Consider the following 70,122-nt stretch of genomic DNA (forward strand, 5'->3'; position numbering starts at 1 on the left):
GCAGAGGAGGGCCACAGTGTCCTGGCCAGGCCTGGATTCCAGGATGCTGTGGAGCCCCAGGAACCAGGCCTCTGTAATGGTGAATACCTGGCTTAGCCTTGGCAACAGCCTAAGAGAAGAAGGCTGGTGCAGGCCATCCTTCTTCTTTGCCCCCATTGGCTTTGTGGCCGTGGCTACATTGCTTGTCTTCTCTGGGTCTCAGGTCCCTCACCTAGAAGTGGGGACACAGCTCACACAACTCAGAGGTGCCCTAGATGATCACCTCATTCCTGCGTGGGACCCTGGGCCGCTGCCCCGTGCTTTCCTCCCCTTGGCTTGCTCTGCAGTGGGGCCAGCACCACCCCTACCACACAGGAGGGCAGCTAAGACTTAGGCCCCGGCAAGGCCTGGCCCCGGGTATCCCCATCTGTGCCTATCCCTTAAGGGAACTCCTACTGCAGGCTGGAACCATCCCAGGCCCCAAAGGGCCCCAGCCAGGGCTGGGTCTCACAGGCAGGAAGCCTGGAGCACCCTGCCTTCCCATAGCCACGCGGTACCCCAGCCAGGGGGCAAAGCAAGAACCGTGAATCAGGAGCACCCACCCAGCACCCACAGGACTAGGCCCTGACAGGCCAGGAAAGCAGCAGTCAGCCTCCCAAAGCACAGAGACAGGAAGCAACCAGCCCAGGTCACGCAGCCAGCAAGAGGTAGAACTGGGATTGGAACCCAGACAGCAGAGACTGTGCTGCCGGTCAGGGTGACTTAGGAGGATAGCTATGAAGCCACTGAGGAGGGAGAGGAAAGGCAGGGACAGGGCAGAAGAGGAGAGGAAGGAGGAAGAAGATAAAAGACAAAGGAAGGAGGGAGGAAGCAGCTAAGGTAGAAGAAAGAAGCAGAGGAGGAGGAAGGAGGGCTGAGTGGTATTGAAGGAGGCAGGGAGGCCCATCCTTGGGGCTGGGGAAGGGGCAGCTGCCCTCTGCCCTGTTGTCTGCACCCCGCTGGACCACACTCCAGGCTCAGGCCAGCTGTAGGAATTTCCAAGGAAAGCGGCCTGAGGCCCAGCCATGCTCAGAGCCAGAGGGGAGGCTAAGTGCAAGCACCAAGGACTGTGTGCCTCCTGCTGTCACTCATGCAGGGGGTCCTGTCATCTCTAGTGGAAAGAAAGAAGCCCAAGTCAGAAAAGAGGTGCCCTGCTGGGCAAAAGTAACTCACTCCTGCAATCCTAGCCACTCAATGTTGTATCCTGAGAGTGAGAATTATCCACTGAGGTGAGAAGGGGTTTTATTTACAAAGAAACTTTATTTACAACCTAAAACCCAGAACCAAAGCAGCCCTTCACCTCCAAATGCTGGCCTGCGACTACCTTGTCCTGGGCTAGTTACCCAGAACCCAGACCTGACCTGACCTCCAAACCTCCAATCCTTAACCTTCAAACCCCAAACCTCCAGAGGAACGAACTTCTTCCTATTCCTCCTTCCTACAGGCCTCGCTTCCATGGCCTCACACCTCCCCACAGGCCTTAGGCCTCTCTGCAGGCCTTAGACCTCAGGCCTCTCCTCAGGCCTCAGACTTCAAACCTCTCCACAAGCCTCAGGCTCCTACCTCCTCTGCAGGCCGCAGACTCTGTCTCCACTCTGCTTTGCTCCATCTGCTCTCTGTCTGCTTTCTCTGTCCACTCTGCTTCACACTGCTCTTCTTCAACAGGCACATGCTCTGACTTCCCCACAGGCCTCAGGCTCCAGGCCCCTCGCAGGCCTCAGGCTCAGCTCCGCTCTCTGTCCACTCTCCTCGGGCCTCATGGCTCTCCTCAGGCCTCGGCTCCACAGACCACTCTGGCCTCTGTTCTCTGCAGGCCCGGACTGGGGCCTCTCCTCGTCGCCAGTCTGGACTCAGGCCTCTCCTGTCTGTAGGCCCAGGGGCTGGGGCCTTTATGCAATGCAGGCCCAACCTTTGACCTTTCCACACCACAGGCCTGAGCTCCAGCCTCCTCTGTCCGCAAGCCTGGGTTCCCCTCAGGCTCAGCTCCACGAGGCACCTCCTGGCACCTTGCTTTCTCCGAGCCTCTCTTTTTGTCCTCCTATATATCCCCCCTCCAGTGGGGGGGCATGGTTCTGGTCCCCTTAATGTGGGGGATCCCCTTTTACGCTCTGCATGGGGCATGGCAATGATGCCAACGTGGATGTGGCTTCTGGCGCCCCCCTCCTCCCAGGTTATTTCACTCAGGAGGCTGAGATCTGAGGATCATGCTTCAAAGCCAGCCCAGGCAGCAAAGTCCAGGAGACTCTTATTTCCAGTTAACCACCTAGAAGCCAGTAGTAGAGCCATGGTTTAAGTGGTAGAGTGCCAGCCTTGAGTTAAAAACCTCAGAGACAAGGCCCAGGCCCTGTGTGTGAGCCCCAGGACTGGCACAAACAAAAGGACAGCGTCATCCCCCACCTCAGAACTCATGAGTCCCCGATGCAAAGCTGAAGCCCGAAGTGCCACAGTCTGGCTGGAGAAATCACCCTGCACATTCAGATTCTCATTTGCCCTTGCTCCCCACCTCCAGCCGCAGCCTGACCCCCAGCAGCTGGCCAGAGGCACCGAGGCAAGAAGGAAAAGGAGTCAAGACCATGAGCTCCCAGGCTTGACCCTGCCAAGGCCCCACAGCAGTCAGCACCGCGGGGGACACTGCTCACCTCCCTGTCACACCTGGGGTCCTAGGGGCAGGGGACATACTGAGATGTGGGCCTTCAGGCTTGACTTGAGGAGGCCTGGGACCCCTTTGGGGTTGCACACAGCATATTCCTGTGTGGACCTGAGCTCTGCTGGAGGAGAGCCTGTGGTCTCAGCACACTGTCTGTGGGTGACACCCTGTGTTACAGAGGAGGCTAAGCGCTGGGGAGCACGGAGAAGCCCAATGGCCACCCGCCAGACATGATTTATACATGGCTACATGGCTACATGGCTCTGGGCTGCACTTATCCAAAGACTGGGCTCAGGCTGCCGGCTGGACGTGCATGATGGCTCATTCATGTGCCTGGCAAGTCGGTGGTCTCCGTACACCCCACCGGGGCCACAGCCCAGCAGCTGGCTTCCCCACAGCCCTCAAACCCAGAGGCCAAGGCGGACGGCCCCTGCCATTCATTTTATGGCTTCGCCTTGGAAGCCACCCTCTGTTGTCCCAATAAAATCCTACTGGTTACACAGGTTGGATTTATTAGAATTCGGCAAGAGCATGAAAGGCCCAGGGCCAGCTGAGGTCACTGGGGTCACAGGAGGGACGGGGGAGAGGGGAGAGAGGCAAACCTAGGGCATCAGAGCCCTGTAGGTCGCAGGTCTCCTGCCACAGCAGTCCTGCCCCACAAGTAGGGCCATGTGTCAGGTCTAAAACCTCCCCCGGCCAGGTGCTGGTGGCTCACACCTGTCATCCTAGCTACCCAGGAATCTGAGATCTGAGGATTGTGGTTCAAAGGCAGCCCTGGCAGGAAAGTCCATGAGACTCTTATCTCCAGTTAACCACCAAGGAAACAGAAGTGGAGCAGTGGCTCAAAGTGGTAAAGCACTAGCCTTGAACAAAAAAGCTCACTGGCAAAAAAATAAATCCCTGAGCTTCTTTTTGCTCAAGGCTAGCGCTCTACCACTTGAGCCACAGCGCCACATCTGGATTTTTCTGTGTATGTGGTGCTGAGGAATCGAACCCAGGGCTTCATGCAAGCTAGGCACACACTCTACCACTAAGCCACATTCCCAGCCCCGACCGAAAACATTTTTTTTGAAAATAAAATAAAGCCTCCCCTCTTCCCAGGCCAGACCTGCACACCTGCCTGGGTTCTGCCCACACTTCCTGTGGTATCTAGCTGTTTCTGACTTTCTATCGATTCCCTCCAGGTGATAGGAATTCTCCCACCTCCTCCAACCTTTCAGCTCTACTCTTCTGTGGTCCTGGAATACCCTTCTTCCTTGCTCTCGCAAGCGGCCTCCTCCAGGAAGCCTCCCTGAGTGCAGCCCACTGCTGCTCTGACCCCCCAGCGTCCCCTGCACAGCTGCCCAGAACCCTGGTACTGCGCCTGCCTCAGCCTGCGACTCGGTGACCTGGGTTAGGGGACCCGCCCGGGAGCACCCACCGCTGGGGTGCTGAGCACACAATGAGGGCTCATCCCCACCCCAACACTGAGCCCTTCAGGATGCAGACAGACACTCCCCCTCCCCCTCCCTGACCTGGGAAGCATCCAGGGTCAGCGCCTTGACCCTGGCTTCCTTTCTCCAGTCTGAAGCAGGTGGACATGGCCGAGGTCACACGGTGTCACACCTCCAGTTTAGGTGTGACAGATGCATGGTCAGGATGGCTCCTCAGGACAGGCAGGGACGGACATGTGCTGGGCTCGGGTCGCCTCCCCTGGCACGGGGGGTCAGGCTCTACTCTAATCGCTCCCTTTCTCACCCTCTCCCCTGGTCACCCGACCCGCAGGTAAGGCCAGAGTGGAGTGGGGGGCTCAGGAAAGACCTCAGGTGTACGCGGCCATACGAGATCGCTTTACCCACCTCCTTACCCTCGAAGGAAGCCAGGCACACACGGATCTCGGAGACGCTTCAAGAGCAAATCTGATTTCATAAGGGAGTGGCTAACAGTTGATATAGTAGGGGTGACGAGAAAAGGGGTGATTGACCAAGAGCTGGCGATAGGCTGGCGAGCTTGTCATAAGACCCCCCCTCATGAGCTAACGTCACTTGCATAGCACCACCCCATGGGCAAAGCCCGCAAGAATGGGGAGCACATGGGCTGGTGAGAAAGTTGGGGGGCTGGTCGCAAGGCCAGTTCTTCTGGTTCCGGACCCAGAGAATTGTGGCCTGCTTCTGCATTCCCCCAGGACTGAGGGAAGGGCGGCATCTCGGGAGCGCTCTCCTCTGCCCTTCCCCCTCAAGGCCAAAGCTGAACCCCAACAGACATGCCCTTCTGAGCCGGCTCTAGCGGGGCATGATACTTCACCCACCTGCCCTGGGCCAGCTTCCCACTTCACAGATGGGGAAGTGGAGGCCCAGAGAGGTGGCAGGGCTCCCCCAAGGATGCACGTGCACCAGGGCCTTTCCCCAAGCAGCTTGTTCAAGGACAGTCTTCCCAGCGTGAGCACATCCTCTACCCCTAGATCCAGACCCAGAACACTGACTGCACCTGGAACCTGCCCCTGGCCCCTCCCCACCCCCACCCTAAGCCACCATGGCTCCCCTGGTTCAGTGCCCCAGCTCCTGGGGGACCCCCTCTGTTCCGTCCTGCCCCCTTTACCTAAGTTCTACCAATCCACAGGTCCTGATCCTCTAAGTCAAAAGCTGTCCTCCTCTGCCCTCCGTGTCGCCCACCTCAGCTGGCACCAAAGCCAAAATCCTGGCTGCAGGGTCCAGCACAAAGCTGCCGCCTCCTCCCCGGGGACCGCTGCTGCAGTCATGGCGGCCTCCGCCTGTGTGTGCCATTGTCCCTACTGTGCCCACTGCCCAGGGACCCCCTTCCTCTCCCCACACGCCCATCCTCACTCATGCCTGTGATCAAAAGCCAGCTGGGACCCCTGTGTCCACCCTCCACGGGGTGACAGAGGCCGCATTTGCCTTCCTGCTTGAGACCCATAAAAATAATAAGAGGAAAAATGTTACTTGATTAGTGTCTGGGTCACTGGGCACAGCAAGGAAGGACGGTGACCACTGTGAGACAGGAGGGCCACAGGAGAGTCCTGAGAGGGCCCCAGGGCACTGTGGGGAGACAGTGCTCAGAGCCTTGTGCAGAGGGAGGATCTGGAAGGTTCCAGAATTAGGGGAATGAAGAAGCGAGTCTGGGAAGGACCGGAAGGCAGAGTTCGTGGGACAAAACATTGGGAGAAGAGACATGCACAAAGAGAAAAGGTCCAGAGATGTGAGCACAGTGCCCACAACTCACATGAGACCCGACCCAGAGTCCTCATCCCTGAACACTGGTTAGAGTTCTCAGTAGTAGGGAATAAATGAGCCCCTCATAGGGCACTGCTTGGGGCTCACTGTGCAAACCATAAAAGCAAGACTAGAAAAGATCAAACTGTTTCTAAGTAATTTACTTGGATCTCAGATAAAAACTTGAGAAGCTCTACAGCAATATGAAAATATATAACACCCAACAAATGGTAAAATTCACCATGCCTGGCACCCAAAGAAGCATGCCAAGCATGCAAAGAAGCAGGAGGCATGGCTCAACCAATTGAAAATGGCACAGAAGAAATGGAAAAGAGCATTAAATCAATTATTCCCACTGTATTCTAGGACTATAGGAAGAGTGCCTGCCCAGGAAGCATAAGGCTCTGAGTTCAAAGCCTGGTACCAGCAAAAGCATCATATTCTAGTTGTCTCTGTGTTCTAAAGCTAGGGAGAGACATGCAAGATATACAAAGATCCAGAATGAACTTCTAGAGAGAAAACTACAATGTCTGAAATTTTAAAATACGCTGACTAAACAGCAGGGGGGAAAAGCTTCTCCAAAACTGAACACACAGAGGAAAAAATGATATTTCACATTAACATTAATTTAAAAAATACTAGTGTGACTAATATCACAAAGTTTATTTCAAAGCAAAGAATATTACCAGACACAGATAAGGTCATCTTACAATGATAGAGGTCAGTTAATCAAAGTGCATATAAAAAGTCTAAATGTTGATACTCCATAGCAGAGATTCCAAAAATGCATGAAGAAACTGATAGATCAACAAAAAGAAATAAACCTCATAATTCTCTATTGAAATTTCAAATTTTAGTAGTTGAAAGAACAAGTAGAGGGGCTGGGAATACCCACTAGGTAAAGTGCTAGCCTCGCATACATGAAGCCTGGATTTGATTCCTCAGCACCACATATATAGAAAAAGCCAGAAGTGGCACTATGGCTCAAGTGGTAGAGTGCTAGCCTTGAGCAAAAGAAGCCAGGGACAGTGCTCAGGCCCTGAGTTCAAGCCCCAGGACTGGCAAACAACAAAAAAGAACAACTAGAGGCCAAGCACAGTAGTTCTTAATCCCTGTGCTGCAGGCGGAAAAGGAAAGGAGGGAGGGAGGGAGGGAGGGAGGGAGGGAGGGAGAAAAGTATCACCTTAGACTTGTCTTGAACATCAATTTTGCCTCCTTTGCTTGCTAGATCTTTCGGCACACATTATGTTCTGATATAATATTTTTTATTTTAATTTACTTGTAAAATGCCTGGAACAGTCTTTAGCACTTAGAAACTCTCAAAAAAATTCTTGTTGAGTAAAAATGCAATGGAGGAGTTAGTTGTGATTATTATGCAGCTCTGTGGGGTCATCCTCCTCCATTGTTTCTTTTTTTTTTTTTTTTTGGCCAGTCCTGGGCCTTGCACTCAGGGCCTGAGCACTGTCCCTGGCTTCTTCCCGGTCAAGGCTAGCACTCTGCCACTTGAGCCACAGCGCCGCTTCTGGCCGTTTCCTGTATATGTGGTGCTGGGGAATCGAACCTAGGGCCTCGTGTATCCGAGGCAGGCACTCTTGCCACTAGGCTATATCCCCAGCCCCCTCCATTGTTTCTTGAATGGGTTAAATCCAACACAGCCAGTACCAGAGCCTCAGAATTCTGACACTTAAAGACTCCTATCATGGAAATCCAGTGTTTGAGTAAGCGGCACAGGATGTGAACATTCTAGAAAGTGGGAAGCCTACAGCTTGGAACAAGCAGATGTTGAGAGACAGAACCTAAGATTCAGGGGCTGGAGTTGACTAGAAAGTGACTCCTGGGGTGCATGGGGCAGGGGGTGGGCAGCAGACCCAGATGACACTGGTTTGTATCCCATCTCCTGGTTCTAGGCGTCCCCTCACATTGGTACTCACTAGGCTGTGTCCACCCCATAAACCCAACTAGCCAGGCAGGATGGAGGGAGAGTTCACCCCTACTTCCCAGGCAGCAGAACTAAGAGTGGGGAGGGAGACAACCACAGAGGAGGGGGAGGGGAGCAGCTCCATTTCTCCATTTCCATTCAGCTCTGGCTCTCCGGGCCCCTTCTGGACAGGATGGGCTCATGAGGCATTGTGGTCATGCAAGACTGGAGCTTGTCATTATCAATAGGGAACCACTCCAGGCCCCTCCTCCTCGGGCTGCAGGATGGGAGGGGGACATCATTCTAGGGACTGGGCTGGAAAGGCCAGGCTACTCTACTGAGGCAGAGAGGCCTCAGCCCCAGGACTGCGGCCTTCACTGCCCTGACAAAGGAACACTACAGTGGTGCTGATGGTGGGGGTCCAGTGAGGGGAGCACCCTCCTGGCCAGTCACCTTGCCTCTTCTTTATCTACAGCTCTCATGACCCACTGTCCTGCCGGTCATGCATCTCATGTAGTGAGTTGACTTGCCGCCTTCCTTCACCCGGCCCATGGCTTCTGCCATGCTCACAAGGCCCCCCGCACCTAAGTGGTCCCTCTGCAGAGTCCATGCAAAGTGCACATCGCATCCTTTTGCTCTGGGACTGGGGTGGGTGACAGGTTTCCTGCCACTCTCTGCAAGATGCCTCACATGCCCCCCCCCCCCCCGCCCTTGCAGGAACTAAGGAAGGTCTCCTTTCTACCCAGACACTCCCATCCCTCACATACTAGAGTGGACAAGTTATGCACAGATGACAGGCTGCTCGCTACCAGGCTGGCATATGTGGACACCAAACTCTAGGTCTCCACCTAGCACCACGGATTTTCGGTTGCAAGGTGCTTGTGCTGAGAACATGGCAGATAATACTAGGAAACAGCACTGGTGAGCACTGGCTGGCTTCCCAGCCTCGTACCAACACGTCTCAGCTCATCAGCATGCACACACCCACCACCCTGGGCACGCCGGGATGCCTGGTACCCCTCCCCCGTGGGAACCCTCTCTGAGACACCCTAAGACACCGGGCTCTCGGCATTACCTGGGATCACAGGCTGCCTTCGGAGGGGGGCTTGGCAGCTGCTGGCAGAACCCCGGGAAATGCACAAAGAGGCGGTGTGTCACGAGCGAATTCCCAGGGACCCTGCCTTCCCCTCCCCCGCCCCAGCCGTCGGAGCCAATAACCAGGCGTTGCACACCTGGTGTGTAGGATGGGTGTGCAGGGACGCCTCCTTTTCTGGACCCTGCTGGGACACCCCCCTTCTCCCGTCCCAACTGCTCAGACTGCTGCTAGGCCTCAGAGCCCCCCTCTTCTTAATTAGCCCGCAATGCTTAATTGGGCGGCCCTGCGCGTGTGTGTGTGTGTGTGTGTGCGCGCGCGCGCGCGCGCGCGTGTCTCTCGGGCGACGCGGAGGGGGTCACTTCTGACACATGGGGCGCCGGATGGAGGTGTGGGGGGGCTGGCTGGCTCCGTGCCCGAGAGCAGGACCCCTCCCCCAGCCGGCCGCGGGGGATCGCGCGGCTCAGACAGATGGACGGAGCCCCAGGGGCGGGGGCGCGCCGACGGGGTGCGAGACGGCGCGGCCGGGCTCCGAGCCTGACAAAGGCGAGGCGGCGCGGCGCCTTATCAGCGCTCGCAGGCCGGGCGGCCGGCCGGGCCCGCGGGCCGCGCGGGGCGCACAAAGGCCCGGGGCCGGCGGGGCGCGGGGCGCGGGCGCGGGGCGCGAAGATTAATTGCCCAATCAAGTCGTCGGCGCGGGCGGGGGCGGGGCCGCGGCCCCGGGGGACGCGGGGCGGCGCATAATGAAGTGTGCAAAAAGTTAATTTGCTCCGCGACTCGCTGCTCCTCACAATCAAAGGCGGGGAGCAGGGAGGTGGGGGGCGATCCGAGGGGGGAGGTGGGGCCGGGGCTGAGGTCTGCCTTCCCACCCCGCTTCCGCCCACCGTGTGTCTCCCCGCTGCGCCGGCCTTGTCCGTGGGCGCCCCTCTCCACATTGGGCGCCCCTCTCACCCCTCGGTGCCCCTCTCCTCTCTTCTCCTCCCCGGAAGCCCCTCTCAGATGATGCTCCTCTCCCTGAAGGCCCCTCTTCTCCCGGTGGAGCTCCCCACCCCTCACCTCCCTGGGTGCCTCTCCCTCCCTGGGCATCCCTGTCCTGTGCCCCTCTCCACCCTGGGCGCCCCTCTCCACTCTGGGCGCCCTTCTCCTCCCTAAGTATCCCTTTCCTCTCCTCCCCCCAGGGCGCCCCTCTCAGGCATCCCTCCCCTCCCTGGTTGCCCGCCGCCCCCCCCCCCTTCTCTCTGGGACGCACAATGGCTGACAATTGTGGGCCTTCGTTCCTAGAGGCTGGTTGTTCCCTTGGCTGGTCTCCCCCCTCGGCCTGCCTGCGAGTGTTCACTTGGCCCAGGGACCCAGTGTTTTCAGAACGGGCCCCAAGGGCGCCTGGCCATTTCTTACCTGATCCAAGGCCTTAGGTACAAAGCATTAAAAGTTGAAGTACACTGGACAGTGGGAAGATGGAATAGCATCTCATGGGCTACAGCAGTGAGCTACAGCACCATATCCGAGCTACTCCACAGGGAGAGCACCCCAGATGGGAGTGTCTGGGCAGGCGGATTCACCTTCGGCTCTTCTAGGGAGGAGCGGCCAGGATACAGGTTGGGGAGCTGAGAAGTTGGGATTTCTCTGCAATCTAAAGGAATGCTCCCAAAAAGCTGGGGAGGAAACCTGGATAATTGCAAAGGGTCCCTGGAGCAAATCAACCATGAGACAAAGAGTGGAAAACAGGAGGGTCCTGGCCTTGCTCCGCCTCTCCCCCCCCCCCCCCTCCCAAGAAGCTCGGGCAAAAGCAGAAAGGTAAAGGGGAAAAACTCACACAGTCAACCCCAGTCTTCCGGAGTTGGTAAAGTGAACATAAAGTGTTAGCTGAGTCATAAGGGAACAGGGCTTGTCATGCTGTTTTTTCTGAATAGAAAATGATAGAAACAAACTCATGTTTGTAATCCTAACTGTTCATGAGGCTGAGATCCAGAGGATCGAGACTCATGGCCTACCAAGCAGAAAAAGTCTAAGGGAAGATTCCATCTCCAAAACAATCAGCAAAAAAAGAGCTGAGGCATGGTTCAAATGGTAGAGCACCCTCCCATCAATCCCAAAATCCCTATAGTGACCAACATTAAAAGGGTTAGGGGGATTGGGGAAAAAAATGCTGGGAGATTTCCTTACCATAGCTGTTTTCCAGGAGCACAAGGCTCTGGTAAAGTTGAGCCCTGTCTCTGGGCTGGCTGATAGCACAGGGAGAGGCCCAAGGCTGCAGGATGGGAGGGGGACATCATTCTAGCCACTTACAACAGCCGCTGTGAGGAAAGGCTTCAAAGTCACTGCCCAGCTCGTCATCCACCATCCAGCTCTCCTCCATCAGCAACACTCACTCACCTCACAGGGTACTAGCAGTAAGAGCACAAACAAGCACAAAGCAGGTCACCTGGGACACTGAGAGGTGTGTGCCTGGCCCTAGGCAGACAATGGTGCCAGAGCAGCAGTGGCCACAGGAGCTCCAAGGAGATGCCAAGGCCTCCCCCAAAGTAGCTTCCAGGCCAGACCAGTCACTCATCCCTGGCTCTGCCTGGTGACTCCCAAGTCCTGACTCCCTGCCCAGGCCTGTCCCCGGGCCTGGGCTGGACCAGGGGACTGGCATGGGAGCCCTTGAGGATGACAGGAGCCAGGCTTTCAGGCAGAAAGGGGTGGGGTTGCAGCCAAACTAAGATTTATGGGCCTGATCATAATAATGAAAGGGGAAAAGGAAGAAAAAAAAAAAAAAGGACGCGTGTTCGGCAATGCCCAGGGACCAGGACTGCTGCCCTATTACCAAAAATATCGCTGCTCTTGACTCTGCAAATTAGCATAAAACATGCTGTTTTGCATCCATTTGCATCTAATTTGCATGCTAATGACTTGACGCCACAATGCACCCAGTCCCCTAAGAGGCTTCTGGTCGTAGGTTTTCTCCCAGCCCCTGCCCTTGTCTTGTACTGAGAAAACGGGGAGATCTGGGTTCTAGGCAGGGCTGCGAGGCTCACTCTGGGCTGCTCCCTTCCCCTCTCTGAGTCCAGGTTTCCCTGTCTGTGAGTGGAGGAAACAAACTGAGCAGGGATCTTTCAGATTATGCTCCAGTGGCCCCCTTGGGGGGATGCAGGCGCAGAGGCAGGGGAGCAGGTGGGTCAGGAGCCCCCCTCTTCCATCCCCTCTGAACAGCTGTGACTCCAAGTAAAATTTCTCTTGAGCAATGCAGAGCATCTCTGCTAAAAACAAAGAGGAAAAGTTTGCAAACAAACGGACCCGGGTTTCTCCAGTGTAATGTTTTCTAAAGACTTGAATAATGCCAATCAGAGCTGGAACACATATAAGCTTTTACCACCAAGACCAGCACGGCACTAGGCACAGACAAAACTCTCCGTCCCCACACAGCCTTTGAAATGAATGTGGTCATCGAGCCCTCATCTTATACACAAGTAAACTAGGATCTGCATGGTCAGGAACTTCGCAAAATTCTAAGAGCTTCTGTACAACAGGGGTTCAAACGCTAAGTATAGTATATGGCTTCAAGCCTCTAGTCCTAGGTACTTGGGATTGTGGTTCAAGGCCAGCCCCAGCATGAAAGTTTGACCCCATCTCTGGTGCCTGTACCAATGGCTGACACAATGGCATGTGCATATTATCTCGCCCACCATAGGGAAAGCACAATGGCTGGAAACAGCCACATTTTCCTGTCATCCCCAGAGACACAGGAAAGCACAAGGGGGGCCGCATCCCAGGCTGGCCCAGGCATACAAGATCCTACCTCAAAAACAACAAAGGATAGTGGAGGGACAAAGGGTGAGCAAATGCAGCAGTGGTACTCAGTAGACACTATGTTGAAAATGAACTATACACCTTGTGGGTAGGGATGGGAGGGAAAAACAGAGAGTGAAGGAAGGGGCAATGTTGTGCAGAAAGAAATGTACTCATTACCTGATTTATGAAACTGTAGTTCCTCTGCATATCACCTTTATAATAACGATTTAAAAAAAATAAGCTGGGAGCTGGTAGCTCACACCTGTAATCCTAGGTACTCAGGAGGCTGAGATCTGAGGATCACCATTCAAAGCCAGCCTGGGCAGGAAAGTCCAAGAGACTCTTATCTCCAATCAACCACCAGAAAACCAGAAGTAGCACTGTGGCTCAAAGTGGTAGAACACTAGCCTTGAGCAGAAGAACTCAGGAATAGCGCCCAGGCCCTGAGTTCAAGCCTCATGACTGACAAAAATAAATTTAAAAAAGAAAAGAAAAGAAAATGACTTGGAGTATGGTCTAGTGGTAGAGTGCTTGCCTGGCATGCATGAAGTCCTGGGTTCAGTTCCTCAGCACCACATACATAGAAAGCCAGAAGTGGCGCTGTGGCTCAAGTGGTAGAGTGCTAGCCTTGAGCAAAAAGAAGCCAGGAACAGTGCTCAGGCCCTGAGTCCAAGCCCCAGTCAGGCTCCTATGGCTTACAACAGTAATCGTCGCTACTTAGGTGGCTAAGATTTGAGTATCTGATTATCCCTGTTCCAAGTCAGAGTGGGCAGGAAAATCCTTAGGATTCTTATCTCCAATTAACTAGCAAAAAGGCCAGAAGTGGAGATGTGGTTCAAGTGGTAGAGCAGTATCTTAAGAGTGAAAAAGCCAAGCAAGAGCAAGGGGTAGCGAGTCCAGAGTTCAAGCCCCAGTATCACACACACACACACACAAATGGAGAGGGGCCGGAGGCACAACTCAAAGGTCAGAGCACCTGCCTAGCAAGTGTGAGGCCTTGAGTTCAAACTCCAGCAGTTCATGGGGGGGGGGGGGGGAAGAAAAAGGAAAAGGAAAGGATGAAGGGAGGGAGGGATGGAGGAAGGGAGCAATAAAGAGGTTAGATTCAAACCCAGATTGCCTGGGTTGCTACTGCTGTAAATCTAGATAGTCTGACTCCCACACAAGTTTATCCAGTTCAGGAAACTGAGGCCCAGAGAAGGAAAGTGAATTTCCAAGCCTGGTGGCTGAGTTGGCTCCTGAACGTCATGTTCGGCCTGGCTCTCTGCACACACCCCCAGGTTGGAGAAAGGATGGAGGCCTGGAGTTTCAGAGCTGGTGCCAGGAGCCTTGGTGGGGGGAGGGGCCTTTCTGGATGGTTCCTACCAGGGGGAGGGGCGCCCTCCTCACCCACAGACAGCCTCATCCCAGCTGGTGGACTTGAGGGAGCAGGCTGATGAGCCCTAAATCAGGGCAGCCGGCAGGCTGAGGAAAGCACCAGGTGTACCCACCAGAGACCACGCACAATGGACCCGGCTGTGCAGGTGGACACCCCCCGAGGGGGGGTCTCAGGGAGGGGGGGCAGGGACGGGTAATGCCAGGCCAGCAGGTGCTTGTTCCCCCCCCCCATCCATTGGGGGTCCGGCTGGGAAACCCCAGGTGCAGAGATGACTGGGCTCCCTTCTCTCCATTCAGTACTCTTCCTGTGCCACCCCCCCCCCAGACTTCCCCAGCCCCTGTCTCCTTCTATCTTCTCCCCTCCCCCTGCTCCAGCCACCTGGGCCCTCCTCCTAACACCCCAGGCTCAGTCCTACCTCTCTGCCTTGGTACTTGCCGTGCACACACACACACACACACACACACACACACACGCACACAGCCCCCTCCCCCCCCACACACACAACACACACAGCGTGGCCCCACAGCGCCTTGGGTCTATGAGCAGTAAACACCTCCCTGGCTACCCAACTTATGTGACAGCCACCCTGGGCTCGTTACTTGCTGGCCCTGCAGTCTCATTTTCACCCTGCTGTAATGCCCACCTGAACTTAGTTCTTCATTTCATGCCTGTCCCCGGCATCCCCCACCTTAGACTCTCGCTGCAGGACAGCCTAGACCTGGTCTGTGTCGGCAGAATAGTGATAAAGAAGACAGGCTAGGCACTGGTGGCTCACACCTGTAATCCTAGCTACTCAGGAGGCTGAGATCTGAGGATCATGGTTCAAAGCTAGCCCAGGCAAGAAAATCTGCGAGACCCTTATTGCCAATGAACCACCAGAAAACTGCAAGCGGCACTGTGGCTCAAAGTGGTAGAGCGCTAGCCTTGAGCAAAAGAGCTCAGGAACAGCGCCCAGGCCCGGAGTTTAAGACCTATGACCACCACCATCAACAAAAGCAGACAGGAGCTTCTGCTTATTTGTTTGGTGAGGATCGGTCACCCATATCCCACTCTGCCCTAGGGACCCAGGGATCTGTGCCACCACGGAGAGCCCGGGGCTAGCTATGCGCTGGCACACAGTAGGTATGCAGTATATGTTGTAGTAGTATATGTTGAAGTAGCAAGCACAATTCACAATAGCCAAAATATGGAAACAACCCAGATGCCCCTCCACAGATGAATGGATCCAAAAAATATGGTACCTATACACAATGGAATACTACATAGCGATTAGGAATGGTGAAATATTATTCGCAGGGAAATGGTCAGAACTTGAACGAATAATGTTGAGCGAGACAAGCCTAGAACCTAGAAAACAAAGGGGCATGATCCTCCTGACTGTTAAGAAAGGGTGGCGGAGAGACAGTAGAGACCAGGTCTGTGAAACCAAAAACTGCTTGTCAAATGGTATTTCCCACAGGATTGGGTCAGCGACCCAACAGTTATGTAACTAAAACCAAACAACTACTCAACATATAAAGGTCAAAAATTGACCTCTCAGTGGAATACAATAGCTCAAAAGCTAGGTATGTACGTTCATATAAGACTACTGTCAACATATTGTCTAATGTCAACATTACATTTAAAGCCCTAGGCGAATTTTCTTGGGCTTGGCCACATGGCTACTGTATATGTTCTTGGTACATTGTGTATTGTATATATGTCTACCTGACCTAGGGAAGGGAAAGAAAAACAGGGTGTAAGATATCACAAGAAATGTACACACTGCCCTACTATGTAACTGTACCTTTTTTACACAACACCTTGTCAAAAAATTTAATTAATAAATAAATTACAATTTAATTAATAAATAAATTACAAAAAAAACCCACAAAAGACATTGAAGTAGCAAAGTTTGCAAGAGCTCTGGCCCAGGAGTGAGGAGACTGCTGTCGCCTCTCCCAACCCTGCCTGGTGATGGAATCTGGGACCCAGGACAAGTCCCTTCCCTACTGGAGCCTACACTTTGTCCTCTGGAGCTGGACTTGGGGTTCCCTGTAGCCTGCCAGTGTAGCCAGGACTGTACAGGACCACTCACTCTTAGGGGGCACAGGCAGGCAAACCTGGGTCATGCCGGGACATGAGGCCACTGGCCACAGCTTCGACATGAGGCCTCTCCTCGGGTTCTGAGCTCCTTCAGGGCATGGAGGCTGGCTTCCGTGAGGCAGTGGCCCCGAATGGACAGAGACTCATCCTTAAATGGAAAAGAGTGCCAAGGCATTTGTGTCATGGTTTAGTTTTTGTTTTCTTTCTCTTATTCCTCTCCCTCTCTTTCCCTCTCTCTCCCTCTTTCTCCCCCCCTCTCTCTCTCCTCCTCCCTCTCTTTTGCCCTCTCTCTCTCGCCTTTGGTGGTACTAAAGTTTGAACTCAGGGCCTTGTACTTGCTAAGCAGGCATTATATCACTAAGCCACATCCCAGCTCCTTTTCGCCTTGAGTATTTTTGAGATAGGGTCTTGCTTTATGCCTGGGGTGGCCAGGGTTTTAATCCTTCTACTTGTAATTCCCTTTGTTGCTGGAATCATAAGCATGGGACCCTACATCCCAGCCGGTGGTTGAGATGGGGACTCTTACACTTCTATGCCTAAGCTGGCCTTAAACCGTGATGCCCCCAATCTCTGCCTCCCAAGTAGCTAAGATTACAAGTTTGACCTACTTCACCCTGCTTGCTCCTTCCTTCCTTCATTCTTTCCTTTCAACAGAGTCTCTTCAACTCCTGGGCTCCAGCAATCATCCTCTGTCAGCCTCTCACATAGCTAGGACCACAGTAATGTAACACTGTGCCCAGCTGGAGTTATATTTTAAATGGCGGAATAGTGCCTGGCCTGTCACCACACTCCTTAAGTAATAGAACAACTTGCATTTCAGTAGCAGCAGGATTCAATGCTGCACGTTGAAAGGGTTCATGGAGGAAGCGTGGGGCAGGTCCCTGGTACCTGGCATCCCCACTAACCCAGCACAGGCTCTAAAAGATGGAGCTAGTCTAACAAGAGTGAATATATGGGGCTGGAAATGTGGCTTAGTGGTAGAGTGCTTGCCTAGCATGCATGAAGCCCTGGGTTTGATTCCTTAGTACCACATACACAGAAAAAGACAGGAGTGCCACTGTGGTTCAAGTAGTAAAGCTCTAGCCTTGAGCATAGAGAGGCTTGGGGACAGAGCCAAGGACCTGAGTTCAAGCCCCAGGACTGACCAAAAAAAAAAAAGTGAGTATATGTCTTCTTCTTCTTCTTTTTTTTTTTTTTTTTTAAATCAGTTGTGGGGCTTGAACTCAGGGCCTGGACGCTGTCCCTGAGCTCTTTTTGCTCAAGGCTAGCGCTCTACCGCTTTGATCCACAGCTCTCCTTCTGGTTTTTGAGTGGTAAATTGGAGGTAAAGAATCTCACAGGGACTTTTCTGCCTGGGCTGACTTCAAACTATGATCCTCAGATCTCAGCCTCTTCAGTAGCTAGGATGACAGGCGTGAGCCACCAGTGCCTGGCTGTGAATATGTCTTAAGATGGCAGGCACTAAGCCAAGCTCATTCCACAGATGAACTCATAACCCATATCCTATCAATATACCTACTTATTGATGAGGCACCAGAGGCTCAGAGAGGCTGAGGGTCTTGTTCAAGGCCACACAGCAAGGCAGAAGCCCAGCAGAGGCTTGAACCCAGGCTGTGTGTGGTCAGAGCTGGTCTTCACTCCCTGAGCCCAAGCTGGGCAACAGTCCAGCCTGCCAGGTGGAACAGGCTGTCCTGACTGTTTGGTGACAGACAGGGACGGCTTGTTCTGCTGGACAGGGAGCCAGGACCAGGAGGCTTGTCAGCTGCAGGCCCGCAGCCACGGGCTGGGGGGAGCCAGCCAAGACCTCCGTCTGGAGGGTAAGGGAGGAGCCAGTGCTGGCGCGGAGAGCAGGGTAGAGCCCTGTCCAGAGGTGGCCAAGTGTCTCCTGAGGGCTGCCCAGTTCTGGTCACCGGAGCTAAGCCTGGGGATCGTGACAGCGAACCCCAACCAGCTCCCCCAGCCCCTGCCAGGAGCAGGACCCAGCCTGCTTCTGAGGTCAGGAAGCCTCAGCCACAGGGAAGGGAGTGGAGGGGGGAGGGGAGATTCCATATATGGGCCAGGAAAGGTTCCGGTGGGGGGGGGGGCCTGCACCCCAGGGTTCAGGGTAACTGCCTCTGTGACCTCTGTTCTTGGCTCTTCTCTGATTCTCTTCTACTCCCTCCCCTGACCTCCTTTCTTCCTTCCCTCCCTCCCTCCCTCCTTCCTTCCTTCCCTCTCTCCCTCTTTCCTTTCCTCCCTCCCTCCTTTCTTCCTTCCTTCTTCCGTTCTTTCTCTATACTCCCCTCCTTATTCCTCTGGCCTCCCTCTCTATTCTTTCTCCTCTCCTCCCCCACATGCAGCCTCACACCAAGAGTTGCTGTGCCTGTCCCCCCTCTACCCCAAAGGCAAGGGGGTGAGGGACCCTTAGCACCGCCATGGGCTTTACACGTCCACTTCTCCACTGTCACCAAGCCAGTACTCACAATGTCACCTGCCAGAGCCAACCTTCAGAAACTGCCCGGGAAGGGAGTGCTGACTCCCCAACGCGAGGGCTGCTGGGAGAGTCCCCATGGGGCCTGGGGGATGGGGATGAGCACTGATGTGGACTGGTCACCAGGCCCCCTCGGGTTTCAAGGCTGGGACAACTTGCAGGGCAGAGAGGTGTGTGAGGTGGACAACACATGGCCACCGTGCTTCTGCCATGCTCGGCCACTTGCTGGCACCCGGCCTCTGACCTTTCTCCCGGGCCTATGGGACAGAGCCAACTCCCAGCAGATACTGGCGTGTGTGAGGGAGGGTGGACGGGCAGCCTGACAGGGCCGGCCACGGGCCCAGAGAAAACCTTCTGTGCTACAGTTCCTTCAGCCAGCCAGGCCCAGTCCACCGGCCACATCGGGGGAGGGGGGCCCTGGCAGGGCAGGGCTGCAGGCCGCCCTCACCTGCAGCTCCAGCCACTCAGTGGACCGAGGTGGCCGCCCCTCCCCCCTCCAGGAAACAGAAGTCTCCAATATAAATGCAAATTCGCTGCCATTCCAGTCTGGGCTGGCAGCTCTGCCTGGCTAGGGACACTGGCTAGGAGCTGACACTGGCCCCCTGAGGAGATAAAGCATTTGGGGACCTCCTGTTCTCCACCCCCCACCTTTGCCTGGTCCATTTCACCAGGATGCCAGGGAATCCATGCCACCTTGCTTCCTGTCCAACGTAGTGAGTCTCAGCTCTGCACTCCACCCCACCGCCCCTCAGCTCCGGTCACCACTGCCCAGCACTCCTCCATGGGAGTTAGAAATAGAGGCTCAGCGCCACCAAGTCCAGGCCAATCTGCACCCATCTTGTCTCTGGGACTTGGTTACCTCTTGGAAAGGAGAATCACCTGGAGACCCCTGAGGTGGCAAGGTTCCCCCTGGCAGGCCAGGGACACAGTCTGGAGGGGTCAGGGCAGCACCCTGGGTCATTTCTCTGGCTCAAGTCTCTTAGCATCCTTCTGTTCCCGTGACCCGGATGTGTCACCTGTCACCCAGGAGTCCCTGGCATGCCTGCCACAGCCCAGGTTCAAATCTAGCATATTCCTGGCTCCAGCCCTAATGTCACCTCCTACAAGAAGCCCCCCTCACCGCCCTGGCTTCATCGGGAGCAGCCTTGTTCCCTGCCTCCTGAGACCATATCCCAGTCCCGCTAGCTTCTTCTCAGTGGTATTGATTGCTATGTGAATTTAGCTCATTCAGTTCTGTCTTCCTGTGGTTACTTTCTGGCTCCCTCCTCTCTTCCTGGAATTCAAGCTTCTATAAGAACAGACGTCATGAATCACTAGCTCCTGCCCTTGACCCTTTTCTGGGGATCGTGCTATATCTCTTCCCATCGGACTTCTGTGAAAGGATATAAAGGAAGCCAGGCGCCCGTAGCCCGCGCCTGTCACCCTAGCTACTCTGGAGGCTGAGATCTGAGGATTGTGGCTTGAAGCCAGCTCAGGCAGGAAAGCCTATGAGAATCTTATCTTCAATTAAGCACCAAAAGGGCCAGAAGTAGAGATATGGTTCAAGTGGTAGAGGGCTAGCTTTGAGCAAAAAAAGCTCAGGGCCAGCTCCCAAGCCCTGAGTTCAAATACCAGTACTAGCACAAAGGCAAAAAAAAAAAAAAAGAGGCATATAAAGGATTCAGTGAAGTAGTCCACATCTCTTAGCATAGGGTCAGCCCAAGTAAGTACTCAGATAAAAAAAAAGTTAATTGTTACTACTGTCATTATACAAGGGCTGTAAGCACACAGCCCAAGCCTCCAATGACATCTGGTTTGGGGGTGAGGGAATACTTGCTCTATTCAAAGAGTAATGTTCCTTCCCTTTCTCCTTCATGAAAGAGTTTGAGGATCTGCTGTTTGTTCTGTAAAACTCTGATAGAAATTGTCTGTGAGTCCCTCCAGTCCTGGGCTTTTCTTGGTTGGGAGACTCCTTATTTCTGCTTCAATCTCATTGTACCTTACAGACCTGTTTATATGGTTTATGACCTCTTGGTTCAGTTTGGGTGGGTCAGTTATATTTAGAAATGTATCCATTTCTTGTAGATTTTCCTGTTTGAGTAGAGGCTTTTTGAAGTTTTTCCTTGTGATCCTTTAGATGTCTTTTGAATTTGCTGAATTTCCTTTTCATCTCTAATTCCATTGGGAGTCTCTTCCTTTTTCCTCCTTTGGGTCACATTAGCTAAAGGCCTACAAGTCCCAACCAACATCTATCATGCCACTATGCCGTGTTCTGCCACCCTGGACCTTCTGCCCCTTCCCGCTCCCTGAGCTCCAGGGCAGCTGGAGCTTTCTTGATTTTTTTTTCCTTTTTTGTTCTTCTTTGTTTTTCTCTAGTACTGGGGCTGGGACTCAAGGCCTGGGAGTTGTCCTTTACTTAGCTTTTTCCATTCAAAGCTGGCACTCTACCACTAAAGCCACACTGCTACTTCTGCCTTTTTTTTTTTTTTTGGTAGTTAATTGGAGATAAGAGCCTCAGAGATTTCCCTGCCTGGGCTGGCTTCAAACCTTCATCCTCAGATGTCAGCCCCTTGAGTAGCTGGCATTCTGGGAGTGAGTACCGGTACCTGGCTTGCTGCCTGTCTCCTGCCTCCATTTCTCCCTGGAAACTGATGAAGTAGTCTTAGAGCCCAATGTGCCTGCGAGTTGCCAGGCACATCCAAGGACGTGGTGAAGGTGGGTCTCCGTGGAGTTGATGCCTGCTAGCCCCACGCGGTGGTTTCAGTAACAAGAAGGGCTCTGCTGGCCTCTCCTGATCACAGACTCCTCCTTCAGAGAAAGTGCGAGATGGGAATGCAGGCGTGGCAGCCTCCAGGAGCTGAAAGCCAACAAGGAAGCCAGGAACTCAGGCTGACAACCTTCAAGAGTGAACTTGGAAGTCAGTTTTCCCTGCCCAGACTTCTGATCCCAATCATGCCCAGTAAACACCTTTATTCCCACCCTGTGTTCCCTGGGCTGCGACCCAGCTGCTCCTCTGCAGACCTGAAACATACACAACTGCCAGATAAAGAGGTGCTGTCATCATTTGTTACATGGTAACAGAAACTTAATAGTCATACCAAGCTGGCTCCACCCTGGACCTTTTCTGAATAGCCATCCCTTCCTTTTACCCCAGGCTCTGCTCAAGCGTCCCCTTCCAGAAAGCTCTGTGCTGGCCATAGGGGGGTCAGACCAGCACTGCCCTGAGCATACTGTTCCCAGACATGGATTGTTCTATCTACCATCTAGCCCATGCCTGAGGTTACATACTTACAGTTGCATCTGGAAACGTTTCTATTCTAAAATAAATAAATCCCACCTTAGAGAAAAAGCGCAAATATAATGAACAAAGAACCCCGGAAAACCTTACCTTTCACCTCGACTTTCCAACTGCTGACCCCTAAACACACCAGGGTCGTCATTTGTCTCCGTATGCAGAAAGGTTCTTCCTGACACTTGAGAGGAAGTTGCCAATCTGATTTCCTCACTCCCAGAATACCTCGCTGTGTATTTTCTTCAAACAAGGACATCCTCACACCAAATCAGGATAAAGCAGTCAACGATCAGAAAAAAAAAATCGACATGGAACATGACTACCAAGTAATCTTGGGACCTAATCTTGGCAGTGATTGCATGGTGCTGAGGAGATGCTGGAGGACTCTGTGAATGTCCTATCCCCTGTGCCACCAGTTTCGTTTCGGCATCCAATGACCATGACTCTGAGACAGAGTCTGGCTACATTGCCACATGCTGGCCTCCAACACCTAGACTCAAGCAATGCTCCTGCCTCAGCCTCCTGAGCAGCTAGGACTGCAGGTATGCTCTACCATGCTGGTTCATCCAATAAGGCTTGCTAAAATCAGTACTGTAATGTTCCCAACCCTTCCTTCTACATTTACCAGTGGGCATTCCATCTTTCTGTAAAGAGGGGCTTTCTCTCCCTGCATGGAGATGTACCAAGACAGCCACATATTCTGGCGTGGGACTTCCAAGGCCCAATTTGACTAAGGGAGTTAGAATTGTTTGTGTCATCATTTTCCTGCTCCAATGTGGGCCCTGGGAGTCCTCCAGATTGATTCCTCCACTCTTTTCTACTGCCCATCAGTATTAGGATTTGAACTTAGGTCCTTGTGCTTGCTTGTCTTTGCTTGCTCATACCTGGCACTGCTCTATTACTTGAGCCATGCCTTTCGTCTGGACTTTTTGCTATTTATTACAGAGATGTGGTCTTGTAGACTTTCTTTTTTTTTTTTTTTTTTTTTTGGCTGGGGCTAGCTTCTACCTGCAATCCTCAGATCTCAGCCTCCTAAGTAGCTAAGATTACAGGCATGAGCCAGCCATATCACCTCCTATGCTCTTTGGCATTTCTCAAGCACCTCATCACTTTACAACACAATTAGATGTCTCCTGTACCAAGAAGGCATGTGTCTGTGTCTCCTTCCTGCCCTCAAGTCTGCCACTGTCTCAGGCCCTAGAAGCTCTTAGAGAAAAGGTGAGATGAGGGTGGTAGAGCCATTGGCTCACTCCTGCATGCCGGCCTTCTTTTGCAGGCAGAGCTGCAAGTGTGTATACACACGCTACACACTGGCCTGCATCTTCTTGCTAAGGCTGGAAGTCACCTCAATGCCCCTCAAGGCTCCCTTCTGATGGGAGGCTGTGTCACAGGGGAAGTGCTGTGGAATCTAGAAGGGGGGCCTTACGAGGAGGTCCTGAGGTCACAGGGGCGTGGTCTGGTGTGAAGTACCCTCATGAGGCCCCTGGGGGCTCCTCTGCCTCCTCCCATCCTCTCTGGCTTCCTGGTTGGGACACTGGCTCTGTGCAGGATCCTGCCATGAGGAGCCGCCAGCCCCCAGCTCCAAGCCAGTGGGGCGGCCGGATTTTGGCACCTGGAGCCTCCAAAACTGTGTACTAATCAAACCTCCTTTCCTTCCAGTATTTTGCCACCATGAGGGAAATCTGACTACCACAGCTCATTGCATAGGTGACAGTGTGAGGCTGGAAGGAAGGTGGTGATGAGGCCGGGGACACCAGGCTGTCCCAGTCCAACCCTGACTTCTCATCCACATCCCAGTGGGGTGGGGGGGAGGCTCCCGCCTCTCTTGTTTTCTACCACGCTTACAACCCTCGCTCCCGCCAGTGGATAACCTGGCTCTCATTGTCCTCAGCCTATGTACCTGCCTGTTCGGCCTCAGCCTCGCTCAGTTGTTCCAGGGCTTAGTCTCTACCGCCACCTCCAGCAAGCACTGGGGGAGGAATGGAGGAGAGGGCGGGGCTGGATATCTTATTTATGTTACTAATACATCCTCTTGGCACAGAAACCAAATCTATAGAAACATCCAGTGTTGCCAAGTCCAGCTCGGGTCTCATTCCAGCCCACTCCTCTCTGCTGGTGATGTCTATTATTTCTTTTATATAGACCATCTAACGTAAGTACTTTAAGGAATTTATTAGCATATATTAGCTGTACAAGGAAGGTTTCATTGTGGTGTTTCCACACATATATACAATGTATCCCAACTTTTTAGTCCTTTTTTTTTTTGGTGGTGGTCATGGGGCTTGAACTCAGGGTCCAGGTACTGTTCCTGAGCTCTTTTGCTCAAGGCTAGTGCTCTACCACTTTGAGCCACAGCTCCACTTCCAGTTTTCTGGTGGTTAATTGGAGATAGGAGTCTGATGGATTTTTCCTGCCAGGGCTGGCTTTGAACCATGATCCTCAGTTCTCAGCCTCCTACGAAGCTAGGACTATAAGCATGAGCCACTGGCACCCAGCTTGGACTCACCTTTTTGATGACAATATACTAGCCCTTGCCTGCATACTCTAACTTTATTCCATCTGTTCATCTATAACAGTCATTTAAATTGTTTCTAAGATTTTGCTAAGCCAAAGAAGACTGCAATTAAAAATACAAAAACAAAAAAACATTGCAAGTATTCATGTGTGTGCAAACCCACCCATGGAAAAAATGTTCAGAAATGGGCTGGTTGGTGTGATTCTTTCTGTTTGATGGTTATGTTTGTCCCTACCTCTTAGAATGCCAGCTCTGAGAAGAAAGGGACTCTATTCACTAATATTTTTCCAGGAAACACTAGACTAGGGCAGGTACTCAGCAAACATTTGTCCACTGAGTGGCTAGTGCTCTCGACTGTAGGCTTGACCCTCCGGAGCATTTATGAGGCACCACTGTGTGCCTGGGGCTGTGTACCATCTTGCTAATTCTGCCAGTACTCCTGAGAGGTGGAGGATATTGGATGGCTCATTTTCCAGGTGAGAATCTGAGCTCAGAGTAGGTGGCGACCAGGCTGAGGTCACACAGCTGTCCCAGGCCAACCCTGATTTCCACACAGGTACACCAGCCTCTAGCCTCTGCCTCGACTGACCACGTCACAACTACGCACACACGCAGCTCAGTCTTCCAGCCCCACGGAGACCCCTCCCACGGTCCCACCCACCTTCCTGTGGCTCTCATCCACTCCCCCGCCCCTCAGCCAGCATGGGGCAGGATGAAGGAGAGGAACTGTCATTTCCATACAGCTGTCCCTGGGAGCCAGGCCCTGCCTGAGCTCCCCCATTTTCTGTGAAAAGGCTGAATTGTTTTGGCCATTTGGGGGGCACCTCTCAGCCCAGGCTGGGCTGCTGGGCAGGGCCTGGCAAGGCTATTATCCAACATTATCTCACTCCTCTGCTCCTGAAAAGAACCAGTGACTGCTCCCCCCACCCCCTCGGCCTCCCCTGCATGCTCCCGTCTTTTCCACTTAATTACCTCACTCATTACCCCGCAGCCTGCAGAGGCCGGACCACAACTGGGGCGTGAGTAATCCCGCATCCCACACCCAGCCAGCCAGCCGGCCTGCAAGGAGCAAATTGCCCACACTGCCCCAAAATAAAGAAGCAGGGTCTGCTCGGGCCTTCTGGGCAAGAGCATCAGAGCACAGGGGCCCTATGGAGGCTGCCATAGGGGTAGGCATCATCCCCCCTCCCCTTTCCCCTGAGAGCTTTTGCCAGACCTGGTGATGTGGCCTCCCCCTCCCCCACCCCAGATGGTGAGCTTGAACTTCCCCAGGTCACCGAAGTCCCAGCCCAGAGCCCCTGAGACAGACGGAGCAGGAGGGTCCTGAAACCCATCTTCACCACAGCTGGCCACCACCCAAGCATGACTTCCAGGAGCCACCTGACCTCTGGCCACCCCGGCCCCTCCTGCCTCCATCCTCTCATCCCTCCCCATATGCTGTTCCTGCTTCCGGGACACTGTTCCTGAGGGCTCTTGGGCTGCTCAGTGCCTACAATCCAAGAGGTCACCTCCTCTGGGCAAGGTTAGGGTTTTATGTAGCTCTGAAGAGAGTGTCAGGCCTGTCCACTGCCACTGACTGCTTGTTTCTTATGTGTGTGCCAGTGAGGCTTGAACTCAAGACCTGGATGTCATCCCTTAGCATTTGCACTCAAGGCTGGCACTCTACCACTTGAGCCAAAACTTTACTTGAGGCACTTTTGCTTAATTGATTGTAAGAATTTCACAGACTTCCTGCCCAGGCTGGCTTCAAACCTGGACCCTTCCCATCTCAGCCTCCTGAGTAGCTAGGATTGCTGGCGCCTTGAGCTACAGGCGCCAGAAGACTATCTGCTTGCCTCTTGAAGGAAGGACAGATTCAGACTCCTCCCACATCTCTCCAGGAGGGCCCAGGCTTTTTCCCCCATCATCCTGGGAACACCAACCTCCCCCCTGCATGAAGTGGTCCAGCCCTGCCCAGAAAGTAGCCCTACAGCTTCTTCTCCAGCTACAAGAACTCTGCTACACTGCCACCTCCCAGAATCTCAGCAGGCAGCCTCCTCTCCTATCCTCTCCCTACTCTAGAAACTCAGAAAGCCCTTTGACCTGAGTGAGAGAGAGGCCTGAATCTTGAACCTTCTTAGAAGTGAGATGTCACAGATACTTTGAAACTCTGCGAAGCCTACTGGTATCCTTTCTCAGAATAATAGTTTTAAGCAAATAAAATATTATAGACAATGTTACAAAGGAAGTCAACTATAGGCAAGAGTCATTGAAATAGTAAACACATTTGCATTAAGAGTAACACGTGTGCTCTTTATTATATTGTAAACACCAGATTTAGCAAACCGCTGCGGTAATTTCCATGTTGCAATGAATATGAGTGGTATTTCTATCTCTATAGTAGAACTAGAACATGTCACCGGTCCTGCCACTGTCACCGTGTTCTGTTCCCCGTGTTTCTAAGGAAAGGAGTGATACCTTTCATATAGAGGTTAGTAAAATTAAAAACAGAGTAGTTAATGATGGAGTCCCTGGATTCTTTCCATGGACTCCAATTCTGGAGGACCTGCCGTAGGAATAACAAATACAACCGAGTGTAGTGACATGTGCCTGTAACCCCAGAATTTGGAAGGGTTGAGGCAGGAGGATTGAAAGTTGGAGGCCAGCTTGGACTACATAGTGAGATCTTGTCTCAAAAAGAGAAAGAGTGGGGGAGGGAGAGAAGGAGGCAGGGAGGGAAAGAGGGAGGGAGGGAGGGAGGGAGGGAGGGAAGGAAGGAAGGAAGGAAGGAAGGAAGGAAGGAAGGAAGGAAGGAAGGAAAGAAGGAAGGAAGGAAGGGAAGGAAGGAAGGAAGGAAGGAAGGAAGGAAGGAAGGAAGGGAAGGAAGGAAGGAAGGAAGGAAGGAAGGAAGGAAGGAAGGAGAAAGAAGGAACACACCACACATATAAGCACTTACTTCCCTTCCTGCATCTTGGCAGACATCATTAATCAATACCAGCATCCTTAAGAGTGTACCCAAGACATGGCGTTTCCAGACAATGGATGTCCAGGGCCCACTGGCACAAATGTGCATGAGGGACCTCCAAGAGGGTGAGGAGCTGGTTGGGGACTTCTCACCCAGAAGATGAGGCACAAATCAGGCTGGAGCCCAGGGCTGAGGTACAGCCCTGCTGACATTATGGGCTGGGGATCAGAGTTTGGGCTCCTGATGCCCATCCTAGATGCCAATACTATGACCCTGGAGCCTGCTGGATGCTGGACACAGCAGGCATCACACCCAGACAGACGGTGCAGGCTGGCCTGGGCATGTAACTGCCCCCTGGTGCAGGGAAGGCTGGGAAGTGTTGGCTCCATTCATGGAAGTCAGGGGCTCACAAGGTGAGGATGAAGCGAGGTCACGTATCTGTTCCAGACAGCCAGGATGGGTGCCCACAGTGCCCAGCACCCCACACTTCATGTGAATCATCTAGGCTCATCTGAGAGTGCACTGTGCCTTTCAACCCCATGTTACAGATGGGGAAATTGAGGCTCACAGAAGCTAAGCCATCCCCCCCCACACACACCTTTCAACCACTCCACAGAGGCAGGCCAGCTGCAACAGGGGAGGCACTGGCTAAATTTGACTCTTGGGATCCAGCACCAGCAGCCCTGGGGTCTCTGGGATGCCAGACTGCACTGGCCTAGTGAGGCTACAAGCCAAGCACTTACTGCAGGCTGGACCTGACGCTAAAGTCACCTCTTCCAGGAGGTCCTCCTTGACCACTACCACTACACCTAAGACACCCACTCCCATCCATCTTGGCTCCATCATCTCCTGGGGCCCCAGGGCTCTTTGTACCAGGACACTGGCATGTCTGCCTGCACTTGACTCAGCAGGATGCAAGTTGCAGGAGAACAGATCTTTCTCTCTCTCTCTCTCTCTCTCTCTCTCTCTCTCTCTCTCTCTCTCTCTCTCTCTCTCATTTACTTGTTTTTCTGGCTGTATTTCACACAGCCACGCAATCCACTTATTACTTGAGCCCTGCCTCTCCTCTAGTCCCTTCTTGCTATGCTTATTTTCGAGTTAGGGTCTGGACAAGGCCGGGCTGCGAACCTCTTGCTTGCACTTCCCTTGTTTCTGTGATAGCAGGCATGTGCCACCGTGCCCAGCTCTTGCTCAAGATGAAGTCTTGAAAACTTCTTTTTAGTCTGGCTGGCCTCAAACCATGATCTGCCACTCCAATCCACCCCCCGCTTCCCCCTCCATGCCATCTCTACCTCCTGAGTAGCTAAGATAATGGGCTTGAGACACTGTGCGTGGCGCAGATCTTTTGTGTTTTTCACTGTGTATCCCCAGCCGTTACCACAAGTAGGCCTGGCCCATAATAGATGCTCAGTAAATATCTGCAGACATTGTCCCTGTGCCCCGCCGGGTAACTTCTTAATTCCTCTGTTCTAAGCATCCCCCGTGGTAAGAACAGGTGATCATCACACAACCTACTTGTGAACGTAGCTGCGAGGGTTGTATGAATCCGTGTGCAGTGACAGACAAGCAGACATTAAAACGAGAACCTACTGTGTACAGGGCCTGCATGGGGCACCTGCATTCTCATTGGTGGATGCTTTAAAAGAGTTCGCTGTCTAGGTAGAGTTCTAGCAGAATGTCACTGCAGGGTCAAGAGGCGCCTTGGGGCTCTGAGGCCCCACAGAGCTCATCTGGGAAAGGGGAGACTGGAATGAACAATGGCTGACAGAATTGAGCAACAATTATGTGTCACATCCCTCTGCTCCCACCTGCCCTGCCCAGCAGGCGCCATTAGTCTATCCTAAGGGCCAAAGGTACTGAGGTCCAAAAGAAGATGTCATTTGCCCAGCACGCACAACTCATTACTAGGTAGTAAGGTGAGACTTGAACCCAGAAACCCAGGCAGGTAGCCTTTGCATTCCCCTGACCCTCTCCAGTTGGGGCCTGGTGGAGGCTGGAAAGTGTGGGGGGAGGACCTGAAGGTGCGCTGATGTCTTGGAAGTCCATTCACACACAAAGCCTTTGGTGAAGCACGAGTCAGTACTGTAGCCCCCCTCCCACCCCATGCCCCGCCTCCCTCCAGAGGTCCTAGCTGGCGCTTGAGCAGAGGCAGGGCGCAGGAGGCAGAGCCCCATGCTGGGATGGGCTGATTCCACTTGTGTCAGAAATCCTGGGAGCCAGGAAGGCAGACTGCAGCTCCAACCGCCACCTTCACATCTGGCAGGGACAGCTCTGAGCCGGGCTGGGGGGTGGGGGGGAAGAGTGAGGCAGGAGAAGACACCACAAGGTGAGAGAGTCAGTCGTGACCTGATAGGGAGGCCAGTTGATCCTGGGAAGGCCTACCCCTGTCCCGTGCCTCAATTTCCCCAGCCATCAAGGGGAGGGGGATTGAGGAGGATACTGACATCTCTGCATCTGCTCAGGTGGACCTCCCACTTGCCCAGACTGGCTCTTCTCCAAGCGACGTGGAACCTTCAGTGCAGAAGCTGTCACTGGCCTCCAGCTATGGATGTGAAACCCAGGCGTGGAGAGGTAAGGCACCAAGGAACCCCGTGAAGAGGCAGCTCAGGGCTTGGGGTGGCCCAAGCCCAGCCTGAAACCATCTCACAGCAATATGGTGTCTCCAGGCAAGGAAGGGGCTTTCAGTCACTCTCTCCCCAACCCACGTGGGAACTGCCTGTCCCCACTCCCCCACCCCCACCTGGTCCTGCAGCAGAGCTAGTGAGCCCTCAGAGGACTCAGGGGGACTGGAAAGCCTTCAACTTTGAAGGAAGCCCCTGTTGTGTGTGTGTGGGGGGGGGGGTCACTGACATCTGTGAGAGTCAAGATATGCTCCACTAGCCCAGAAAGCAGAGGCCACCTTGAGGCCCATGCTCAACCTAGCCCTGGGCAAAGGACACCCTGGTGAGTAATTGCTTTTGCAATCCACATTCACTGAGCACATCATACTCTCCCAGCATTGATGGAGGTAGGCAATGGGTGGAGGACTGGGCCATGGCTCCAGGAGCCATTGCAGGGGGAGAGACACCCCTGGGGAGGGCCTCTTAGAGACAGGGTGATTTGTGCTTTAGGGTTGCAGCCACGGGCAGCCTGCATTGAGCCCTGACACCTGGGCCCTGCCCAAGGCTCCTTGCACAGTCTCTGCCACTCTGAGCATCAGTCCCTTTATCTGTAAGGTGGGAGGAGCGGCAGGCTCCATCCGGAAGGTTGTGAGGGTTCTACCCAGAGGGCCCACCTGGCTCCCCGCACAGGATAAGTACTCCATAATGTCAATATCAATTATCTTCTTTGCTGCCAGGGTTTGAGCTCAAGGGCTCACACTTGCCCAGCTTGCTTGCTTGGCTGGCGCTCTACTGCGTGAGCAATGCACCCAGCCCAGCTCTTTGCTTGTTAATTGGAGGTGATGTCTTGTGGACTATGGATGTAGGGCCTGGCCACCCTGTCACACGTAAGACTCATGTACCCGAAGTCTTTGCACCTGAGGCACCTGTGGTGTAAAACCTCTGAGCTGCCCTGGCTGAAGATGCCCTTCTCCAGCCTGCCCTTCCTCCTCCTCGGCCCTCAAGCCTTGGAGGGAGGGCCCTCCTCCTTTGTTCACAGGTGGCATCCTGGGCTGCCCAGCGCCACTCCACAGCTGCCTCCCAGGGGGGCAGAATGATGCAAGCAAGAACCCACTCCTATCAAATTTCAGAGGCCCCACACCACCTTGGGGAAAGTCCTCTTCATGAGCCTGGGTGCCTGAGGCGTCGAAGCGCCCCCAGTTTTGTCCTCCTCTCCTCTTTCCCTGGCTTGGTGAGGAGCCTCTACAGAAAATGCACTGGAGGCCTGGGCAGAGTGAGTGGAACTTCCCGGAGAAGCCCCATCAGCGTGGGGCGGATGCATTTGTGGCTGCTCTCGCCCTTGGAATCCATACAGAATCCCATTATCGGCTCTGGACAGCCTCTCAGGGGCCATCTTGTCCCTTCCCCACTCAACAGACGAGAAAGCCAGGACCCAGAAGGGAGACCAGCAGGAGCGGGTCTGGGGCAGGGAGGGGCAGTGTCCCTGACCCCCAGGGCAGAGCTCCTTCCTGAGACCTAGAGTGCCGTGTGCAAAACCCAACACCTACCTCTCATTACAAATGTGCAAGATGAAGCCCTGGGCAGCTCTGCCAGCCACCTAGAGGCCTGTAGCCTCGAGGCTCACACTCAGACCCTGGCTGCTGATGGGCAGGGCAGGATTGAAGTCTGGATGGCACTAGATCTGACTGGGTAGGGTGGGCTACGGCCCTCACTAGCTAGAAGCATGATGCAAGCCCAGGGCTCCTGGAAGGCAGGTGACAGGCCACATAGACAGGTCCCTCCACAGCTCCACTCCATGGGGATCCTAAGGCCTGAAGCCAGCTACACACCCTGATCTGCAGAACGGGCCAGGAACAGAGCCTTCTCCCATGGGGGTTTGCTGAGTCAGCGCTTACCACGCTCCGTTACCGGGTGCTTGGCGCCCATCTAAGCTTCAGGCTCCCAGTCCCGGAACCAACCCTGCAGCCTTGTGAGGCAAGCCTGATTCACAGATGAGAAGACAGAGGCACGGAGAGCCACACTTGCAGGGAAAGAGGTCTGGAAGAGTCAACTGACTGAAAGCAGGCACCTGTGGCTCACATCTGTCATTCTAGCTGTTTAGGAGATTGAGATGTGATGATCACCTTGCTAGCCCAGGCAAGGAAGTCCATGAAACTCTTATTTACAATTTGCCACCCAAAAGCTAGAAGTGGAGCTGTGGTTCAAGTGGTAGAGTATTAACCTTGAGCACAAAAAGTTCAGGAACAGTGCCCAGGCTGAGTTCAAGCCCCAGGACTGGTTCAATGAATAAGCAAACAAACAGACTCCTAAGGAGTCTCCTAAGGATAGGTGCTGAATACAAGTGCCAGGCTTCCTGAGCACTTCCATCACGTGTTTCTGAAGTCACAAGCATGTCCTCAGGGAGATTTGCCACGGGCAATGTAACAGTGCTATCTTCTCCTAGTCAGGAGGAGCAATAATGAATCTCCTGAAATGCCTTACTTTATTTCATCATTTCTCACGTATGGAAGTCTATAGATAGTTAGCAAATGTTCAAGACAAGTGTTTGTGGTCTTTTGGAAAATACAAAAAGCAGGGGAAACTCCCTCACACTCCCACCAGCCTGCTATGCTTTTCTGCATGTTTATTTTGGTTTGAGTTCCTAGTTGCAAACACTCCATGAGAGATTTTTGGACTGCATCTTTCAATTAACATAATGCCTTAAATTAGTTTTCCACACTGGGGATTGAACTTAGGGAGGGGCTTGGTGCACACAAAACAAGGGCTCTTTCCATTGAGCCAAGCTGCCAGTCCTTTTGGGTTTTGTTTTTCTTTTTAATTTTGTTTTCCAAAGATGTGGTCTTGCTAACTTTTGCCCAGGCTTGCTTGCTACGGACTCCCAATCCTCATGCTCTGCCTTCTGAGTAGCTGGGATTACAGGTGTGTGCTACTACTGTGCCCAGACCCCCTTAGGATCATTTGTTTGTGTATGTCTATGCTCTGGGCCTTGAACTAAGGACCTAGGTACTGTCCCTGAGCTTTTTTTTGCTCAATGTTAGTGCTCTACCACTTGATCTGCAGCTCCAGGTCCAGCTCGCTTGCTTGTTTGCTTGCTTTCTCTTCCTTTTTTCTTATTCACTCACCCCTCTTTCAATTTTAAGTGGCTAACTGGTGATAAAAGTGTCATGGACTTTGCTTCCCTGGTGGCTTTGAACCACGATGTTCAGATCTCAGCCTCCTGAATGGCTAGGATTACAAGCGTGAGCCACTGGCACCTGGCTAGAATCATTTTTGTGTTTGCAGAATATTCCCAAGAGCAGGTGACATCTTCACAACTCTCTCCCCACTCTGCCTAGTTTGGAGCTTCTGTGATTCCAATCTGCAATGCTACCGCAAATGTTCTTGGGTTCAGAGTGCTTCCCTCATTTGGCGTGACTTGGAGACATAATTTCCTAGCAGTGACTTTCTAAGCCAGTGAGCTAGTGTGAAGAGAAGCCACGGGGTCATGGGGCGAAAGGATCTCCTGGGTCCCAGCAATGAAACTGTCAGCCACTGTGCATCCATCCTCGTCCAGTGGCTTCTTCAACCCCAGCTCCTGTCCATTTTCTTCCTGTCCATTCAGGTGTCAACACCTGATTATAACCCACCTTCCCCCGGTGGGCTGCAAGACCCTAGCTACATCACTTCTGTGGGGCCTTCACTGATCAGTTAAGGGTGGATCGCCTCTGTGGTCTTCCCAGTGGGCACCTCTACGTCACTGTGGACTCTCAGTGCCTTGTGACGCTCTCTGGGCTCCACTCTGCCACTCTTATGCAAGAAGCTGGAGTGGTAGGAACATCTGGCAGGCAGGGGAGAGCTCACTGGCATCTACTTGCTTATTTACTCCAGGGTAATAGACACTGCTAGGCGACAGAAATCCCAGTCCCAGCACAGACCCAAAATACGGCTGCTATTCCATGAAAAATGCTCCATGACCCAACAGACAGCTTACATGCATCCCAGCAACAGAGCGTTATCTCCAACTCAGAAGGCCACCTGGTTATAGTTACAGTCTACAGTTATGGATGGATTGGAACTCACTCACTCACTCACTCAATAATCTATCCATCTAGGGTTTCGTGAGCACCCTGAGCCCCTCTGGGTTCCCGCCCTGCCAACATCCTGCCCTCCGACTGTGTGCTATTTGGTAAGCAGCCCATGTGCAGCTCTGACTTGGGGCCTTTGAACATGTGCAGGTTTTGTATGGAATACTCTTTCCATGGCTCCTCCATGGCTAGCTCAAGTCTGGGCTCAAATGTTCTCTCAAGAGACTTTTTCTATTTGCCCCATCTAAAGACCACATTGCCCTCATTGATCAGCAGGTGCTGGAGACACCTTCTGAGGGGAGTGAAGGCCCAGATGAGCCCTGAGATAAGTAGGGTTCTCTGGGGTAGGGAAGGAGGAAAGCTGTGCACAGAGGCAAAGAAGATAGCAGGCCTAAAGATCTAGCCAGGGGCTTATGAGGCTGCCCTACAGAATGTAGACATTTACTATGGTTCTGGGCACCCAGGCCCCCTCTCAGTAACTGAAATGAAAAAAGTCCCAGGTCTCAGGCTGGAGCACTGGGAAGGTGGGCAAGGACTTCCAGGTCATATAGAGCTTTAGCAAGATTGTGTGTGTGTGTGTGTGTGTGTGTGTGTGTGTGTGTGTACACACTAGAGCTTGACCCAGTGCCTGGATGCTGTCTCTTAACTTTTTTGCTTAAGGTCAACTCTCTATCACTTAAGCCACAGCTCCACTTCTGGCTTTTTGGTGAAAAAGAGTCTTAGGGAATTTCCTGCCCCAGCTGGTTTGGAACTGTGATCCTCAGATCTCAGCCTTCTGAGCGGCTAGGATTTACAGGCAGGAGCCACCCATGCTGAGTTTGTCCCTTAACTTTTTTGCAGCTCCACTTCTGGCTTTTGGGTGGTTAACTGGAGATAGGAGTCTCACACAGCTTCCTGAGTACCTGGGATTACAAGGGTGAGCAGCCAGCACCCAGTGGGACTGCAATTTTATTCTAAGATTTCTCAGCCACACTCCCAAAGCCACCATAACTCCTGACTTCACAAGAATCAATGCACATTGAGGTCTCTGGAAACTGTGGACTGCAATGACCTCCATTTCCATCATGCCCTCTCTGGGTCTTCCACTTCCACCTGGTTTAGGAGGATCCAGTCCCAAAGGGCATCCCTCCTTACTCCATCCGCTTAGTACTCATCAACAGACTGCCGTTGGCAGGGAGCCGGGCACCGAGGCCCCCGTGCTGGACTCTGCACCCTGGCCAGCCCACACTTACTGAGGCTGGCTCACTGCCCCACAGCTCTGCCCAGCAGCTTCTGGGCAGAGCGCTGAGCTCTGCTCCTTAGTCCTGCCAAGACATGCGGGCTCCCCCAGGCTCGGACCAGAATTGGGGAGGTGGGGGGGGGGAGGTCTGCTGAGATCCTTCCAGAGACAAAGGAGCTGACCTGCAGAGAGTTCCAGCAGGAGCCCCGCTCCCCCTCCCTCCCCCCTCTCCCTTCCCGGTCCACGTGTCTCTATTGTCTGCTCCCCGCTTCAGGGAAAGACACAGCCTCGGATGTGTCAAAACCACCACCCCCCGGCCGCAGGGAAATTAATTACTGGACGATTTTCTCTTCCTCTTGCAGCGCCGCTCGCCTGCTCTGGGCACCGGAACCGGACGGGGCCGGCGTTAGCCAGGGGGACTTGCTCCCCCCCACCTCCCAGCCCCGCAACCTGTCAGGAGGGGTGGGGAATAGAAAGTTGAACCCCAAATCCAATAGGGAGCTCCAGCGAGGACAGCGGGGGGGGGGCGACCGAGGGGGGGAACTTCCTCCAGTGAAAGCTGCGGATGCACACTGGCCACTTTACTTAGCGCCGGGCAGCGGGCGAGGACTGCGGGCACAGGGCGGTCGCTGATGGGCTGCCCTTTCCCGTGTCCCCATGTGCCTGAGCCCCGCGCCTGGGACCGCTCGCCCTCGGCTCCCCTCGGCTGCTCCCGCTGCTCCGCACTTTTCTTTGCATCCTCTCCACGCGCGGGCGGGGGGGGGGTCTTTCTTTTTGTGTGTCTCCATCTCTCTCTTCTTCCCGTGGGCGCAGGAGCGCGCGGCTACTTTCTCCATCTTTCTTCTCGCCGTGTTTCTTCTCTCTCGCGTCTTTTTTTTGTCCTTATCTTGGTCTCTCTGTTTCTATTTCTACCTTTTTCAGCCTCTCTCTCTCTCTCTCTCTCTCTCTCACACACACACACACACACACACGCACACACACACACACACACTCCCCTTTCTCGGTCTCTATCTCTGTGCCTTTCTCGCCCTCACTTTCTCCCCTCCCGCCCGCCCGCCCGCCCGCCGCTCCCTGCGCCCGGCCTGCCCCCACCGCCGCCGGTTCAGGGGAGCGAGTGCGGAGCGATTGTCCTGGGGGACATTTGATGGATTAGAGCGCTGAACAGTTCCATTGCCGGAGGACCACCTGATCTCCTCCAGCCCGCGTCCCATATAAAGCCGGCAGCCGGAGTGCTGAGCACAGCGCCAGCGGTCGTCTGTGTGCGCGCCGCCGCCTAGCCGGAGCCGGAGCCGGAGCCGGAGCCGGGACGAGAGCCGGAGCCGGGGCCGGAGCCAGGGCCGGAGCCGGAGCCGAGACGAGAGCCGGAGCCGGGGCGCGCCCGCTGGGAGCTGTCCAGTGCTGAAACCCCGCGCGCACAGCCAATCGCGCCGGCGGCCGCCGCCCCCCGCCGGAGCCCCCCGCGAGCGCCCCCGCCGAGCCCCGCGCCGGCCGCGCCATGCCGCGCTCGTTCCTGGTGAAGAAGATCAAAGCGGACGGCTTCCAGTGCAGCGGGGTGCCGGCCCCCACCTACCACCCCTTGGAGACCGCCTACGTGCTGCCGGGTGCCCGGGGGCCGCCCGGGGACAGCGGTGAGTTCCACGGGGCCGCGAGGAGGGGTGCGCGCGGCGGCGAGCGGAGGGTTGGGGGGGGGGGGAGAACCTCTCGGGCTGGGCCCGGGGCGCCCCGCGGACTTTCCGGGGGCCCGGCGGGCGGGGCGGGAGCCGGGTGGTACAAAGGGAGGAAAAGTGGCCTGGTCCGGGCATCCCGAAGCCAGGCGCCAGCCCGGACTTGGAAAGTTGGGGCCCTAGTCCTGGGCTGGAAGCGGGTGGTGGTAGTGAGAGCAGACAGAAAGGGAGCCCCGTAAAGGGCTGTGCTAGGGGGTGCTACCCAACAAGACAGTTTGGGGGACACCCTCGGTGTGGTGGAGGGAGGCTGGCTGCTCCTGTAGGAGAGAGCAAGGACTGGACTACCAGTCCCTGCAGAGATGAGCTCCTGGGGGTGAGGGCGAGCTGGGGGGACCCACCCTCCCTTCAAACCTGCTCTCTCTGGCAATGCCAAGCAAGTGCTCCAAGAACCCCTTTTAACAACTCTTTTGTTACCCTCAGTCACATGCCTGTCAAAGGCTGGGCTTGTCCTGGGGACTGCAAAGAAGAGGGGGTTGTGGGAGGGGTTCCCCTAAAGTGGTTCCTGTTCCCTTGGGCTGCACCCCCACTCCTTCCCCAGTTCTCCCCCCCACACACACCAGAGTCAACCCAGCTACTCCTAGTAAGTCATCCCCTGCCCTACCCCCCACTCCATCTCTTCTTAGAGCAAGTTCCTGCAGGGACAAGGGCTTGGGGAACAAGAGCTTGTCCAAAGGGGCTGACCTCTGGGGAGGAGGGAGAAGGGGAGACTGCTTCCGTGGGCACCATCCTCTACCAAGGGATCACAAAGGGGCTCCCCTCTGATAGCCCCCACCAGGGCAGACGCATGGAGAGGAGGAGCCGCTTTGATACTGAAAGATCTGACATCACATGTGGCATCAGCTAGAGAGAGAGAGAAGAAAAAAGGGCTAGGAATGTGGGATGCAAGAACGCTGAGACGGCAAAGATTGGTGTCCCGGCAGTGGCAGCTTCCACCCTAGGGTTTTCTAACACTACCCCCACACTCCATCACTATGCCAAGTCAGGTAGAGCCATGGTGCTGGGCACAGGGCTCTGTGACCTCATCAAGGTCAAAGAAGTTAGGGAGTGATCAGGGACACACAGTCCCTCACTCTGGCCTCCCTGCGCTACCCAACAGAGCTCCCTTCTGTTCTGGCCCCCACATCCCTTCTTCTCCCCCCCGCTTTTCTTGACCCCAGGGCTTATGAAGACAGCCCAGAGGTTGGGCTAGGTGAGGGCTGTCAGGACTGAGGGTAGACCTGGAGTCATGACAAGGCTAGGACCATGTGCCGCAAGCTGGCAGGTGGGAGGAAGTCCCTGCAAGTGTGGTACAATTCCCTATGGATGGATACAAAGCTTTCTCCGAGGCCCTCTTAGTTCTGTCCCCAGGCCAATGGAGAGAACATGGAGAAACCCTTCCCTTCCAGCACAGCCAAAACTACAGGCTGCTCCTGAAAGAGAGAGGGAAGTCTTGCTTTGAGTTCAGTGCAAATGGTGGGGAGTGTAGAGGGAGAAGGGGGGCTCTCGCAGGAGGCCCCTGGTTTGACACCCTGGAATTACCTGTCTGTCCCTTTTCCCAAAGGGCTCAAGGCCAACTTCTGGGCCTCCAGGGAACCCTGAGGCTGCTCTGGAACGCAGGAGCCCTGGCTTCTCACTCTGGCTTGCTGTGTGACCTTGGGCAAGTGCCTTCCCTTCTCTGGCGCTCAGCCTCCGGGCAAGTGAAAGAGTTGGGATGTCACGAACTAAGCATCCTTCCAACTTTGACAAGCTCAGCTTCTGTGAAGGTCGAATGTGGTGTGAAGGCACCGCAGAGCCTGGCTTCACAGAAGGTATGGCCACTGGCAGGGTTCCCTCGGGGCTCAGTTCAACATGCGCCCTGGCAGAGGGAGGTAGGGTTTCTGGGATCGGGCATTTATTTTTTGTGTTGGCTTCATAATCTGCAGGCTGCCCCACAGATAAGACAGGGCCCCTGACCTGGCCCTTCTGCAGGGGCTGCTGTGTACAATGCCAGAGAGCAGGCCTGGGCACACTGGAAGCTCCAAGGTCTGCCTGGGTTTTCTGCCCTACCCAGGGTGTGGCCAGACTGGGCAGTGAGGGCTCCCTCACTCCATGGGTGGGTGGGTAGGTAGGGACCGGAGGGTCCTTGCAGAGCCCACTGGCTCCTAGTGCCCCCGTTGTCTCCGCTCTGCCGGAAATAACCTTGCTGAGCGGTTGAGGGAAGTGTGAAAAATTGCTGAGCCGACGTTTTTCTCTCCCAGCATGTGTAAGTGTGCTGGGTAAACAAGGAGAAAGAGCAGAGTGGGGAGGGAGGAGTGGGGGGAAGGAGGGAGGGCAGAGGGAGGGCCTGGGGCTGGAGATAGTTCCAGTTATTAGAAAGATCCTCTTACAAGCCATTCCTGCAGCTTGGGCTGCTGGGTCAGGATGAGCTGGTGGGAAGGAGACTTGGCGGGGGAGGGGGCGCTGTGAAGGCGGAAGTCAGGGAACATCAGGATCCTAACTGACAAAGACTAGCGGCCCCAAAAGAAAGAGGTGAACACCCCCAGCTCTGGGCGGCCCCAAATCAAAGAGGTGAACACCCCCAGCTCTGGGAATGACAGAGACTTCCTGGAGGACTCCTCCTCCTCCTCCCCCCATCCCCTGCTTCCTACTCCCTTCCTTTTCAGCCTCTGCCACTTGGCAGGGCAGAAGGTACAGCAGGTGTGTCTTGGTTCCACACTGACCCCAAGCCCACAGAATCTCATAAATAGGGAAGGGACTCCCCCAATTGAGGAAGGTTCTCACAAGGGGGTGAGCTCCAATCCACCGTCTTCTCTTGTGCCCCTGGCATTCCACTACTGATGGCTGACTCCCTGGGGCCTTCCCCTCTTTTCTCTCCAGTGGCTCTGAGCACAGACGCATCTCTCCATGAGGTACCAATTCACATTCTCCTACCCACCCCCACCCCCGCCTAGTACTTCGCCCTCTGACCCCACCAAGCCCACCCCAGCCAGTCCTGGGCCTCCATCTTGGATGATGCTGGGACTCTCAGCCATCCCAGAGAAGGCGTGTCCACCTGCATGGTGATGGCCCCCACCAAGGGCATCCCCCAGAGTGGCCCCCCTCTCCTCACACTTAACTCGGAACTCCAGCTGGGAGCAGGCCTCCTTCTGCACTCGCTCCTGGCCTGCCCCCTTGTTCTCTTAGAGTGCATCCAACCCTGACAAGGAGGAGGAATCAATGGCAATCCAATAAGGCAGTTGTCTGCCCTCTGCAGCTGCATTAGGCCTCCCCCGGCGGCAGGCCTAGGAAGCTCTCCTGTCCTACCCATGGGCTTATCTAGTTGACCACATTATACAAGCTCCCACTTCCTCTCCTTGCCTCTGATGGCACCAGGTCTGACAGCCCAGCCTAGCAGCCCCACCTACTGCACATCTACCAGGCACCTTGGAAGGTCCCTGAGGGAGAAGGGATACAAACAGGCTGCCCCAATCCCTCGGCAAAAGGAGCCCAGAGGAGACCAGGAGGGGGTGCCCAAGGACATACGGTAGGCCCATCTGAGTCTTCTATACCTACACTTCCCCTGGAAGCATCTTGATCTTGGTTCATACTCAAGGTCCTGGTTAAAGACATGTCCAACGTCCAGGTCCAATGTCCAACTTCAGTTCTAGGACCAGGCCCAATCTCTAGGTCCAAGGCCAATGTCTGAGACTATAGAACCAGGTTTGAAATCCAGGGCAAACACAGGTTTTCCTTCAAGTTCCAATGGCTAGGAACTGGTCCAGGTCAAGATTCTGGGTCTAAGATTAAGACTCATGTCCAGCACCCTGGTAGCTCATACTTTATACAATCCCAACTACCTGAGAGGCTGAGGTTGAGAGGCTTGCAGATCTAGGTCAGACCAAGCAGAGAAGTCCAGGAGACTCCTCCTCAACCGAAAGCCAGGCCCAGTGGCTCATGCCTATTACCCTAGACACAACAGGAAGCCTATAAAATGTGGATGACAGCACAGGCACTCAATTCCGGCAGGAAGCAAGACCCTATCTCAAAAATTATCAGCACAGAAAAGGGGTGGAAGTGTGGCTCGGTGGCAGATTGCCTACCTAGCAAGCACGAATGTGTATGTGTATGTATATCCAATTTCCAGTCCAAGTCATGTGTGGGTCCATTCTCAAATCTGGCTGGGTTCAACAATGAGCCCCATCATGAGCCTCCTGAATGTCCCTGGCCTTAGTTCCTCTCTCAAAAAACAGAGCAGTTGAACTTGACCCTGATGTCTTCTCAGCTCTGACTTTCTGGGAATTCAGAAGTCTGGTTTCCCTATGTATTAGCAGGGCTCCGTAGGAATTGGAACAGTAGGGCCCATGCAGGGTATGGAACCTGTGGGGGGGGGGGGGCTCTACTTCCCAAGCTATGAGAGCCCAGAGGATGGGAGCCTAGAGCAAGTCCCCCTGCTAGCCAGCAACGTATATGGCCTAGAGGCTCTCAGGCCATACATACCTGTGTGCATGCACACACATACATGCACACACAGAGGCAGGGTGGTGGTGAGACTGCACTGCAACCCGTGGAAATAAAATAGAGGGCTGGAAATCACAAGAGTCTCCTCCTGGTCCATGCTCTGCCCACGCATTCTAGACCCCCCCTCCCAGCCTGGGGGCTCTCTAGAGGGCGGGGTGAAATGCTACTGAGAGAGATGGGGGCCCCCCAGATCTCTTGGCCTCCTTCCCAGATGTGGTCTCACTGGAGTGGTCTCATTGGAATGAAGTGTCCGCCGCTAGCCTTTTAATCCTTGAGGGGGGAGGTTGGGAACAGGCCCCCTGACCACAGCCTGTGGGGGCAGGGAAGGGGTGTAGAGGAGCAGGGCACTGGCAGCAGTACACCTGCTTCTAGAAGGAACCCCAGAAGAGGCTGCCCCAGAGCAGCTCTCCTGGAGGGGGGTGGGGGGGCACAGGAAGCTGCTCCAATGTCCAGGGCCCAGCGATTTGTGGCCTCCAGCCCCACACGCCCTCTCCACAACCCCTTGAAAAGTCCTCCCTACTGTTTCCTGCAGAGCCACGGGCCTCCCTGTGAGGCCTGCAGGAAGTGGGTCACAGTCACAAAAACACTGGAATAAGGGGGATTTCTGAATGCATTGGAGCTGGTGAGGGGCTTTGGAATCCTCTAGCAGGCCCCCCCCCCCCACCAGGCCTAGGTCAGTGGGCATCAGCCCCAGGCATGCCGAGCCGGCTATCACTCTGTCCTCTGCTTCTCTGGACTCGGGGCTCCTCCCCCGTGGGCAGAGGTACCAGCTGCTAGGCCTTCAGAGGAGGTGGGTGTCATTTCTGGTCCAGTGCCCAGGGAGGCGCTAACAAAGATGCTATAATAGGGGGAGGGGGGAGGCACCCAGCCCCTTTGCCCAGCTCTGTGCGCAGACAGGAGAAACTATTTTTATCCTGCTTTGCTGCTGACAGACCTGGCTTTCTGCTCAGCTGGTTGGAGCTGATTCTCCAGGCCTGAGGCCCTGGCACAGCAAGAAGCAGCTGTAAATAGACGCATGCAGACAGCCCCGGCACCCCTGCCCAGCAGGAGAGACCTCCTCAGGAGCACTGCTTCCTGGGAATCTAGCCCCCCCCCCCCCACTGCCCCTCTCTTCCTGCACATCGCAGGGACAGGGAAGTGGTGTTGGGTGAGAAATTCCCTGGAGGAAACTTGGGAGGAAATTCCCTGGAGGAAACCAGGGGAGTCTGGGAGACAGTGGGGAAGACAGTTCCGACCCCTCTCCATTAAGACAGGCAGGCCACCTGTGAGGGCTCTGGTGCGAGCTTGTTCTGTAACCTGAGGTGGGCCAAGGCCCCTCTTCAGGTTCCACAGGAAGGGCACAGGACGATGTGACCTTAGACTTGCACTAATGTGCATCAGTCACTTCCCAGGAAGCTTACATACAGTAAGTGCTCAATAAAGGATCTGTCCTGCTAAGTATTATTTACAGAAAATTTTACAAAGTGCCTGGCATTTTCCAGAATAGCTTCTCTCTGTCCCAGAACCTCTATCCAACTGGTGCCAAGTGGGGAAAAAGAAAACGATCACAGCCCAGCCCCCAGGTGGCGCTCTCTCTCCCCGGCAAGCCTCTCTGGTTGTTCCAGAGAAAGCACAGGCTTTGGAAGTTCAAACTTGCTGTCCCCACCAGAGACCTGGGATCGGTCCTCCGCCCTCGCCAGCCTCCGGCACAGGGCAGCGCCCACTCTCCAGCATGGCTGTGCCGGGTGCCAGGACAGGGCTCGCCACAGGACTTGTTACAGGCTCCAGAGTCGTGCGGCAGCATGCCACAGTGCCTGCAGACATCCCGGCCTGTGAACTCTCATAAATCTCACTTCCAGCGCCTTTAGCACAGAAATGATGCCATTATGGTTTCTGGCCCTTTCATCTACACCATCAAGTCTGGGCAGGGAAAAGCAATCAACTGCAGGTGACATGGATCCATCTCCAGCATGTCTCTGGGCCTTCCCTAGAGCCTACATGATAGGGGGTGACTCTGCTTCCTGCACCTTAAATGAAGATTTCAGCCCAGAGAGGCAGCACAGCTTGCCCAAGGTAACTTTGCCAGGGTCCCAGCTCCTTCCTGTCTTTATGGGACTCAGGACAAGAGACCTATCTCGACTTGTCAGCTGGAGGACTGATAGTTCAGCCATCGTCCTGGAGGCCAAGGAAGACACCCAAACCTGTGTGAGTTCCATGCATAGGGCGTCCTATAGGATTCTCCAGGGCTAAGGCCCAGAGAGGTGAGGTAGGTTGTCCGAGGTCACACAGCAGCCCGAGAGATCTTTGTGTATCTCAGACTCTAGTAGGTTGAATCACCTTTTAGAAAATGTAAAGACAATAGTGATGACGATAGTAATAGCTCAAGAAGCTAGCCACTGTGTGCCTGGCATTGGATATGCCCTTTACACGCATCGATTCATCCAGTCCTTTTAGGGACTCCCTTCTACAGATGTAGCAAGCAGAAGTTGAGTCACTTGCCCCAGAACACATAGGGCAGAACTGTGTGGAGGCAACAAAGAGCATCATAAAGAGACCCCAACTCAGCCATGATGCACAGGGTCTTTAAAGCACCATGGTCAACTTTCTTCTTGTATATAGTGAGCCCAGAGAAGTTAAGCAACCTCGCCACAAATCACAAAGGAAGGTCCTTAATCCTAGCATGACCATAAAAATTGTCATTCGTGGCTCTCAGTGATGTCAAACTTAAATCCAGTGGGCCTCATGTCTGCACCAGCAATGCCTGTTATGGGAGAAATTCCATGTACATCCCTCAGGCAAATTAGTAGCCCTGGCTTAAAGCACACCGAGTTGTATAGAAAGAGCTTCCAGCATCGGGATTAAGGTGATGCAGTGCTGCCAGACACCAGCAGATGGCGCCAAGGGCAGAGCGTGCACTCCAGCAAGGGCAGCCTGCTGTGCACCAGTTTTCTCCCAGAACCAGAGGAGGAAATCACACATCCAGATGAGGAAACAGAGGCCCAGAAAGCAGAGAGGAGCACTAGATATGCCAGGGAAGACGCCAAGAGAACTGCAGCACAGAACCTTTGCTCAGAACGGCCAACAAGTATTACCACAGTGGGGCTAAAATCTTGGTTCAGGCTTACCTTTTACAGGACCCAGGCACGTTAGCTTCCTTAGGCTTTGGTGTCCTCATCTGTAAAATGGTGTAGTGGCACACAGAAGTCAAATATTTCATCCAAGGTCACACAGCTATGGGCTGAGGATGTAGTTCGGTGATTGAACTCTTGCCTAGTATGCATGAAGCCCTGGGTTCCATCCCCAGCACTGAGGATAAAAAGAAGGAAGGGATGGGGGCGGGGGGAGGAGGCTGGGAGGATAAAGCCAGGTGTCGGAGGCTCATGCCTATAATCTTAGCTAATCAGGAGGCTGATATCTGAGGATCACAGTTTGAAGCCAGCCCAGAAGGAAAAGTTTGTGAGACTCCAATCAACCACCAAAAAGCCAGAAGTAATGTTTAAGTGGTTTAAGTGGTAGATACCTAGCCATGAGTACAAAGAGGCTCAGGGACAGTGTCAATGACACTGTCAGTTCAGGACCCAGCATCAGAAAAGGAAGGGAGGGAGGGTAAGGAAGGAAAGACCAATCATCAAGGGTATGTAGCTGGCACTGGTAGGGGGCAATGTGGCACCAAATTTATGCTTTTAACCAATATGTCATTGATTTTTGGTAATACAAAGCACAGGTCATGTGACAGTGACCGATCACATGGCTGCATACTCTCATTTCCAGGAGATCCAGGGTACAGAAAGATGACTTTCCCAGAGTCACCAGGCTAGAATCTGTGTTGGGGCATCAAATCCTTTTCCTTTCCATAGCATGGGCCACATACCGGCCTGTCTGTCCCCAGAGCAGGCAGACGGGACTGCCTGTAGCACAGCCTGCTGGGCTGGCAAATGAGAGCGCCTAGTGAATCTCCATAACTCACTCAACAATTACTTTATTGAACACCACTGGCTAGGGCCCTGGGGACAGGAGGGGGCAGCCCCACATGGCCTCCTTCCCTGTCCCCAGGGGCCCCGGGAAGTCACAATCCCTGCTCCACCTCTGAGCAGATGCCATCACCACTGGACCTCAGTCACCTTATCTGTAGTAAGCGACTCTTGTGATAACTCAGTGAGAAGATTGGCGGGGGGGGTAATACAGAAGGTGAGGGCACCAAGCATTGAAGTGAGTCCCCAGCAATGCTCCCTGGACCTTCAGGGCTCAGCACCAGGCTGCTTGGTTCATGGCCTGGGGACAGTGGGGTCCTCCAGAATCAAGCGGCATGGGAGGGGCGATAGGGTGCTGAGAGGCCAGGCAACCCTCCCTTGCCTCTGACCACAGTGCCCTTTGCTAGCAAGATGTTCACTGGCTTCCCCAGTCACCTCTGTGCAAAGGGTGCTGAGCCAGTGGCGGCTGTGACAGAGGGAAAAGCAAGGCCACTCTGTGGCCTTCAGTGTAAGGGGACAGACTTTATCCTGGGACTGTCCCCAATGCCAGAGGAGATGCAGAGGCCTGGGGGCGGGGCTGGCCAGGGCCTTTGAGGGAATGCAAGGTGACCAGTGTGTCCAGCCCAATGCCTGGCCTGCCAAGCTTCCACCTGCTCATCTCACAACAGGGGCTGCGGGGGGGGGGGGGGGGAGGTTACATGTCCCAGGGGTCAGATGGAGAAGGGCAATGGCACTTTGCCATTCCCCAGCTGGGAAACCTCCGAAAACAAGGGCCTAACCTCTATTGTTCTCCAGAATCAAAGGACAATGGAAAGGCTTGGTAATTAAGTGCCAGGATGATAAGTTTGTTCAATGTCTGCCAGGAACTCTCTCCCGGGAGCCCAGCCCCCAGGGTCCCCAGGGAAGGTGCTGGGACCAGAAGAGGCTACAGGAGGCAAAGACAGATGAGGTGGCCCCTGCCCTCCAGAAGCCCTTATGGAATCCCCGGGGAGAGCCCTGCCTGCCCACGTACCCATCATTCAAAAGCATGACAGAAGGGATTTCTGGCCCAACTGCAGCTAAGTGGGAGGAGGAGGGGTGGGCACATTCTCACTGGGGACTGGAAAAGGCTTGCATGAGAGCCAGGCTTGGGGAAAAGTATAGGAAGTTGCCTTTCAGAAGCAGCTATTACACGCCAAGCTCATGACCTCTGAACTTCTCCAGCAACCCTTGGAGGCGGCGAGCTGGGCTACGTGGGCTGTGGCCCATCTATGCAGTATCTATCTCACATCTGCTGCGAGCCAGGCCAGCCAGGCACACAGACCCAGCCCCGGAGCTGCAAAGTGTAGCTGGGGAAAGTAGACAATTAAGCTCCATCAAGTCACTCACAAGCAATAATTAGAACAGCTAACATGTATATGGCAATTGTGGTGTACCTCCCCTTTGTTCTTTCTCTATTTCCTCACAGGTAAATCAGTTACTCCTCATGACTACTGTATGCGTTCACGGCTGCATAGCCCGTATGCAGTAACAGCATAATACAGTAGTACTTTAACACCATCTCTTTACATGCTTCACCCAATGTCCCTGTGAGGGAATATTCAAGTTCTTTATTAAGTTTGAATGTTGGCTTGTCTGCTTAGTTGGTTTTGTTTTATTTGAGATCAAGCCTCCCAATTTAGAGTCTTGCTATGTAGCCCAAGCTAGCTAGCCTGGAACTCACCCTCTGCCTGCCTCAGCTTCCCTAGTGCTGGGAAAGAAAGCATGTACCTCCAAAAAAAAAAAAGTTATTTTTGAAACAGGGTTTTTCTATGTTAACCAGTCTGGCCTTGAGCTCTTGGATTCATATGATACTCCTGCCTCAACCTCTCCAGTAAACTGGAAAGACACAGGGGAGCTGGCTCACACCTGTAATCCTAGCTACTCAAGGGGCTGAGATCCGAGGATCACGGTTGGAACCAAGCCTGGACAGGAAAGTCCCGTGAGACTCTTGATCCCCAGTGAACCACCAGAAAACTGGAAGTGGAGCTGTGGCTCACAGTGGTCGAGTGCTAACCTTGAGCAAAAATAAAAAGCAGCTCAGGGACAGCACACAGGCTCTGAATTCAAGCCCCAACCCCCCAAAAGGCAGAATATGCTTGGAAAGAAGGATGGGTATTACTGGACTGCTGTAAGCTTAGGCGGATTGAGTGGCTGTCTGTGCCTCAGTTTCTCCATCTGCCAAGGGTATAATGATAATACCTTCACTGCACAGCTGTGCGTCTAAGGGAGAACTGCAAATCCAGGGCCGCAGGGTCTGACATGGCAGTGTGTCGTGGCTGGGGTGGGTGCGGCGGACCCAGCCAGCGGGCCACAAGGGTGGCAGCCCCCCCCCCCCCCCCACTCCTGCAGCCGCCACCACTGCCAAGCCGGGGAGATGGCGGGACACGGCCCGCTCCTCAACCTCGTGCCCTTGTCGCCCATTCAGGCTATGTCCCGCACTGCCTGCCGCCCAGCGGCTACGATGCCGCCGACCAGAAGCCAGGCCTGGAGCTGGCGCCCTCCGAGCCCGCGTACCCGCCGGCGGCGCCCGAGGAGTACAGCGACCCCGAGAGCCCGCAGTCCAGCCTGTCGGCGCGCTACTTCCGCGGAGAGGCGGCCGTGACCGACAGCTACTCCATGGACGCCTTCTTTATCTCGGACGGGCGCTCGCGCCGGCGCCGCGGCGGGGGCGGCGGGGACGCGTCGACGGGCGCGGGGGACTCGGGCGGCGGCGGCGGCGGCGGGGGCGGGGGCGCGGGGGAGCGCGCCGGGCGCGCGGGGGCGCCGGCGGGGGGCGGGCACCGGCACGCATGCGCCGAGTGCGGCAAGACGTACGCCACGTCGTCGAACCTGAGCCGCCACAAGCAGACGCACCGCAGCCTGGACAGCCAGCTGGCGCGCAAATGCCCGACGTGCGGCAAGGCGTACGTGTCCATGCCGGCGCTCGCCATGCACGTGCTCACGCACAACCTGCGCCACAAGTGCGGCGTGTGCGGCAAGGCCTTCTCGCGGCCCTGGCTGCTGCAGGGCCACATGCGCTCGCACACCGGCGAGAAGCCGTTCGGCTGCGCGCACTGCGGCAAGGCCTTCGCCGACCGCTCCAACCTGCGCGCGCACATGCAGACGCACTCGGCCTTCAAGCACTACCGCTGTCGCCAGTGCGACAAGAGCTTCGCGCTCAAGTCCTACCTCCACAAGCACTGCGAGGCCGCCTGCGTCAAGGGCGCCGAGCCGCCGCCGCAGCCCGCCGCCGCCGCCGGCCCGGCCAGCTGAGCCGCGCGCCCCGCCGCCCCCGCCGCCGCGTCCCCTCGTCCACGCCCTCCTGGCCCACCAGCCCCTTCCCGCGCTCTTTTCCTCCCGGCATCACCGGGACCTTGACACATACTCCCCCATCCCTGTCCCCCACTTCACACCCCCCCCCCCGTCCACCCCTTCGAGGCTCCCAACTCAGGCACCAAGCCCGAACCGCTGTCCCTTCCCTCTCTCCTAGCCGGAAGTCTCTCCTAACTTTCAGTCCTGCCCTCTCGCCCTTCAGTTGAGTCGCTGACCCCCCCCGCCCCCCGCTCCTCCCTAGTGGAGGCCTCCGTCTAAGGCCTAGAGCTACCCTTGACGCCCAGGCCTGCCTCCGTTTCTCTATCCGTACTGAGATGAGGCAGGTTCCGCAGTCCCCCATCCAACCTCAGACCAACACCCTCGGGCCTCTGCTGAGTTTCCTTGCGTGTCCACCTGGGGAGCGAATCCTCGCCTGTTCCGTCTCCTCCGTGCCAGGGCCTTGGGAACAGCCGTTCGTTCCCTCCACCCGCACTTCTCACCTCTTCCACACCCCCTGACCCTCCCCTCCTCTCTCATGCCTCTCACGCAGGGCAACTTGAGGGTCAGTTCAGGGTCTTGGTCCCCCTGGCCCAGAGCTGTCCTCTCCCGGAGTCTCTGAGCACTTTCCCCCCCACCCTGGACTACAGGCTCCCCTCCTTGTTTGCTGCGGGAGGCCTGGAGCACCTCACCAGTGCCCGTCCCTGTTGTCCGCCCGGGCCCCTCCCGTTATTTATTTGTGTATTTATTTATTTATCTATTTATTATTGTATTTAACCTCTTGGCTTCACCCAGGGACAGTCTGGCTTCCCCAGCTGGACTGGGAGGTCAGGAAGCCAGCTGGGGAAGCCTGAGGCACAGGCCATACTGGGCTACCGGGCTCCCCAAATCCGGGAGGATCCTCGCCCTCAGCGGGCCTGACCTTGATCAGAAGTGGGGAGGGGAGTGGGGAGGTGGGGGCTTCGGGAGGTCCCAACACGGGGCAGGTCCCCGCCCTCCTGAGCCTTCCACTCCTGCTCCAGGGAGCCCGGAGAGATTCTTTCTTATTTATTCCTCGTCTCGAAGGGACCCCAGGTTCCAGGGACCGACTGAGCCCCGGACCCCGCTGGGGCCTCTGGCCTGCTCCCCGGGAGGAGCGCGCTCTCTCCCGGCCACGTCTATGCAACTCTCCCGGGCAGAGGGGCTGCCAGACAGCCGCCCGCGGGCTGCCACTACCTCCTCCGCCGCGCTCCTGCATGCCTGGGCGAGGACCGAAGCACACCCCTCCGCGCAGGGCCCGGCCCCCTCGGCTTTAAGCACACGCCCCTGCCTCCCGCCGCCAGCCCCCGGCAGGCCGACTCCAGTCCTGGGCCCTCCCACCGCTCCCACCCGAGCCACAAAGGAGGGTGCCCCAACCCCCACATGGGGAAGGGAGGCAGCAGGGATGGTGGGAGAGTGGGGTTGCAGAAGCAACGATGGAGGGTGTTGATCCTGTAAATAGGAACTTCTGACAGCAATAATTTTCCATGCATGCTAAGCCTTTTGGCCATATTTTGTATGAGCGCTTGGCGCTCCCCCTCCCTCCTTCACCCCTACCCCCATTCCCATCCCCTTCCCTACATTCAGCAGTATTACTTGTAACGCAATTCAGGGATATTAAAGGGACTTTGGCCACTTGGCAGCGCCTCTAGACGACCTTGTGAGGGGGAAAGGGCAAGGGCCGCTCTTCAGAGACAGCTAGTGTGTCTCTCTCTGTCTCGCTCTCTCTCCTGCCTGTAGCAGCCACCAGGGGTTCCTTGGCATCCACGCGGTCTAAGGGCATCCTCAATAAGAAATGTTCTTCAAATAAGAGCCAGATTATAACACAAGGGAATGTCCTTTGTGTTATGAATTCCCTTAAGACATTAGCGAAGGGTGGAGCCTGTGACTAATCTGACACTAATTGTGTCTCTCCTTAAACAATTCCATTCAAATTAACTACACCAGCCAAAGAAATACCACAGCAGGCAGATTTGTCCATTGGCAGCCAGTTTCTAAGCCCTGTATTATTCCCCCACCCATTCCCCTACTGCTCGACCCCTTGCCAGCCATTCCATTAGAGGTGTATGTGCAGCCTAACCAAGAGGGCAAGAACACTGTCTTTCCAAAGCCTGTGAGCTGTCCTTAGAGGTCCTGTGCTGTCACCCAGCATGTTCAGAAACGCATGGGAACACCAGTCCATCCTCCTTGGCCCACTAACTGCCTTTTTTTCCCTTCTTTTCTTTGGTCAGCTACGGGGGCTTGAACTCAGGGCCTGGGTACTGTCCCTGAGCATTTTTTTTTTTTTTATTAAAGCTATTACTCTACCACTTTGAGCCACAGCACCATTTCAGATTTTATGGTGGTTCACTGGAGAGAAGCATCTCACAGACTTACCCGCCTGGGCTGGCTTTCAACTTCAATCCTCACATCTCAGCCTCCTGAGTAGCTAGGATTGCAGGTGTGAGCAATTGGCACCTGGATCCTTGGTGATCTTTTAAAATACAAACCTGCCCTTGCCTAATTTAATATCCCTGGCTGCTAACCCCCAACTTGTACAAAGACTCATGAGGCCTGTTCACTTTGAGGGCTGGATGCTAGTTGGAGGAGAGGGCATCTGTGGGTAGGAATGTCACCTCCCTCAAGCCTCAGGTAAGCTTCCTCCTTTTATAGGCAGTGTACCAACGCACATCCATATCCACACAAGTTCTCCAATGGGGTCAGAGGCAGAGGCACTGGCTGCATGCCTTAAATTTGCACATAGCTCTGTGTGGCGACTGGCTGCTGCAGCTATCTTATCCATTTGGGGTACAGGGAGCAGACACCACCAAATGCAGGTATTTTTCAAGTCTCTTTTACAAGAAACCACCAAGCATCACCCCTGTTGGCAGCTGTGTTCTGGTCAGGTGGAACTAAACCTCTTTGCTGAATGAAAGATGGGAGAATATTGTTGAGCCCACTTTTCCTGGAGGTTCAGTTTGATCCCACAGTTGTAGATGCACACAACTCCCCCCCCCCCATCCATGTTCATTAAGCTGATTTGTTCTTTCTGCCACTTGCAAACAAAAATATGGACTAATATGTCAAGATGAATCTGGAAGTATGAATGTACAGAGGTCTAAGAGCTATTATTAAGATACAACCAAACAAAATATTTAGAGTATTTACAAAGTGTTGCACACTGCTCTAAGGATTTCTCTGGCATCATCACTATATATTCTTTTAACAATGCCATGAATTAGACATTGTTATGTCTATTTTACAGATTGGGAAATTTGTGGATTGGCCTCATGTATGGAAGCCTTGGGTAGTGTTCAGAGGCAGGGCTTTAGAGAATTGATGGATTCATGAGGGCTCTGCCTTCATCCATGGACTAGTCCTTTGATAGATTCACAATCTGAATAGACTACTGGGAGAAAGTGAGCCTTAGGTCATGAGGTGTGTGTTTAGACGGTGTTTGGGTTTTTTGTAGGGGTTTTGGGTTTTTTTTGTTGTTGTTGTTTTTGGCCAGTCCTGGGCCTTGGACTCAGGGCCTGAGCACCATCCCTGGCTTCTTCCGGCTCAAGGCTAGCACTCTGCCACCTGAGCCACAGCGCCCCTTCTGGCCATTTTCCATATATGTGGTGCTGGGGAATCGAACCGAGAGCTTCATGTGTAGGAGGCAAGCACTCTTGCCACTAGGCCATATTTCCAGCCCTTTGGGGGATTTTTGGTTGTGGGACTTGACTCTATAAGAGTCTTACAGACTTTCCTGCCCAGGCTGTCTTTGAACCACAATTCTCAGATCTCAGCTTCCTGAGTAGCTAGGATTACAGGAATGAGCCACCAGCACCTGGCTGGAGGGTGTGTTTTGTCCCGCCCTTTCCTGTTACTTCTCTCTACTTCCTGTCCTCCATGAAATGCTCCAGTTTGCTGCACTGTGATGGTTCTGCTTTACTGTTCACAATCCCAGAAGCAATGGGAGCCAGCTAACCACAGGCTGAACCTCTGAAGCCACCAGTTCAAATTAAATCCTCTCTCTCTCTCTCTTTCTCTCTCAATGATGGTCCTAGGGCTTGAACTCAGGGCCTGGGCACTGTCCCTAAGCTTTTTGGCTCAAGATTAGAGCTCTGCCACTTAAGCCACAGCTCCACTTCTGGCTTTTTGGTAGCTAACTGGAGATAAGAGTATCACAGACTTTCCTGCCCAGGGCTGACTTCAAACTGGGATCCTCAGATCTCAGGATCCTCAGATCTAGGCCTCCTAAGAAGCTGAGATTACATGCTTGAGCTACTGGTGGCCCAGCTGAATATTCCTTTCTTAAATTGTTTCACCCAAGTAATTGTTACAGTCATGAAGAGTGCATCTCAGAAACAAAGGCATGAACAGGTGAGTGGCTCAAGCACACATGTCACTTGGTGCAATTTCAACTCTGGCAAGGTAAAGGGCTTTGAAGATGACTAGCATACATGGCTCCCTTAATCTGAAGTCTTAGTTCGCTGACAGCAAAGATTGAGATGTGGATGCAGGCTGTTGTGTGGGAGGAAGTAGAATGAGGGGCAGGAAGTAGAGGGCAGAGGTTGACAGTGAGGCTACTGCTGTAGCAGTGGGCTGTCAACTGCTGGTCTCTGAGAAGGGTCCAGAAAGGTCCAGATGGCCTAGCACATCTCTCCAGATTGTCTACCTGTGACAATGGAAGACTGATGTATGGATTGGCCTCTGCCCCCAGCACTGGCACAAGCTGCAAATACACAGGCTGCTGTAGAGTTGTAAGACATGGGAGCCACAGGGAGCTCTGGACGAGAGCTAGAAGTGCCAGGTGAGTCTTAGCTTGCACAGAACTTTCCAGATCTGCAGCTAAATCAGAAGTAGATCAAGGGGGGAATGCTCACATTTAGCCCTCTGCCAAATCCTTCTCTGGTCCATACCCATCTCTCATCAACAAATCTCACATTGGCTCTGGCATCTGCCCATCACTTCACCCACCTCCAAGTGGCTGTGAGGAACCCCAGGAATGTGGCTCATTGTCCTTTCAAAGCCCATCACAGCCATCCCCATGGACGACAGGTTCTAGCCCTCATGCTCGGCACATGGCCTGGCCCTGGAGAATGTCCATCACCCTGGGTTCACACAGCTCAGGTTAGACCAGTCACACTGAACAGTGAAGACTGGCTGTCCTCATGGCTTTGTGGAGAGGCGCTCTCTGTTCTCCAACATGAACTCAGAAGGAGACTGGCATTGGCAATCATCTTGTGACCACGAAGAGCAGTAGCAACAGGCAAAGCTGCCTGGAACTCCAGAAGAGATGTTCAGCAGGCAACACACGCAAACAAGAGCAGCAAACTTTCTGCATAAAATACAAGCAGGTACTTAGGATTTGGTTGGGGTTGAGGGTATTTGGAGATGGAGAGGAAAACGGGGAAGAAAGAGAACCCAAAATGGGGACAGAAGCCTGCCATCCACATGGTACAAATGGACAATCATAGTTCAGGGACGGAAGATTTCTAGTTATGTTACTTCTGTGGTCCAGAAACCTTTTCATCTTCCCAAAACATTCAAGGTCCTCTGTGTGGCTTGTGTAGAAGAGTCTCTCTGAACAATGAGTGGAAAAGGACAGCCACTGAGAGCGAAGTGGGGGGTCCAGTTCCTTTGGATACAAACCACAGACATAGAAGCTGGGTACTTTGGACAGAAAAGGAACTTGGGTGTCCTGACCTTTGTCCCTTTAGCTAATCAGGTCACAATAAACAGAGAGCTTCAACACCCCACCACTGTCCCTGGTGCATGGTGCATGGTCCCTGGTGCACTGTGCATGGTGGTTCTTTTTTTTTTCTTTTCTTGTGGTTTGAACTCAAGCTTTGTCCTTGCTATAGAGGTGCTGTACTGCATGAGCCATGCCTCCAGTCTTTTTTTTTTTTGCTCTGGCTAAATTAGTGTTTCATTTCCTCCATCCCACACCTCATCTCCACTAACCAGTACCATGATCCTCCTATTTATATTTCCTGCCACAGCTGGGATGGCAAATGTGCACCACTATGCCTGGCTTGTATGGTGGTTCTTCAAAGACCCCAGAAAGACTAAATCCCAGGGGTCTGCCAAGGCGGGCTTCTCATCCACACACCCCTGACTGGCCTCCCACCCTCCCAAAGATACCTCACTACACATCCCATAAGCCCCCTTTGAACCTTGCAGCCCCTCTCATCAGAGGTGTCAACTGTCCTTGCGCATGGAAGGGACTCTGACAGTCCCCAACCATCTGTGGCTTTCTCCAGCTGAGTATGTATGGGCAACCAGGTGAGCAGGAAATCCGCCACACCTATCTGTAACCCAGGTCTGTGGTTAGGTGGTCCGCTTTGCCCTCGGATGACCTTTCACTCTCAGCTGACCTGCTTTCCTCACCTACTTCCTGGTGGTCGCGCGGGGATACCGGGCATCGTGGACGGGCAGGAGGGAGCCCCACCATTTCTATCGCTGAACCAAGGGGAGGCCCGCGGAAGGGTGGAGAGGGGACCACCGAGTCCGGGTGTCTGGATTTGAACCCGGATTTCCGCCACTTGCTAGAAGTGGGCCAGGGTGAATACATCACAGCCGCAGTTTCCTCATCTGCAAAGTGGGGCCGACCGTCTCGCGTACCTAGTCAGGCTGCTGGAAGGTGGCGGGGCCCGGGAGCAGAGCCACGGGCCTCCCCAGGGTTCCCGCGACCGGGCGGCCGGTGGGCACAGCCGGCTCTGCCGACTCATGCCGACTCGGCAGGTCCCAGGCACCGCGTCCCCGCCCCGGGCCTGAGTCACCGCGCCGCACGTCACGCACCCCGCTGCCCCGCCGCCCAGCCGCCCCGTCACCGGCAGACTCACCCCGAGTCAGCGCCCGGGCGCGTCCACGGCGCGCGCCGCGGGCGGGGGCGACGAGGCGCCCCCCAGCGGAGGGTCAAGGGAGTGTGGCTCGGCTCTCGCTGGGGACGGGCAGGACCACGCGGGCTGGCGGGAGGAGCGCGCCGCCCGTCCACCCCCGCCGGCCGCACTAATGGTACGGCCCGGGGTTACTTAAAGCCGAGAGGCGTCGCGGCCTCGCGGAAGTGGCGGCGCTATGGGGCTGCGTGCGGGCGGATCGCTGGGCAGGGCGGGTGCCGGGCGGGCGCCCGAGGGGCCCGAGCAGAGGAGCGGCGGCGCGCAGGGGGGCAGCATCCACTCGGGCTGCATCGCCGCCGTGCACAACGTGCCGCTGAGCGTGCTCATCCGGCCGCTGCCCTCCGTGCTGGACCCGGCCAAGGTGCAGAGCCTAGTGGACACCATCCGGGTGAGCCCGGGGAGGCCGGCCCGCAGGCGGGAGGGAGGACGCGGTGCGCAGGTGGAGCTCGGCGGCGGCTGTGTGACCTTGACCAAGTGCCCCGGCCTCTCTGGGCCTCTGCTCCCTCCTCACTTGAGCTAGAAGGGAATGGGGCTAGACAGTGAAAACAGAGACCGATGGGTAACTCTTAAACCAGCAGCCTCGCGCTGCAAGCTCTGTTAAGTTTATATTGCCCCCAAGAAACTGAGGCTCGGGGAGTGCCTCACTTTTGCTGCTAGGAGGACCCACCTCTTTTGCTGACAGGATCAGCTCTGCCTCTGGGAGTGGGAGAGGACTGGGGTCAGACTCACCTGAAGGGCAGGTGTTGTAGAAGGCAGGTGCTATTGGTGGGGGGGGGGGGGGGGAGGAGATACTGGAATGTGTCAAGTTAGGCCTACATGGCTTCTTGTCCCTTCTAGACCCTTGAGCAGTGAGCACCTGGGACCCCTGAACTCCACTTGTACAGTCCATACTGCTTTTCAGATCTAGAACTTTGAGTGGAGCCACCTCCCCAGCCGTCCACAAGACTGCTTCCTGCCTGCCTGCCACCTCTGACTCCCTGACCTTCCTTCTTACAAGTCCTTGCCCCGGTCCCTACTTCCTGAGACGCTTTTCTGTGTAGTGCTTCTGCCCACATAGCCTGTGTATATCGTATTGCCTGTCCAGCCCTGTGAACTTCACACCAGCAGGGTCTTTGTCGTCTTGGCCTACCATCTTGGTGGGAGGGGATCTAATTCTGCACCCTCTCTCCACCACTGGGCCCCTGCACAGGCTTTTCCCCCTGTCAGGAAACTCCTACTGTCTCTGCTTTACTATTTCTTCCTTCTCTTGTGTCTGCATCTCCCCTCCCCTCTTGGGCTAGGGTCCCTGGGACCTCCTGTATAGCTACTGGAGACTGAACATCCCCCTCAGTTTCTAAGACCTGTTTGGACATTATCTTCCGAGGCTGCACCCTCAGGCTCCTTGAGGGCTGACAGGACCAGCTCTGCCTCTGCAAGTGACCACCCAGGTAGTTTCCCATGGCCACTGTATCACATTGCCACCAACGGTGTGACTTCAGTGATAGGTGTGTACCTATCACTTTACAGTTCAGGAATCCAGGGGCCCAGGGGCCCAGGGTCCTAGGTGCCCAGGCCTCTTCCTCATTCCAAGGCAGCAGGAGCAGGTGGGGCTCTCCTCTCCTCCCTCCACTCCTGCCACCCTCCTACCTTTCCCACTTACTCTCCTTTTTTATGGGTGTTTTTGAGACAGGATTTCCTTATGTAACCCCAGCAGGACTCAAACTCATAACCCTCCTGTCTCAGCTTCCCAAGTGTTGGGATTACAGGTGTGTGCCATGCCCAGCCCTCTTCCACTTTTTTTTCCCCCCAGTACTGAAGGTTGAGCCAGGACTCTGCACTGGCCGGGCAAGCACTCTACCACAAAGCCACACTCGCTTTTCCACTGTTAACATCTCTGGGGACCACTTTGCACCCAGAATTGACTGAGTAAACTGTTCTAACCACCCGATCTTCACATCCTTAGTTCCCTTCAAAGTCCCTTCTGCCACAGAGGCCATGCTCACCAGCTGGGGAAGTAACCAGGCTCCTGCTTGTGCTAAGCAAGCACTCCACCCTTGAGTCATACCTCCAGTCCAGGACCGGGGAATCTTTAGGGACTAGGATTCTGCCCACCCACCATGACGCCCCAGCACCCACCAGCACAAGGCTGGAGGACTTGGGGATTCCAAACCAGCCTGGAACAAAGACCTTGTGAGATCTTACCTATCTCCAGGGCTGACCCACATCCAGCTCCTGCTGACCCTTCTGACCCCTTCCAGCCTTCACCTTTCCAGTCCATTCTAGTCTGCTGGCTTCTTCCCTGGCCTCCAGCACAGGGAGCTTGTTCTTGCCTCAGGGCCTTTACACTTGCTGTTCTTCTTTGTGGCATGCTCTTCCCTCAGGTAATACACAGTGTACATTACTGAGCACTTCCTGTGGTCCAGGGAAGTGCTCCACTGCAGGAGCACTTCGTGTACAGTCACTCATGAAGCTCATCTGCTCTGTGGGGCCCATCTGTTGTACACACACACACACACACACACACACATTTTGATAGATGGGGTAACAGAGGCACAGGAGCTCACACAACTGGTAAATAGCAGAGCAGAGATTGGAGCCCCGCAATGTAAGCGAGTTCAAGTGGGTTTCTGCTTCAGCGTCACCTCAGAGGCCTCTGGGCCCCATCCCTGTCATGTCACCTGGGTTCCTGCCATCCCATTGCTCTCCTACATTGAAACCCCCAAAAGTCAGGGCCATCAGGGCCGCATCTCCTCCCCACTGTGCCTTGTCCTGGGTGTGGAGCTGTGCATGGTTTATAGGAAAGATTCACACCCTGGTCTCGGGGGAGGGGGGGAGGGAGGGACCCTTCGCTGCAGCGTCAGCCCCTTCCCCCAGTGTGATCTTCAGGCTGTCAGAGCAGCCAGCGTAGAGCATTCCCGGGCCCCTGGCTGCTGGCTCCACCACGCCAGTGCACATGTGCTGTTGGAGTTCCACACGGGCTGACAGCAGCCCGCTTTGCACACTGCACATGCGCTGTCAGAGTTCCACGCAGGCTGACAGCAGCCCGCTTTGCACACTGTAGAGGGTGGTCCATGCTCACTGGCCCTGTGCCTCCTTCTCTCCAGGAGGACCCAGACAGTGTGCCCCCCATCGACGTCCTCTGGATCAAAGGGGCCCAGGGCGGCGACTACTTCTACTCCTTCGGTGGCTGCCACCGCTATGCCGCCTACCAGCAGCTGCAGCGAGAGACCATCCCTGCCAAGCTGGTGCAGTCTACCCTCTCCGACCTGAGGGTGTACCTGGGCGCGTCCACACCCGACTTGCAATAGCAGCACCCGCCCCCACCCTTCCCCAAGAGCCCTGAAGACACAGCTGGACGCCCCCCCCCCCCCCCCGTGGGCCGGCAGGGCACAGCAGCTTTGACTACCCAGCCCGAGACTTGGGCTCGGCAGCCGGATGCCCGGTTTCCACCTCTGCACAGGTGGGACCACAGCCTTGTCCCTGAGGGATTCCTGAGAAGGGTGTGAGGAAGGAGACGGACAGCAAGGCCCTGTGTCACGGGGCACATGCCAGTCCCCAGGGACAAGGGCCTTCTACACTTTTGGCTTTATAATACCTATTATGTGGACAGTGCAATAGAAAATAAAAGAAAGCCTGAGTGACAGGGGCTTAAATAAAATGGGTTTGTTCCACATGGCCTGGAATCTGGAGACCAATGACCAGCATGACATTGCTTCACAAACTCAGCCAAGCTCATTTCACCAGATTCTTCTGCTTGCCTGCAATGCTTTTTACTTCATGGTTGCAAGATGGCTGCCATATCTCCAGGAATCTTGTCAACGTTCAGTGAAGAAAGGAGTAGGGAAAGGGGAAGGGCCAGACCAGCTGGACCTATCAACTTTTATCAGAAAGAAAAACTTCTTTCAGAGACTTGGGGAGGTGGGGTTCTCTCTCTCTGTCTCTGTCTCTCTCACACCCTCACACACACAGAGCTTCAACCACTCTGAGTCACTGCCCTGCCCTTGGGCCTTGGGCATCTAGGGGAAAGGAGAAGGTCTGGATATTTCGGGGCCAGGGTGGAGGGAGAGGCACCCTTTACTGTCAGCACCAGCAGATGGGGTGGACAGGTGGGGCATCCTAGAGGGGCTTCTGCAAGCGTGGCTGGCAAAGGAAGGTGTAGGGCATGGTGGGCCTGTCCTCCTGACCTCAGGGAGGCCAGTCACTGGACTTCCAAGCCTCAGTGTCCCTAGCGGGAGAGCTAGGACAGCAGCTTTGTCACCCCGGGTGTTCGGGGAGCAAGGCTGAGAAGGGGGAGCAGATGCAGTGTGGGTGGTAGTAGACTAAGTCTGAACACAAAAAAAGTGACATTGGAGCTGAGCGCTGGTGGCTCAGGCCTATAATCCTAGCTACTGAGGAGGCTGAGATCTGAGGACTGTAGTTCAAAGCCAGCCCAGGCAGGAAAGTCCGTGAGACTTCTGTCAACCACCAGAAAACCAGAAATCCACTGTGGCTCTACACTGGCAGGACAGCTGGAGATCTGGCATGGTTTGGCACCTCTTAGTGTGGACCACCTGTGCTATGGTGATTTATGACTTCCTGTGACCTTGGGATGGACTGGGTGAAGAATGTGGGAGACTCTGTACCAACTGTACCTCCTCTGTACATCTAGAATAAAAGTTTAATAACAAAGGAGTCGCAACAGCTTTAGATGGGGGGGTAGGTTCTCAGGCTGCTGGGCTGGGCTCCACTTAGGGGCCTTAGCCAAGGACCACTATTTATTTGATTCAACAGTACTAGAGTTTTTTTTTTTTCTGGTTTTTTTTTTTTGGCCAGTCCTGGGCCTTGGACTCAGGACCTGAGCACTGTCCCTGGCTTCTTTTTGCTCAAGGCTAGCACTCTGCCACTTGAGCCACAGCGCCCCTTCTGGCCGTTTTCTGTATATGTGGTGCTGGGGAATCGAACCTAGGGCCTCGTGTATCCGAGGCAGGCACTCTTGCCACTAGGCTATGTCCCCAGCCCCAAACAGTACTAGAGTTTGAACACATAAGTGCTCCACATTTCAAACCACATCCCCAGCCCCTTTTGCTTGTTTTCAGATAGGCACTCATGCTTTCTCCCTAGGACCAGCCTCTAACCACAATCCTCCCATATCTATCTCTCAAGTAATCTCTACCTTGATACCCAGCTTGTTTCTTTCTTTTTTTTTTTTTCTCTCAGCTTGTTTCTTGAAACTAGGTCTTTTTATTCTTCTTAAGATAGTTGTACAAAGTTTTCAGTTCAACCTGTTAAGGCAAGGTCTTGCCTAGAAACACAGTCCTCTCATTTTTACCTCCTATGTAGCTGGGATTGCAGGAATGTACTATAACACCCCATTAAAAACCTCCATCCATCCATCTATTTATTTACTTTTGTCAGCTATGGAGCTTGAACTCAGGGCCAGGGCACTCTCCCTGAGCTTTTATACTCAAGGCCACCAGTTCTGGTTTTCTGGTTAATTGGAAATAAGAGTCACAGGCTTTCCAGCCCAGGCTAGCTTTGAACTAGCTTTGATCCTCAAATCTCAGTCCCCTGAGTAGCTAAGGTTATAGATGTGAGCTATGAGCCCCTGGCCAAGAACCTCATATTTAGACTGTATTGATTGTATTCAAATACCGTGACACACACACAGGTGCACACACAGGCACTAGCACACCAAGGCCCATGCTGTGCCCAGGAAATCTGTGTTCTGGGGCCAGTGTGGGTAAGACGTTCTCTTTCCTGGAGGAGTTTTACAAGCCCAGCTACCTACCCTCTGAGTTTGTGTCGAGTGTCAGGAAAGCAATGGTCATGCTTGTGAGTTGCTGTGCCAGTCTTAACCAAAGAGCCCTCTGCACACACTGTACGAATGTGCTCACCCCTTCTTAAAAGAGGTTGTTCCTTCTTGAAAGGACGGCCCCACCAGGCAGATGGGGAGGACCATACAGATTAGACTTGGGTCTGGGAATGTGGCTTAGGTAAGGGGAGCCCCGCTTGTTTAGACTTGGGTCTGGGAATGTGGCTTAGGTAAGGGGAGCCCGACTTGGGAAGGCGTGGCCTGCAGGTTAACTGGGAATGAGGACTGACAGCTGTGTTTCTCTGCTACCAGCAGGTGGCGTAGTCTTCCTGTCCCCGGAGCAGGGCTGGGCCTCTGGGTTGCAGAGTTGCTGCTGTGGCAAAGAAGGTCTGACTGAGGGAGGCTAGGATGCTGCCCCGCAGGTTCAGGCCTGGAAATGAGGCCTGGCTTGAAGGCAGGAGGTGAAGTTCAGGTTCTGCTTGTCCTGTCTACTCTTGACATGTGCCTGCCTATGCTTATGGAACCAAGCTCCTTCGGAAAAGTCACCTTCAAGAAGCTTCTGGGCTCTTTCACAAAGGGGTCCCTATTCGGGGCTCCCACGACCCCACGTGTCTGTTCCCTCTTGCCTGGAACCTGGATCCAGGGAATAACTTGTACAGGGTCCCCGAGATCCTCACCGCCTTTGAACCAACCCCGTTCACCAGGGCAGATTTTTGTGAGTTATGATGTGTGTGTGTGTGTGTGTGCACGCGCGCGCGCGCGTGTGTACGCATGCACCTATCATGGAGCTTGAACTTAAAGCCTGGATGCTTTTCTGAGCTCTTTTTTGTTGTTGTTGCTTTACTCACCACAGTGCCACTTCCGGCTTTTGGCTGTTTAATTGGAGATCCGATTTTTTTTTTTTTTTTTTTTTTTTTTTGCCAGTCCTGGGCCTTGGACTGAGGGCCTGAGCACTGTCCCTGGCTTCTTTTTGCTCAAGGCTAGCACTCTGCCACTTGAGTCACAGCGCCCCTTCTGGCCATTTTCTGTATATGTGGTGCTGGGGAATCGAACCCAGGGCTTCAAGTATAAGAGGCAAGCGCTCTAGCCACTAGGCCATATCCCCAGCCCCTGGAGATCCGATTCTTGTGGACTTTCCCACCTGGTAACGGTGATGCTCAGACCTCAGCCTCCTGCAGAGCTAGAATTTCAGGAGTGAGCCTCCACTCCCCCAGCTAACAGCAGATTTTCATCATTTAATTTTATAATCATACAGAGTTACCCACGTTTTAAGATAGGAAGCCAGGTGGGGCGGTGCATTCCTGTTATTACAGCACTTGGGAGACTGAGGCCAGCCTGACCTACATAGTGAGACTCTGTCTCAAAAAGAGACGGAAATAGCAAATAATTCAACAGGGCAAAGCAGAAGGCCATGATGAATCCTAGTCCTGGCCATCTGGGGAGCGTGGCTTTCCAGCATTCGGGGTGCCGGTGGGAGTGAAGGACATGGCTCCTTTCATCTTACTTGCAGGGGCTCTCAGTAGCCCCACGGGCGGCTAGGCTCTTCTCCCATGCTGGCCTCTGCTCAAGGCCTCCCCTCATTCTGCCCCCTGTCCAGTTTTATTTTCTTCCTGGCACTTGTCATGCCACCCACTAGAATGTGAATCCTGGAGCAGGACCAGATCCGACCTGCTTCTTACTGCGGAACCAGTGCTGAGAACAGGCAGCATACCTTGTATGTGGCCAATAAACAGAAGCTGAATAAATAACTCCTGTGTGGATTAGGCCCTTCTTTGTCATTGCTGCATAGTGCTCCAGGAAACAATAGCCATTTATGAGTCTGACCTGTCAGTGGTCCCTTGGGGGTTTGAGTTTGCTCCCTGCTGCTCCTGGTTGCCATCCTGTGCTCTCTCTGTTTGTGCATGTAGGAGCAGGCTGCCTGGCCCTGGCTCAGGCTCTCTTTCCCCTTCTCAGATACTGGCCCCTTGCTCTCCAGGGTGGCTCATCAGGGATTTCTTACTGGTTCCCTTCACCCAGCAGAGTTTGGGAGCCTGTGTTCCTTCTCTGTGCCTCATCTCCGTCTTCATTTTCCTTGGTGTGTGTGGGGGGGGAGGGGGGAGTAGGGAGAGGAACTGGGGCTTGAACTCAGGGCCTTATGCTCAAACCTGGCTCAAATCACTCCAGCTCCACTTCCAGCTCTTTGGTGGTTAATTGGAGATAATCTCTTGGATTTGGCTGGCTTCCCCAGGCTGGCTTCCAACAGCGATCCTCAGATCTCAGCCTCCTGAGTCACCAGCCAGCTGAGTGTGAGCCAGCAGCACCCAGCTCTCTTTACCTTTTTCAATGTCATGATCATGGTTAAGAACCAAAGAAAGGCATGAAGCTGGATGGTGCCTTTGTGTCCTCCAGAATTGAGGGCGGCTATGGAGTCCCCATCCGATGCCCCAGCCTGGGGCAAAGGCAGCACTGGGCTGCCCAGACAGGACAGGACATCACACAGAACCTGCTAATCCCCCACAGATCTGACACACACATGGCTGTGCATGCCTGTAATCCCAGCATTCTGGAGGCCCAGGGGCTGAGGCAGGACAAGGGAGAATCCAAAGGCAACTGGTACTACCTAAGGAGGCCCTGTCAAGACATACCAAAGCACTGGCAAAAGTAAGGGAAGGGGTGACATCATCTAAAAAGAAACCTCCGGGCTGGGGATATAGCCTAGTGGCAAGAGTGCCTGCCTCGGATACACGAGGCCCTAGGTTCGATTCCCCAGCACCACATATACAGAAAACGGCCAGAAGCGGCGCTGTGGCTCAAGTGGCAGAGTGCTAGCCTTGAGCGGGAAGAAGCCAGGGACAGTGCTCAGGCCCTGAGTCCAAGGCCCAGGACTGGCCAAAAAAAAAAAACTAAAAAGAAACCTCCCCTCTGGGCTGGGAATATGGCCTAGTGGCAAGAGTGCTTGCCTAGCATGCATGAAGCCCTGGGTTCGATTCCCCAGCACCACATATACAGAAAAAGCCAGAAGTGGCGCTGTGGCTCAAGAGGTAGAGTGCTAGCCTTGAGCAAAAAGAAGCCAGGGACAGTGCTCAGGCCCTGAGTTCAAACCCCCAGGCCCAGGGCACACACGCACTTACACATGCGCTCACACACGTATGGGCGTGCAAATCACGAGCCTTTCCCCTGGAAAGATAGTTGGGGGTGTTTCTGGGGCTCCCTTATTGCTGACCTGCACCCACCGAGGCTCTGGCTCCACGGCTGGCGGTGTGAAGGTGCTCCGTCGGGGCCGGTGGGGGACCAGCGGGTTCCGTGTGCTGTCCCGTCCTCTTCAGGCAGCTCAGCGCTGCCCTTGGCCCAGGCTGAGGCACCGGATGGGGTCTCGGTGAGTCCCGGGACAGGACAGCCTATTCTGGCCTGATAGAGGGGTAAACTGAGGCCCGCCACAGCTAGCCGCCTGGCCTCGGAGCCTCGGCTTGCCCGGGGGGCCCCCCACGCCCACGCCGCGCCCCCCTGGCGGCCCCGCCCGGGCCTGACCCCGCCGCCCGCCTGGCGGGTGACCCCGGCGGCCGCCAATCCATTGGTTCCAGCTCCGGGGAGGCGCAGAACAAAGCGGGCTTTGTGGCGGCCGCGGGCCCCTCCGGAACTGCGGGCGACGCCCCCGCCGACAGCCGTGTAATGTCTTCCAGAGCCCGGCCCGCGCCCTGCGGGGACCCCCGCACCGGCCCGGGGCGCCCCTCGCCCGGCTCCGCGCGGGGCAGCTGTGGGCCTTGCGTGCGCCCGGCCATGCGCGCCTGGCTCGACCTGCACCTGGTACCTGGCAACCCCGAGCTCTCCCGCGGGCCTCCTGCCTGGGAAGCCCAGCGGCTGCTCCCGTCAGTGCCCCCCATGCTTACCCTGTGGTTGAGAGATAGTCACACCCCCTCCCCACCCCGCCCAGAGGGCCGGGGTTTGAACTCAGGGCCCTGAGCTTGGTAGACAGGCACTCTAGCACTCAAACCATGCCCCTTTCCCCAGCGTAAAGGCATAAATAAATGCCTTTGTCATTTTCCTCAACAAAGTCTTGCTTTTTTACCTGGAAATCGATCCTCCCATTGACACTTTCTGCTTAGCTGGGAAGACAGGTATGCCCCACCCCCCCACCTGCAGTAACGGATTCACGTGGGTTCTTGATAACTTTCTGCCCAGGCTGACCAGAAACAGGGAACCTCCGGATCTCAACCTCGAAAGTAGCTGGGATAAGAGCAAGCCACCTTGCCAGGTTGAAGTGGTCAAAACAAATCTGTTGTGAATTGTGCCTTTTGCCAACTGCAGGGTCTTGGTAAGCCGTTCACCCCTCAGAACAGCAATGAGAACCAGCATTTATTGAGCATCTACTATGTGCTGAGTGAGCTAGCACATTGTAGGTGCTCAGTAAACATTCACAGAGGAGGAGCAGCTCCGAATGCAGGAGGCAGATGGATGTCTCAGCCTCGAGTTCCTTGTCTGTTAAGGAGAGGCACGGTAAGTCCCCACGAATGTCTTAACTCTTTCCCGATGGGGACACATGCCTCACTGGGTGTCCTAAAGGCCCTCAGCCTTTTGCCGCCTCCCCAAGCAGGAAGGGTAGGCTCCCCACCTGCTTATAAGGAAGGAAAGTACAAGAGCAGGATCTCTCTCTCTCTCTCTCTCTCTCTCTCTCTCTTTCTCTCTTAGACACACACACACACACACACACACACACACACACACACTTGCCTTCCCTGTCTCACCATTTACATCTGGAGGGCTAAGGTAGGTAGAGAGGAAGCCCTGTCCAGACAGAGGCCTGAGGGGCCACAGAGGGATCTAGGCAGGGTGGGAAACTTCCACCTGCCCTCCTTCCTTTTGCACAAGCCAGCGCTGTGCCAAGCACAGAGGACCATTGGTGCACAACGTAGGCACCACCTGTTCGCCCTGAGTCCAGTGATGTGAGCCTGGAGCAGATACAAAGGGCCAGGGCTGCCAGGGAAGGGAACAGAAGTGTCCAAGCCACAATGGGCAGAAACATGAACTGGACAAGATCTTCCACACAGTCCTTGTGTTCCAACCTGGGTGGGGCTGCGTCCCCAGGCTGTGAGCCCCCCACGAGGAGATTTGGGACCACGACAGGGAGCATCCTTGTGCCAGGCCCACGTGGAGTCTGCGAGGAGCAGGAATTGGTGACCCTGGAGAGGGGGTGGGTATTCTCACACCACCTCACGCCCTGGCTATTTGCTGTCTCCTGGGTAGCCACTTTGTCAGGGACTCTGAACTTTATTGTCCCTTTAAGACGTGAGGCACACCCACATGGTATCTGTGCTATTATTTAAAATAACATCTTCAAGAGAACTTTAAATGTGTCATGGTGGTGTTTTGCACTGCTGGGTAGAACTCATGGCAGTCAAGTGCTCTACCACTGCGCTACAGCCTCTACCCTCTTACCCCTTGTTTGTTTTGGGTTGTTTTAGATAAGATCTCATGATGTAGCCTGACCAGGTAAGCCTCAAACTTACAATCATCTGCCTCCATCTTCGCAGTGCTGGGACGTGCACCACTATGTCTGGTTACAACCAGCATTTTATTTTATTTATTTATTTATTTATTTATTTATTTATTTATTTATTTATTTATTTATTTATTGCCAGTTCTGGGCTTGGACTAAAGGCCTGAGCACTGTCCCTGGCTTCTTTTTGCTCAAGGCTAGCACTCTGTCACTTTAGCCACAGTGCCACTTCTGGCCATTTTCCATATATGTGGTGCTGGGGAATCGAACCCAGGGCTTCATGTATAGGAGGCAAGCACTCTTGCCACTAGGCCATATTCCCAGCCCACAACCAGCATTTTAAAGCCAACTTTTTGTTTTCTTTTCTTTTTGTTGATCATAAAGCTTGATCTAAGGGCCTGGGTGCTGTCCCTAATGCTTTTGCTCAAGGCTAGCATTCTACCACTTTGAGCCACAGCAGAGTCTCATGAACATCCTTACCCGGGCTGACTTCAAACCACAATTCTCAGATCTCAGCCTCCTGAGTAGCTAAGATGATAGGCATGAGCCACTAGTACCTGGCTAAAGTCAACTTTGTTGACATAATTGCCACACAGTGAAAAATGCACCTATTTAAAGCATTACCAATACAGTGCGTGTTGATTCATAGCCTGTAACCACAGGTACAGGTAAAATACAGAACACGTCCATCACCCTGAGCTCCCTGGTGCTCCTTTGTGATCAAGCCCCATTGCCACCTGGGTCCAGGAAGCTCCTTCTTCATAAAGCACCAAACAAACCTTGCCTTCCATTAGAGAGGGTGGGATTGCTTAACTTCTGCCCACAGTACTCAGTAGGGGACAAAGTTTAACACATACCACAGTGAAAAGTAAATGCCCCAGCTGGGCACCAGTGGCTTAGGCCTGTCATCCTAGCTACTCAGGAGGTTGAGACCTGAGGACTGTGGCTCAAAGCCATCTAGGGCAGAAACTCCTGAGACTTATCTCTAATTACGCAGTAAAAAGCCAGATGTGGGGGCTGGGAATATGGCCTAATAGGAGAGTGCTTGCCTCCTATACATGAAGCCCTAGGTTCAAGTCCTCAGCACCATATACATAAGCCAGAAGCGGCACTGTGGCTCAAATGGTGCTAGCTTTGAGGGGGAAAAAAAGCCAGGGACAGTGCTCAGGCCTTGAGTTCAAGCCCCAGCACTGACAAAAATAAAGCCTAAGTGGAGGCATGGCTCAAGTGAAGACTGCCAACCTTGAGCGAAAGAAGCTAAAGGACAACACTCAGGCCCCAAATTCAAGCTCCTGTACACACACACACACACACACACACACACACACACACACACACACATACTAATCTGTAATTTTCTGGGAGGAATACAATGTGAAACAAAGTGAGATGGACCTGGATCAAATGAAGCCGAGCCTAGCACCAGCTCTCCAGAGAGGCATGGGAAGAGGTGGTATTATTGACATGCTTGGGGACCTTCTCAGCCTATGAGGACAGAGAAACACTGGCACAAGAACCAATTCCCCACAGTGGACATACCGTTATCCAGTCATCTGTGGCCATTGACCCCCATCCTCATTTTCCCACTGTCCTCTCCACTCTGGGTGACACAGGTTGCATATTGAGGAAGCTTGGCCATCCCTCATCCCTATGTTATCCACACACCCATGCGTGCAAGTGTTTAGTGTCAGCTACAATGGAGCTGCACAGAAATAAACAATGAACTAGGTGATACATCAGACTTGAGTGTGCCACCGTGCTGGCTACACAGCAGACCCCAAGCCAAAAAAAAATTACCAAGATGTTGCTCTAACAGTCTGCCTGGAGCAACCAAGGAAGGCTTCCCAGAGGAGAAAGTCTTTGAATAGAACCTTGACAGAGGTAATTCTTCAATTCCATTCATTTAACAGATAGGGAACTGGAGGTCCCCAAGAGGTAACAAGAGGCCACACAAGAAGAGGAGATACACGGATGGACAGAACCCTAGTTCCCCATTTCCCTCAAGGGCTAAGCTGGGTGGCAGAGAGCAGGCAGGAGAACCACCTGGGAAAGGGGGCTCCCAGGCCAGGATCTGGAATCCATTTGCTCTGGCCCAGTTCTGTTTTCCCAGGGCCAAGGAGGAGGCCCTACCCACCTCTCTCCACCCACCATCTGCTCCCTGTTTATTTATTTATACTTAAGTCTCACCTCCCCACCCTGCTGGGGGCACCAAACACAGCAACAACCAAGGGGATGAGGGGAGAGACAGAAGCCCCACGGCAGGGAAAGCCAGGGCTGAGAGTCCCCCATGAACAGAGAATGGATTCCCACCCCAGCTCAGCTGTCACTCTGGTGCAGCCATCTTGTGCCCATGTCCTTCCCTTGAACACCAGGCTAGTGTAAGGCTGGGAGAGAGGAGCCGGCGAGGCACCTGGCTGCCACCTAGCACGGTGTAGCTCAGCATCACTGCCCTTGTGTGGCCGGAGCACCCCACAAGCCCTATGATCTGTCTCCTCTGTGGCCACCATAGTCCCTGTGTCCCCCTCAGGACCCTCACCCCAGGCCCTGGCCGAGGACAGGAAGTGATTGATATCTGTGACCCACCTGAGGTCTTGATCATGCTTCAGGCTGGTCATGGTGACACACACCTGGAATCCCAGTTACTTAAGAAGTGGAGGCAGGAAGGTCAAGCGTTCGAGGCCAGCCCGTACAAAGTTAGTGAGACTGCATCTTGGAAACAAAATGCAAGCCCAAGTCTAGGAGCTGTAACTCAGTGGCAAAGTGTTTTGCCAAACAGGTACAAGGTCCCAGGTTCAATCCCCAGTACCGGGTGTGAGGGGGCACCTCCAAAACTCATCTGCAGCTCGACAGCTCACAGAGCTTCCTGCCAAGTCCCTGCTTGCTTTGCCAGTGAAGCAAAGCCTGGGTCCTCGCTACTGGTGACCTCTCCTCTGAGTTCTCTGTCCTCATTGCACCCCTCTCTCTGTTCCAGGCTGCCTCGGCTTCTGAGTCCATGGCTCCCCCTGGACCCAGGTCCCTTGGCAAACCTCACAACACAACACAGCATTGGAGCAGGAGTGCGTGCGGCGAGACATGGGGCAGAGGCCTGGGCTCTGGTGTCCGCACGGTCCTGGGGGAGCCACTCAGCAGATGTCTGCACCAGAGAGAGAGACAACTTCCGGCCTGTGCTGGGGGCGGAGGGGGGGGGCTTCACAACCAGACAGAAAGTTCCTGTGGGGAGTTATAAGAGGCCAGTGGAAGGACACAGAACCACTGTGCACTGGCTGCTGAGTAAGCTGCTCTCTTCCTGGTTGCCATGAGGAAACTGAGGTCCAAGAACAGCCACCATTGGTTTGAGCACCACAGGATAGTCTGC

At 54.4% G+C, this 70,122-nt stretch overlaps 2 protein-coding genes across 2 annotated transcripts; both read left to right on the forward strand.

Annotated features, from left to right (window-relative positions):
- Nucleotides 1-36,697: 36,697 nt before the first annotated feature.
- Scrt2 (scratch family transcriptional repressor 2) lies at nt 36,698-48,604 on the forward strand. Its single transcript, XM_048347442.1, has 2 exons — nt 36,698-36,830; nt 47,778-48,604. The coding sequence occupies exons 1-2, from the start codon at nt 36,698-36,700 to the stop codon at nt 48,602-48,604; spliced, it is 960 nt and encodes a 319-aa protein (XP_048203399.1).
- Nucleotides 48,605-55,699: 7,095 nt separating this feature from the next.
- Nucleotides 55,700-59,730, forward strand: Srxn1 (sulfiredoxin 1). Its single transcript, XM_048348948.1, has 2 exons — nt 55,700-55,912; nt 58,608-59,730. Exons 1-2 carry the CDS (start codon nt 55,703-55,705, stop codon nt 58,809-58,811), a joined length of 414 nt encoding a protein of 137 aa, XP_048204905.1. The 5' UTR covers nt 55,700-55,702; the 3' UTR covers nt 58,812-59,730.
- The last annotated feature ends 10,392 nt before the right edge of the window (nt 59,731-70,122 follow it).

This window comes from Perognathus longimembris, chromosome 6, assembly GCF_023159225.1.
Source record: "Perognathus longimembris pacificus isolate PPM17 chromosome 6, ASM2315922v1, whole genome shotgun sequence".
Classification (NCBI taxonomy): domain Eukaryota; kingdom Metazoa; phylum Chordata; class Mammalia; order Rodentia; family Heteromyidae; genus Perognathus; species Perognathus longimembris.

Coding starts and splice junctions, on each gene's coding strand:
- Scrt2 (XM_048347442.1), top strand. CDS start 36,698: ATGCCGCGCTCGTTCCTGGTGAAGAAGATCAAAGCGGACGGCTTCCAG. Junction 36,831..47,777: donor GGGGCCGCCCGGGGACAGCG/GTGAGTTCCACG, acceptor TCGCCCATTCAG/GCTATGTCCCGCACTGCCTG.
- Srxn1 (XM_048348948.1), top strand. CDS start 55,703: ATGGGGCTGCGTGCGGGCGGATCGCTGGGCAGGGCGGGTGCCGGGCGG. Junction 55,913..58,607: donor GCCTAGTGGACACCATCCGG/GTGAGCCCGGGG, acceptor CCTTCTCTCCAG/GAGGACCCAGACAGTGTGCC.